The sequence below is a fragment of the Nicotiana tabacum genome, chromosome 7 (assembly GCF_000715075.1).
Source record: "Nicotiana tabacum cultivar K326 chromosome 7, ASM71507v2, whole genome shotgun sequence".
Classification (NCBI taxonomy): Eukaryota; Viridiplantae; Streptophyta; class Magnoliopsida; order Solanales; family Solanaceae; genus Nicotiana; species Nicotiana tabacum.
Genome location: NC_134086.1, coordinates 67,679,171 through 67,731,446, shown reverse-complemented (window position 1 = coordinate 67,731,446; position 52,276 = coordinate 67,679,171). Strand labels below are relative to the sequence as shown.

General features: G+C 39.4%; 2 protein-coding genes across 2 annotated transcripts; one reads left to right on the top strand and one right to left on the bottom strand.

Annotated features, from left to right (window-relative positions):
* Nucleotides 1–2,512: 2,512 nt before the first annotated feature.
* LOC142182704 (uncharacterized) lies at nt 2,513–7,178 on the bottom strand. Its single transcript, XM_075257264.1, has 2 exons — nt 6,730–7,178; nt 2,513–4,195 (listed from the first exon to the last, which is right to left on the bottom strand). The coding sequence occupies exons 1-2, from the start codon at nt 6,881–6,883 to the stop codon at nt 3,189–3,191; spliced, it is 1,161 nt and encodes a 386-aa protein (XP_075113365.1). The 5' UTR covers nt 6,884–7,178; the 3' UTR covers nt 2,513–3,188.
* A 14,218-nt stretch (nt 7,179–21,396) lies between these two features.
* LOC107820551 (uncharacterized) lies at nt 21,397–22,622 on the top strand. The gene is made up of 3 exons (XM_016646856.1): nt 21,397–21,696; nt 21,738–22,268; nt 22,359–22,622. Exons 1-3 carry the CDS (start codon nt 21,397–21,399, stop codon nt 22,620–22,622), a joined length of 1,095 nt encoding a protein of 364 aa, XP_016502342.1.
* The last annotated feature ends 29,654 nt before the right edge of the window (nt 22,623–52,276 follow it).

Here is a 52,276-nt window from a genome sequence, read left to right as displayed (position 1 = left end):
CCGGCCTTGCCCCGATATCTCTCGACAGCCCTTTCACGACCAACACTGGTGGTTTCGAGTTGAGTGAGCTCGGCTTTTCTGTCATCCCTTCAACTGTCAAGGGCGTTTCTTTGGTAGAGTCTGGAGATTTAACCAAATTGGTTTCACTGGCCCGAATCATCATGATGGACTTAGAAGACTTTTTGGGCTCCCGTCCTTGTGAACTATTTCAATCATGTGCGTCTCTGCATGGGCTAGCAAAGGGTTTTGGTTGATGTTTGGTGCATCTGGGCTTTGGACTACAATTTGGTTCATATCAATGAGCTCCTAGATTGCCCGTTTCAAATGCCAACACTTCTCTATATCATGCCCTGGAGCATCAGAACAATAGGCGCATCTTAGGGAATAATCGAGGTTCTTTGGAGGGGGATTTGGTATCTTTGACTCAATCGACCTCAAGACGTCCAACTTTCTTAACCTTTGAAACAGACTAGCATAGGACTCTCCAAGCGGGGTAAAAGTTTGTTTTCGCTGCTGCCTCTCTCTCTTATACTCTGGCCTTAATCGAAAATTTGAACCAGTGGGGTTTTGACAAGGTTGTGGGGGTGGATAGGTATTTTGTGGAACTGGGTAGATATTCTGCGGAGCCGGAGCACACCATTGCGGGTAAGGAGGGGTTGAGCATATGACTGTGCATGGTGAACAAGGTATTGGGATGGCGTGGCTGAGTATTGGGGGTCTTACGGGGAAAAGTAATGTTGAGGTGGATTATATGGAGCTTGGGCGTAGGTTTGGGGTCGGGGTCGAGGATGGATGTACTAATGAGGTGAACTCCTCTGGCCATGCCATGATCCGGAGACAAATATAGCAACATCTTCCTTCTTCTTCTTGCCTGGCAAACTTCCGGTGCCACTCTGGATTGCCTGGGTGGTTGCTTTTATAGCAGAATAGCTCACGATCTTACTCGATTTGAGCCCCTATGCACCATTGCTCCCATCTTCACCACATCATTGAAAGACTTACCAATGGCTGAGATCAAGTGGCCATAGTAAGTGGGCTCTAGGGCTTGAAGAAAGTATTTAACCATCTCATCTTCTTCCATCGGAGGATTGACTCGTGCAGTTTGCTCTCTCCATCGGAACCCATATTCTCTAAAGCTTTCATTGAGTTTCTTCTCCACCTTGGTCAGATATAGGCGGTCTGGAACAATGTCTATATTGTACTGAAAGTGCCGGGCAAAGGCCTGAGCTATATCGTACCAAGTGTACCACCTGCTAGCGTCCTGGCGGTGTACCATTCTAAAGCTGCCCCACTCAGACTTTGGCTGAAGTATGCCATTAGTAATTCATCTTTTCCCCCGGCGCCTCTCATTTTACTGCAATAACCTCTCAGATGAGCTACAGGATCCCCATGTCCGTCATACAAGTCAAACTTGGGCATCTTGAACCCGGCAGGCAATTGGACATCGGGGAACAGACACAAATCCTTATAGGCCACACTCACTTGGTTTCCCAACCCTTGCATATTTTTCAATGATTGATCCAGACTCTGTACCTTCCTAAACATCTCTTCTTGCTCTGCGTTCTTGGGTGGTTTGTCAGTTTCAACATGAGGCTCAAATTGGGGAGTGTAAGAGTAAGGATCTGGGACTTTGAAGGTGGGCTCCGGTGCATAGTAGTGGGCATCTGTAGTGGGGAATGCAGGCTCACTAGAGGATCGGTGGAGGGTAGCTTGTGGAGGGGGTACAAAAATAGGAGCAGATGTCGGAGCAGGGTATGAGGTTGTTTTGGCTGGCGGAGCATGAACGGTTTGGGCTGAAGTGCTGGGGTAGTTGTGGTAAGGGGTAAAGCCAGGTGCATGTTGTGGGGAAATATCAATGGTATTGGGCATCTGGGATTGAGACACTGGTGGAATAGAAGCAGGATTTTCTATGTAGTTGGTAGGGAACGAGGGTGGAGGGTGTCCCTTAATCCAGGCTTGATACATTTCTGCCATCTGATGCCTCAACCTCCGGACCTCCTTTTGCAGTTCTGATTCCGACTCAACAATCTCCCTTGGTGGGTCTACAACTCCAGTGTCTGTTTCCTTGCTAGCCATGACTGTTTGACACTTTGACTGGGTATTGTATGGATGACTTGCCAGGATGCCGACAAACTAACCACCTTCCTGAAACTTAATAGAGATAATAGAGGACAACAACACAAAACCACCATGTTAGCGTTAGAGCATTTATCAAATAATAATATCACATTACGTGCAATGCACCTTGCAACAATCAACGGTTCTAAAATGGCTTTGAGGATCGCAGGGTCATATGGCATCATCCCAATTTGCTCATTTCAATCCTTTCTTCTCTTTCTTTTCCAACACCTCTTATCACTATTTTCTTTTTCTTTCTCTTTTTATTTTGAACCAAAAATGATTTGATCGGACTCGATGTAGGTTGCCTACGTATCATGTCCCTTATGAATCAGACCAAGCGTAGTTATGGAGAAGTGGTGGAAAATAAATTAAAAACAAAATCTTTTTGGGATTTTTCATTTAAAACTTTTTGATATTAAAATATAGAGGGAAATACGATAATGAAAGACATGACAGACTCAACTACACTACGACAGAATTTGACATTACCTAAAGGACTCGGTACTTCTAGACAAGACACGAAAGTAAAAGACAACATAAGACAATCTCAAAACACCAAAATAGAATAACTCCTCAAGCTGCTCCTGAATGCGACTGTCCTGACTGGGATGGTCCTGGGCTGTCCGTCATGCTCAAACTCTGTAACATGCCTCGTAAAGAAACACCGATGCTGGGAATAAAGGCCCTAGCGTGTGCCCCCGCATCCTGAAGGCTGACCCTAAACAAATACTGGCTATGCTGCTCCACGTTTGCTGCTAATACCACTAACTAAGACTTTATCAACTCAAGCTTATCCAGGGATCTTGGTCCGATGCCTCCCCAAAATCATCTGTCTGAACTGCCCGACCCCTGAGTTGGGCTGGCAATGGGATGCTGACCCCTGGCGGGACAGACTGTAACCAAATCAAGTACTCCTGAGTACACTCGGGCCTGTCGACGTCCTCTACTAATGTATTTTTCTTCATCCTCTTTGCATTGTTCCAGTATTGCACATACTTGATTTCATCAACCGCCTTTTTGCTAAAATTTATGATGTGGCTCCGAAGATTCAAAGTTGGAGGCTCCTCTTATCTTCTGCCCAATTGCCGCATTACCCTATCGGGAGTGTACGGTCTGACACACTTGAGTCCTATCAGCATCAGGAAAGGCTGCATGAGGCACCCTACCAAGATATCATCCAAAGGTAGCCAAAGGTAAGCCCACAAAACATTCCCATTTGTCCTCAAACTGAGGAACTCAATCCAAGCCGTGACGCCTACTGGGTACGTAAACTTCGGAGATTTCATCCTGCGTTCGATGCATACCACCCGATCCCTCAAGGCACGGTCGATGGGACAAAGTAAGGAAGTGGTGTGCAAATGCTCCATCATCCACAGTTGTAGCAAAAGGTTACTTCCCTCAAAATATCTGACACCTCCCCTAACCTCACTCAGGGCTCGGTACAACTCTACTAAGATCATCGGCACAACGGTAACGGTTTTGCGTTGTTTCTCATGAAATAGTGCCATTACCACTGACTGTAGACGGGTACTAATGTGCCTCTCATCTAATGGAAAAACCAATAATCCCAACAAAGCAAGGCTGAAAGCTTCGAGGCGACGTCTTTTCCATTTTGCCTTGGTTGTGCAGAACTCATCCCAAAAGACATCAAAACTATCATGTGGTCCAAATCTAGCAAACAAATAATCCAAGGATATCCAGGACTGCTCGAGACATTTTAAATGCTTATTATCTTTCAGGCCCAGTTCGCTGAGGAATCTTGTCTTAGAGTGGTCTCGGGGAAGTATCATGTCCTTGCCTATATAGCTTAAACGAGTGAGACAAGACATTTCTGCCAAGGTAGGAGTCATCTCACACTCTCCAAATCTGAAAATCAAATTTTGCGGATCCCAATAAGTCAGCATCGCCTCCACTAAATCTGGGCAGGGTGTGATATCAAGAAGGGAAGTTAGGGTGCCCAATTTCTGCATTAACTCATGCTGCTCTAACGATGAAAACATTGTCCACCACTTGATCAACTTCCTAGGAATCTTTACTACCATCAGCACTTTAGATCGAATCAGCGGGTCCATACCTGAATGAAGCAAACATGGTTAGCGACTCAGGACACTACGTGACCCTACCACATTTCCTAGTGGACAAATGCAGGACACAACTTGGCTATATTTGCAAAATGGCCTAAGTGGCTGAAAGTGGCTATTTACGCAAACTTGAGAAAGTTGACCCCTAATGCATGAGAGATACTCCATTTAAAGCTTACATGACTCTAATATCCCGACAATCATGGTCTTAAAAATTACTTTGCGGAAATGGACCTTTTTTGCAAAAATGGCCGATGCGGCCAAATGTGGCTAGGGACGCAAACACGACATGGATGGACACCGAGTTATAAACTCAAGACCCTAAGACATGAGTAATTGAACCACTTTTGCGAAAATGACCCCATTTTGCAACAATGGCCGATATGGCCAAAAGTGGCTAGACATGCAAGATTTGGCTAAGACCCCGCAAAGCCAAGAACCTAAGACTAACTAGGAAGACCGGACCCTATATGGGCTGCCTACGTATCCCGCCCCGAGAGACGATAATCAGGTATGCGTAGTTCGGGAAGATTGAACATGGGAAGAAGCCCTTTTTTTTAAAAAAAAAATGTAACTAATTTGGAAAATCATACTTTTTTTTTGTCTTTTTGAGAAATGATGGAAAATGTAAATCTTTCTGGATCTTCTTTTTCATTTTTTTGAATTTTTGGAAAATTATGGAAAATGCAAAATCTTTTTGGATCTTCTTTTTCTCTTTTTTTGAATTTTTCTTTTTGAAAATAATGAAAAAGTGTAAATTTTTTTTGGATTTTCTTTTTCTTTATTTTTTTTTTGAATTTTTGAAAAATAATGGGAAAGTGTAAAATCTTTTTTTTTCATTTTCAATTTTTTTTTTGATTTTTGGAAAACTATGAAAGAAAAATGTGAGTGGGCCCTACTAGCTTCACTTTTCACCCTTCTTTCCAAGACATCGGTCCGCCAAATGACCCTTTTACCCTCACAGATGCAACATTTAGCACATAAGATGATTAACTGTCATTTTGGGCCACGAGCCCATTTTGACAAAATTTGAACAGGTTTCCTACAAAGGGACACGGTACCTGGGACCGAGCCCTGCTAGGTCTAAATGACATGATGCAAATAAAAATGACCTAAAGGCTGACCTAAGTTTGGGATTCACTAACAAGGCAATTCGGGGAAGGGTATGGTCGATGGTGGCTGCTTAAGCTTTCCACCCACTCCATACGTCCGACGGCCCCCCCTCCTAAATCAAGGGTGACTCAACAAAGAGTTCGTGCACGCGACGCGTGCTCCGAGACTTGTTGCAGAAAGAATTGACTGGGTAATGCATATGATGACAGTTTATAAAGTAGTAACACATAAAGGAAAAACTGTAAACAAATAAGCAACTAGCAAATAATAAAATGACATAAACAAAATAAAAATTAAAAAAACAAACAAAACACATAAAAACCTCAACCGAATATCCTAAAAAGCCAGCAAGATCAAGTACTAGCTCAAACCTGCAACTCCCCAGTGGAGTCGCCAGAGATGTCACACCCCTTTTTTAACCACACTTCACTAACCCTCTTAAATTAATAAAAAGATTTGTAAAGCTTGAAAAGGGCTTTCCAATTAGAACGTGACAAAAATTGTGTTCAAAAGGAAATAACTCAGAGTCGACACTGACATTTGATTTCGGTGTGTCAGGTCACCGTTTTTTTTTTAAAATAATTTTTTCCTCTTAAAACACTTTGGACTCCAAAACTAAGTCTGCACCAGAGATTCGGGTAAGGGGGTTCATTAGACTTGGGGAGAAGGTGTTAGGCACTCCCCAAGTCCCGTAACTAGTACGGTTGCATACTTGATATAGTCGGCTTTTAAAATATTTAAGTTGAGGTAAAATTACGAAAAAAGCAAAATAAACACACACGAGGCTCAAGGTCGTCCCCACCTAATAAAAAGAAAAATGAAAATAAAAATAAAAATAAAAGTATTACGAGTTCTACTATCGACCTCCAAGTACAAATACTTCGGGGCATACCCCGGAATAAAATATATACAATTCCTTCAGGGCATTCCCCGGATAAATTTAATTAAGGGAACGGCCTCTCGCCTCGAAACCAAAAAAAATTCTAAGTCTTGCCTACCCAAATGTGGTCGGCCTAAGCATACTCCTACCGATCAAAGTAACAAAGCAAAAGTAAAGAACAAAAATAATCCAAAGCTCAAATTACTACTAAAAAAATCAAATCGGCTATTTAGATCAAATTTTGAAGCCCAATATTATTTGTTCTATTAATCCAATCCCACGGCGTCTCGAACAATTTAGTTTTCTTTATTTATCAATAAAACAAATTCAGAACCTATCTAAGTACAATCTCAATCCAGCAACATCATCAAGAGAACAATTCAATGTCAAATCATGAAAATGCAAAGCAAACATGAGCAGTTAAACCCAAATAACTAAGAAAAAGTAACGCAAGCATGATATAGTCCATAAAAGTATAAAACAAATCTTCACAAGTAATTAAAACAATAACATTAGGGGAAAGAAGAGATGGACCTTCAACAGCCTTTAACGATTCTCTGTTCGGAAATACAAGCAAAAGCCAATGCGAGGACTCGAGCAAAATCGGAATAAGCCAACAGGAATCCGCAGACAAACTCGAACAAACTGGGAACCTTGACTCCTCGAACGCGCACCAGATCTCAAGCATAACCCATTTTCATTTCAATTGCTTATCCAAATTTAATTTTTGAAAGAAAAAAAAAAGAAACTAACGCAGTTTTTGTGTGATTTTTTTTATCTGAATGGCTAAAGATCTGTTGGATTTCAATGGAGAAAAATGAAGTTTAGCTATGATGGAAAGCTCATTTCTGAACTCAGGTGATGCGGCGCAAAGAATTTTCTCGCCTTTCCTCTGGCTCTCTCGTCCTCTCTGTCACTCTATGTGCGTTATCCTTCATATCTGTGTCCTCCACTCTCTTTTCTCTCACTGCTTTTTTTTCGTTGTTTCTGTTTTTTTTCCTCTTTTTAGAGGAAGGCCCCCCAATTGAATTAGTGGCTTGGGGAAGGAGCCAGACCCCCAAACGTGTGGGCCCCATTATTTTTGTGTATAAAAAATGTCCTTGAAATTAACGTGGGGTCTAATTGGCAAGGGTAGTGTGTTGTGCATTTATCTGATATGTGTGTATTTGTCGTGGAGTGCACATGAAAATTGTTGGATTTGTGAGATAGTTTCAAAGGACGGTGAGGTGTCAAGATTTTATTGGTTAAATGAGGACATGAAACATGTGAGAAATTTAAAAGAAATGGCAAGTGAGTATAGGAGTGAAAAGGGGTTACGGACAGTTTTAAATTTTCTCTTTTCCTTTTTGGCATGTGTATTTTCGTTCTTTTCCTTCTTTCTTCTTCTTTTTGATTTTTTGATTTTTTTTTTTTTTTGATTTTCCTTTAGCTAAATCAAAAGTAAGTACATAAAAACACTACTCCTAAATAAAAAAAGAAATATTAAGGAAAACAAAATAACTATATTCTTAAGGTAGTATAAAATCTTTCAATCTACTTTTAAAAATTTAATTTAAGACTTACACTACATCAAATAGACACAAATAAAAATACATATATTTTGAATTTTTCTTTTTATATTTTGCAAAACAAAAATATGATTCTTTTTTTTTTGTTTTATGAAAAGTAAGAAAAACTAAAAGTTACTTGCCAAAATAACAATTAGCTAGCGTAAAGGAAAATAATTTTGTAATTTTTATTTTAAAGATAAACTAAAGCAAAAAAGTAAAAAATAATAATCAAAATAGCAATACTAGACTTAAAATAAATATCTAAATACTAAAATCAGTAAAATTTTGGGGAGGGTCAAAAATTACATGTCTACAGATGTTATTACACTTGTGTGCATGTTTGGTTTGGAGTCCGAGGGGTTCGGGCGAGTTTCGGATGAGTTTGGATTCTTTGAGGATTGTTGGTATATCTCTTGTTACTTCTATTGAAGATCTCGCAATTTGCAAACATGTTGGTCGCATTTGCGACCATTGGTAGCAAAGGTCAACTTCGCATTTGCAAATCTTTTGGACGCAATTGCGAAGAGGGAACCTATGCTTTTGTGAACAAATGTCGCATTTGCGACTTCTGGGAATCTGATGCGATATGCGATCAGTGTTTCGCATTTGCGGTATTCGCAATTGCGAACTAGAGTTCCCAACTACGATACCTGCAGCTGGGTAAAGAGGGGGGGAAACAGGTCTTTTCTCATTTTACATCATTTCTCAAACCTAAACACTCTAGAGGCGATTTTCTTGAGAGATTTTCTTCTTAAAATCATTGGTAAGTAACTGTAATCCACTTTCTTTCAGTTTCTTGTTACTTTTGATGAGTTTTAACATCACATCTAAGATTTTTATGGTAAAAATTAGGATTTTGGGTATAATTTGGGGATTTTGTAAAATTAGATTTAGACATCAAATTGAGGTTGAATTCCGAAACAAATCACATAACTAGGCTCGGGGTAAACGGGTAATTGGATTTTGATCCGAATCTCGAATTTTGACCAAGCGGGCTCGGGTTGACTTTTATTGACTTTTTCAATTTCATTAAAGAGTGAACATTTTTCCTTCGTAGGTAGTTTCTAAAGTTTATTTTGAATTGTGCGATCGACAATTGGCTAGATTCGATTGGTTTAAAGGCTTGTTTGAAAGGTAAGGCCGTGGTTGGTTGATTCATTTAGTTGCGGAGTGAGGTAAGTGTTGTGGCTAACTTTGATTTTAGGAAACTAGGACTTGTTGGATTATTTGTTATGTAAAATTATGTGGGAAAATATGTATATATAACGTGATGAGTGTATATGTGCCATCATGGGTTAAAGTATGTGGGTTGAAGTATTTATTTATTACTTTCAGTCACTTCATGCCTTCATTTAATCCATGTTATTACATATTAAATGTCTTAATTATTACTTGCCTTTGCTTGTTAAATTTATGCATTTGTTTGTTACATGTCTTATTTGTTAATTATTTCTATGTATCCATGGCTCGACTGTCTTTACTTGCTTACTGAACTTGTGTGTTATTAGATAGTTACTTTTATCAGCTTTATGTCCTTAACTACATAATTCTTTTATTGTATTTTATTCAAATTACATCGTATTGTTGTGAACATTCATTATATTAATATTGATTGGGATGGGGTTACACGCCATAGTTGTTGTTGTTGTTATTATTATTATTATTATTATTATTATTATTATTATTATTATTATTATTATTATTATTATTATTATTATTATTATTAACTGGGATCGAGTTGCACGCCGCAGCGTTTATTGATATAATTGAGTGAATATCGGGTTGCAAGTCGCAACGGTTATTGGTATTATTATGTTGGATCGGATTACATGTTGCAACGGATATCGGGTTGCACGCCGCATTGGTATTTATAAATATATTTGTGGATGGGGTTGTGCACCGCAACGGAGGAGACTTGTTATTGATATATAAATGTGGATCGAGTTGTGCGCCGCAACATGGTATGATGTGTTTTAGCTGTCAGAGGTTGTAGAGTTAATTCTGATACTATGATATGAGATTTGAGAACATGTTATTCTAGGACCCTCTGGTAGTTGGCTTTCGGGTCAGTTTATATGAGTTTACTGCTTTATCCATATTTTTGTATTTTGTTGTTTTTATTAGTACATGTTTATTGTGAGTGTCTTGTCATAGTCTCGTCACTACTTCGTCGAGATTAGGCTCGACACTTACAGAGTACATGGGGTCAGTTGTACTCATGCTACACTTCTGCACTTCTTGTGCAAATCCTGATGTTGGTCCCAACAGCACGTAGAGGAGTTTTGCCCGGATCAACTTACTGAGGAGACTTGAGGTAGAGTTGTTGGCATTTGCAGTCCCAGAAGTCCCTCTCTATTCTCTCTTTAATGTTACTTATATTTCAAACAGTTGTATTTCGTTCAGACTTTGTTTGTAGAACTCTAGTATGCCCATGTATTCGTAACTCCGAATTTCTAGGATATGTTTAGATTGCACTACGTTTGTATTTATCACATCTAATTAAGTTTATTTCACTTTTGTATTATTAAGGTTCTGGTTTAAAATTGCTAAAAGTGATTAATTAATTTGCTAATTTTGGCTTGCCTAGCAAGTGGATGTTAGGCGCCATCACGACCGCACGGTTGGGATTTCGATGTGACATATAAATACACAAAAAATATGATTTTTAGAGGATTTTTAACCTAGGGAGCTTTGGAGAGCATTGGATACTTCAAGATACAAGATTTCATCATCTTTCCACCAATTCAATACCGGAGTTTGGATTGTAACGATGAATTGATGTTTTCTTATTCTTTAACTATATTTGTAATGACTTCCTTTATGATTATGGAGTAGTTTACCTTAGGATTTGACATCATTTGGTGAATTCGTTGTTATCTATGGATTTGATTATTGTTTGATTACTTCAATTTGTTGGAGGAGTTTTAACTCTAGTTATGATTTTATTCATTATCATGTTTAATCGGAAGAGGAGCATAATATTAAATATTATTGCAGCACATGCCGTCATTTATTTTTATACTTCTTTGAAGTAATTGAAAGAGCTTTGTGATCTACCGTTTGAATTGAGATTGAGAAATACTCGTGAGAAGTTTCTCTTAGATTATTCCTATCAATAGACTCGTACAAGTTTCACCACACTTCATATTAGTTTATTTGAATGGTTTAGGTTTAGTCGAGAGGGGAACTTGAATTAAAATAATAGGATAATAACCTGTTGAATTTGTGGGAATCAATAGAACATTAAGAGTGAAATTTAATAGTATCAATTTCAGGATAACAATCTTGCACCTATCATGTCATGTCCTTATTTCTCATACTGATAACAAACTAACGATGCTAATCTCTAGTTTCTCACGATCAATTGTCATTTGCTTTATTTTTGTAGTTAATTATGATTCATAATCATTCCCAATCAAAGTGTTAATCATCCTGGACAGCATTTAACTAGAAGTTACATGAACATTATTTAGTCCAATCCCTATGGAGACGCTACTTTCTATACTATCTTTGACGCAGTACGAGCTTATTTTTTATAGTGTGCTTTACGCACGTCATCCTATTACCTTATTCATGAATCATGCACCTTATTGTTGACATCCGATGTTATTTGATCATTCCTTTGATATTTTTCTATTATTATACATGTTATAGAGCTGCATGTTATATATAAAGTGAGTATTTGTTGACTTAAAATCATGTCACTAATTCACTGAGGTTAGTCAAGATACTTACTAAGTACATGGGGTCGGTTGTACTCATACTACACTTATGCATATTGCGGTGCAGATTTTGGAGCTGAGTTGTTGTGGACAATGAATGCTAGTATTGAAGATGTACCGGCGTTCCAGATAAAAGTTGTCACTTGTTCATGGTAGTTTAGGACTTGTAATTCTGTTACGTATATTCCAAACAAATGATGTAATCCTTCTTCATTTCTGTGTTGTATACCAATCTCAGACGTCCATGACTAAACGTACTATCTGTCTTTGGGATAGTTGTATTGATTCCTCATTCTTATCTTATTATTATTTGATGATTTCTGGTTTGGCTTGTGTTATATATTAGTTAATTTACCTAGCAAGTTGGGTTAGGTTGTCTCATGACTGACTTGGTGGGATTTTGGGTTGTGACATATAATGTGGTCGATACTTCAGCAAACAATTAAGACATGGACCAACAAGTTCTGCCTTAATAATTAAGGTAACTAACTAACCACACAACAGAAGACAACATTTATAGCTTCATATCTGGTTTCAGAACTGATCTATACAATACATTCTTACTCATTGATACACTCATTACCTGCCAACGTAAATAAGTTCTTGTACGATATAAGCTCTGCTTTCATTGCTGGCAAATGAAAAGAGAATTTCTCATTATGAACAATCAAAAACTTTAAGACAGAAGATGAAAACAAGTTGCATCTGATGCCTCCTCCTCAACACACCAAAAAAGTCATTTAATAGCATTGATAATTAGATTATTCGACTAAATTGCCTTATTTTGTGAAAGACTTTATACTATCATTTATTAGAACAAGAGTCCAATAATAATAACTATGCTTCAATTTCAAACAAGTTAGGGATTAATTATATGATTTTTCACTAACCATGTCGTACCATTAAAGTACTCAGACCAATATAAAGGTCTATGAGTGAAGGTGGATGTGAAAAATAGTAATTAATGCCTTCTTGGTTTCAAATACAACACTTACTTTGGATTAAATTGGTTTGACTAAATTAAGCAACGCTTATTTCTGCCCGGAGGAAGTACATATTATTCCACTTGTTACAAACTTCCCTTGTAAGTTTCCAGTGCACGCCAATAGAAACAAAGTTGATGCATGCATGATCTTAGATGTAATTCTTGCGCTCGGAGGTCTAAATTTTACCAACTAATTAATTATAAATCATGACACCTTATAATCCGATGTTAGATGAATTTTGAGCCAAACAAACTTTGAACGAGTTAATATCATCACTCGTTTATTGACTTACATTCAACGCAATTCGAACCGTACGTTCAAACTTGATATCAACTCACTCATTTAAACCGTTCAAACATGAGATGATTGGCAAAGGCAGGACTGACGAGATTTGGCATGGAAATGTTTAGGCATTTTTATTGAGAAAATGATCGTTCAACTAAATAGCGTTCTTTGTGGGTTGTGTGGCATGTGAGCTTTAAGTAGCTAAGGATGTGTGGGTCATTTCATGTGTGCCAGTTTCAATAACTACTGAAGTTGACATTATGGAGAAATAGTTTTAGGTAGCGTTTGTATATAGATTTGATTGAAACTTAAAAAAATAAGTTTTTGAAGTTGTATTGAAGAATAACTTTTGAAAGTTGAAATTGTGTTTGAACATGCATTTTATTCGAAGAAAAGTTTGAAGTTTTGTGAGTGGAAGAAAAATCATCACCCAAAAACTACCCTAAATCAGTTTTTGGGGATTTGAAAATTTTTGAAATTTTTATTTCCCAAAACATGATCATATTTTATAAAAAATAATATTTTCAAAAAAAAATTAATTGAAAAAATGAAGCCAAAAATCTAATGATATGAACTATAGACACCTAACTCCTTCAACAACTAGGAAGGAGGATAACAAAACTAAAACTTTGAAAAATTGTTTTTGTGGCTTTAATATGAGAAATAATGGATACTCCATGTTTCATTATGACATGAACTATAGACACCTAACTCCATCAACAACTTTCCTAATAGTTATTCTGCAAAGGAAAAGTGAATCAATGGAACACACATAAAATAAACTTGTAATTTCTCTGAATAACCATAAATTTAACTGGGTCATACTTTTCACTTTGGTACACAGCTTGGATTATAATTATCAATAGTGATAAATCGTACATTTATCACAAATTGGAATTCTATTGTTGCGCATCTGTTCCTTGTGGATTGAAAGTTTTATTTGCTGTAATATGACAATTGACAAGCAACTGGTAGTGGAGGAAAAAAGAACATAATGATAGAAATACACAGATATATTCTGTGATGCATATAGAAAAAGAAAAAAGAACTAGAGGCAAATTAAAGGGCAAAAAGGTTTATAAAGGTGGTTGCTTTAAATGCAAAACAGCTTTGATTTTGAACTTTTTCTGTTGGCAATAGCATATATATATACATACAATAAAAGATGGATAATGATGAGACTTTAAGAGTTGTTATAATAAGCCAAGGAAAATTCCATTCTTCTGGGCATGTTTTGTCTCATACACCGTCCTCCTTTTTGACCTTTGGATCGCAAGGGAAAAAAAAATGTGGTTGAATTTTGTAATATGTTATTTAGGCATCACCGAAAATATTGAGACGGACAATTCTTGAATTAAGAATCTCTTAAATATTTATATGGGAAGAGAAAATAGTTGTGAGGAAGATTAGTAACACATGCTTTGATACTATTTAATACTCTAAAAAATTCTGTTTAAAATTTTCAGAAAAAAAAAAAAAAACTCACGTCCTAAATAGTAATGATTATTTTGTGTATGATATATTTTTGACTTACTGCCCCAGGAACATTTTTACAGACGGCAGGAATGGGGACTCTTTTTCTAATACTTTCAGAATATTTTTCGTAGAATGTAAATTTGTCAGCCATGCTCATGCGTAGTGAAGTTGCTATGGTCAATTTTTCATTATGAAGTTTATGCATGCTGCAAAGTGCTCCATGACCACTGAATAAAGGGCAAATACATATATTCTTTTTTGTCTTATTGCCTTTTTCCTCCGAGTGAGCCTCGTATAGGGTAGCAGGTAAAATTTAGCTTACACCTAATAAATAAATAAATATATAATACACGTATGTTAGAGATTCAAAACCCCAGATTAATTTGGACATTAATGGAGGAATGAAGTCTGAACCAGGAAGAAGAGAAAAGGAGAAGACGACTGACAAACTAGTGTTGTTTTCGATATAACCTAGGATATATGTCGGGTTCTTCTATTTTGAATCACAGCCACACATCATACTTTGGAGTGGCTAATCATAGCCACATATCTTTTCTGATGGATTAGATCTGGACCCTTGATTTGATTAATTGATAGAAGGTTCTTCTTAGCTGAAGCTCACATGAGAGAATATTATTTGGTTAGGATAGAATTTTTCTCTTATGAATAGACAAATACAAATAGGACAAGTGTACATAGTAATTTTTTTTTCTCTTTATTTTATTCAATATTCAATTGTATATATATACATGTACAAACAAGTGAATGCATACACAGAAAATTTTTCTATCTCTTTACTCGTCCAAATCATAACTTCTGCGTAGCTTAGACTTCAATTTTCTTCATGGTATCAGAGCATTGAGCTCGATCCAATATCAATTATCAATCCCCAAGTCTATTCTTCAGCTCCTAGTGAAAGAAGATGAGTGTAACTGGAGAAACCACAGTTGTAGTTGCAGAAATTGCAAACACTCCTAAGGCAGGAGGATATGACATCAACCATCCATATCATCTTAATCATTTAGATTCACCTGGAATGACCTTGGTTAACACTGTGTTTGATGGAAGAGGTTACCCAATATGGAAGAGATCCATTCTTCTGTCCCTATCAGCCAAGAAGAAGCTTGGATTCATCAATGGGGCTTGCAAGGCTCTAGATCTGAACTCTACTGATTATGAGCAGTGGAGCTGTGTCAATGATATGGTCACATTTTGGATTCTAAATGCACTGTCAAAAGACATTGCTGACAGTGTGATTTATTCAAAAATAGCAAAGGAACTCTAGGACAGCTTGGAATAGAGATTTGGCAAGTCCAATGGTGCCAAACTCTTCCACCTGCAAAAAGAGCTGTCAAGTTAACACAAGGTAACAGTGATATTGCTGGATATTTCACCAAACTGAAGAGACTGTGGGATGAATTAGATACTCTAAATGTAATCATAACTTGTTTCATGTGAGGGAAAAGCCAAACTAAGTCTTTGGAGGATCAAAGGTTAATTCAATTTTTGATGGGATTGAATGATGTATATGCACAAGCTAGAGGAAACATTCTTATGATGAGTCATTTGCCTAGCATAGATATTGCATACTCACTACTTTTACAGGATGAGAATCAAAGAGAAATATATGCAAATGCACACTTCTCTTCAGATTCTGCATCTTTCATGGTGGCTGGACATGGAAAACAATCAAATGCACAAGTTTTTCCTCATTTTGCAGCATTCATGGCAGCAGGACAAGGAAGAAATAGTCAAAAGTTTAGAAATCAAGGCCCTAGAGGAATAGTGGATGGTCAGAAATTCAACAATGTAGCTCAAAAGGTTCCAAGACCACATCAGAAATTCAGAGGGAAGAAAAAATACAATCCTAATCTCTCTTGTACCTATTGTGGAAAAACAGGACATACTCAAGAAGATTGTTACAGACTGATTGGGTTCCCAGATGATTTTGAATTTACTAACCCAAAGACTTATCAAAATCATGTCAAGGCAAATGTGGCAGCAACTCATAAAGAAGATAATGGAACACGGCAGAGCAATGAGGCCAACAGCAGCAGTTTTGGACACCATTTCAGCAAGGAACAAATTGTAGAGATGATGGATATGTGCAAACAAGCAAAATCAACACAGAGTGGAGGATCAAGAATTAATACAAATGTTGTGGCTGGTACTATTCTCAAATACTCAGGATCAGTATTTACTAGTTTAAAAACAGATTCCTGGATAATTGATTCTAGAGCATCAGAACATATGTGTTTTGACCCCAATTCTTTTCTGTTTCTAATTCCACTCCCAATACCTTTGAACATTAATTTACCTAATTCTTTCAAGGTAGGTGTTACTCATATTGGGAGTATATCAATTCTGCCAGGTCATGTCTTAACTAATGTCCTTCATATGCCAAATTTTAAATATAATTTACTATCTGTTCATAAGTTCTGTGTGCAATTCAAGTATAATCTTCTACTTACATCTAGTGGGTGTCTGTTACAGGGCCTTTCAATGAGGAGTCCTCGAGTTTTTGGTGAAGTTAGAGAAGGTCTCTATTTACTAGATCCCAGTAATTTCAAATCTAGTAGTATGCTTAGTAGTAATGTAATTTCATTTTCAAAAGGAAGGAATTCCAGTTCTAAGTCTGTTTTAGGTTCAGAATTAGTTCATGTCAATGTGATACCTGATGTAAAGCTTTGGCATGAAAGATTGGGTCATGTTCCAATTTCAACAATGAAACATTTACATTTCTTTCATTGTGCTTCAAATTCTGGTTTCATTGATATCTTCCCTAAAGCTAAACAGACTAGAAATCCTTTTCCCATCAGTAACATAAAAACCAAACATGTTTTTGATCTTATACATATTGATACTTGGGGACCTTATAAATCTAGCACTTACAATGGTTTCAAATATTTCCTCACTATTGTTGATGACTACAATAGTACCTGTACATTTTTGTTGAGTGCTAAAAGCAATACTTTTCCCATGCTTAAAAGTTTCCTATCTATGGTAGAGAGACAATTCAATGTCAAAGTTAAGATGATAAGATCTGATAATGCTTTGGAACTGGGAAAGGGGACACTGGAAGCAGATTTTCTTGCATCAAAAGGCATACTGCATCAGTTAAGCTATGTTGGTACTCCTCAACAAAATAGAATTGTTGAGAGGAAGCACAGGCATCTCCTAGAAGTGGCAAGGGGTTTAATGTTCCAGTCTAGATTGCCCATATCATATTGGGGAGAGTCTATTCTGACTGCAACACACATTATAAATAGGTTGCCTTCTAGAATACTGAATGGTAAAACTCCTTTTGAAGTCATTTTCAAGGAAAAGCCTAAATATGATTATTTAAGAAACTTTGGATGTTTATGCTATGCTTCTACCTTAACACAAGGAAGAAGCAAATTTGATGAGAGAGCAACTGCTTGTGTGTTGATTGGATATCCTTTGAATTAGAAAGGATATAAGCTATTGGAACTGGAAACTAAGAAGATCTTTGTTTCTAGAGATGTTAAATTCTTTGAGTCACATTTTCCTTTTGCCAAGCTTAAACCTATCCACAGTCCCAATTTTTTAGATTCACCCCTTTCTTTGGATTTCAACTCCTCTCAATGTGTACAGGAAGAAATGTCCTATACAGAAGATATGGACCTTAACAATCCAATTTCTCCATCCTCACCTTATTTTCAACCCCAGTCTTCTGATTCATCCACCACACCCACTCCTCATCATCCTGATTAACATGTCCCTCACACCAGTCCTAGTATATACCCAACAAAATCTCCTATTCCTGCACCTAGATAGGAAGTTTCTTTGAGGAAGTCTAATAGAGTGACACAACAACCAGTGTATTTTAAGGACTATGTGTGTAATAACATCATGTTTGCTGATCTAGATAGGGCATATTTCTCTCAACCTAGTAGCCCTAGTGCCTATTCTTTTTCCTCCCTCACCATCAGTAATCAGCATCTGATCCAGTCCCTATCCAATTTAAATGAGCCTAATAGTTATGAACAGGCTTCTCAACATCCAGGTTGGAGACAAGCTATGGAATCAGAAATTCAAGTTTTACAAGATAATCAGAGAGATATGGCGACAACCAGTCCATGCACAAAATAACATCAAAATCAACCATGCTAAGTAATAAAAGATCAAGTCTCATTTCATATCCCCTAATAGTCACAGTCAAGACTTGTAGTAGGGGGGGGATATTCAAAGAGAGGAGATAGACTATAGTGAGACTTTCTCTCCGGTAGTCAAGATGACAACTATAAGATGTCTTCTTGCTGTTTCAGCAAAGAGGGGTTGGACTGTGTCCTAGTTAGATGTGAATAATACATTTTTACATGGAGATTTACAAGAAGAAGTGTACATAAAATTTCCAACAGGACTCATCCCTCCTAGTCCTTCTCATGTTTGTCTGCTAAAAAAGTCTTTATATGGTTTAAAGCAAGCTTCACGGCAGTGTGATAGTAGGCTATATAGTCGATATTTAAACCTTAATAGGACCATACTTTGTTGTTGTTTTATAGATAATTTGCCAACAAAATGCTCTAAATAGTGTTCTTTTGTTTAGCAGGGAATATTATATGAGAGGAAGCAACATGGAGTATTTTAGAGGCGATAATGTGAAGAAAAACACCCACTCGAGAAGTTCCCGAACACAAAGAAGCATAAATGGCCTGGGCAAGAAGGCCACCGCGGTGGCACCGCGGTGAATCGCGGCATATTAATGAAGTGAGGCAGAAAGGTTGGCGTTCACCGCGGTCGACCGCGGTGCACTGTTCACGCAGCTGGAAGCTTGAGCACCAAAGTGTAATTTGGGGAAACTTTTGTAAAACCCTTATAAGCTTTAGAAACTCGCCCAACTAGAAAAAAAAGAAGAAGCTAATTTTAGACTACTTTTAGAGGAAGAACGAGTGTGAGAAGATCAACCAAACATTAGAGTTTTTCTATCTCCTTTTAATTCTTGCAATTTTACATTATGAACAATTTAGTAGTTATTTCTTATTTTGTTATGAGTAGCTAAACACTTATCTAGGGTTGATGGAACCAACTGTTGATTGAAGTTTTGACTCAAGTTGTTATAATCGAGCCGGATTTATGATATGATTGTTCAACTACGCTTTGTATGGTGATTAATTGAATGGGCCCTTGATTAATCGTGTCTAATTACCTTATATTGCTTGAAAAAGAATATTAGGTTAGATAGATGTTGAACAACACCACTTTTGGGTAATTGAAGAGATTCATTACTTGAACTTAAAAGTGGGTTTAGAGATAACAAAACTTTGGTGGGATAATTTAGAGTTGCATACCCATTGTCAGCTAGAGTAGTTCGAGAGAATGCTCTAGTAAATTATTGTAGTTGATTGAGAGATAATTATGATAGCCCATAACTCTTAATCCTCATAGAGTATTACGGCGAGATTATAGCGGAAGAGTCAAGACCTAAACTAACAATTGGGGAAATCACTGCCCTAGACCACTTTACCATTGAATTCTCTTTGTTTTAACTTACTGTTGTTTTTAATAGTAGTTGAAGTAGTTAAACAAAAAAAACCAATCTTTATTGATCAAAAATCTTGCATCTAGAGATTGATTGAGTTAATAATAATATTACCGAAGAGTGTAATACATAGGTTAGTTCTCTGAGGATTCGATTCCGGACTTAAAACCGGATTATATTTGCAGCGATCGCTTTGTCCTTTGAAAGGCATAGTTGGGCGTTATCAAATTTTGGAGTCGTTGTCGGGGAGCTAACGGTGTTATTTATTACAACTTAGAAGTAGTGTTAAAATTATTAGTTCAAATCAATTTTCAAAGGTGTTAAACAATTTTCATTGAAATTCTAACGTTTGAACTCTTGTGGAATTCAGGTGTATGCCTAGAAATTCTTCGAGGACTGGAGAACTGCTTGAAGGACTTTCAGACCCGGAGAAAACATTTAGGGCATTGAACTGTGCCAACAAGAGGATCCAACAATCACAATAACCACACCAGCTTGAATTTGACAAGGGTGACGTAGAGAACGTCAATGGAAACATCAGGGATGAGCCAGCTGACCCAAACGTTAGAGTGGTGGCACCTCTTATGCCAGAAGCTGCACTTTATGATTGGGCTCAACCCACAGCTGACAACCTGGCAACTGCCATATCTGAGCCCGCAATTCAAGCGGAGACATTCTAGATCACCAACAACATGCTACATCTGCTACAGAATAAATGATTGTTTTCCGGGTCACACATTGAAGACCCTCAGCAACATTTGAAATATTTTCTGTCAATTTGTGTGACTCAAAGGCAGCCAAATGTGACCCCAGAAGCTATCAAGCTATTACTAATCCCGTTCTCTGTGACTGGGGAAGCTCAGACTTGGCTGAATTAGCTCCAAATCACTTCCATTGTCACCTGGGAGGAATTAGTAAAGCAGTTTTTGAATAAGTTCTACCCACCCAACAAGACTGCAAGGCAGATTGATGAAATATTGCAGTATAAGCAGCAACCGACTGAGATCTTGCAAGAAACTTTGAAAAGATTTAAAGGGATACTGGTTAAGTGTCCTCACCATATCATTCCAGACCAGATGCTGGACCAGAGATTCTACATGGGATTGGCGGACAATCTAAAAGCCAATGTGGATACTTCAGCTGGAGGTACATTTTTGAGTAAGACATTCACCGAGTGCAAAGTCCTTCTGGACAAGATGTCCCAGAACTCGGGGTGGATGACTAGAGGTACAACATTGGCACCCATAGTGCATTCGGTGCCTCTTGACCCAAATAATTCGCAGACAGAGAACATGGCCACACTCCTAACTCAGATGAGTATTTTGACAAAGAAGATAGATGAGATGGGTACCAAACAGGTGCATATTGTTGACACGACAAATGGAGGACTGTGTACACCCTATGTTAATCAGTTTTATGTGTGTTCATGGAGCGGAGAAGGTGAAAATCAAGGAGCAAGGGAAGATATGAATTATGTTAACAACTTTGGGGGTTAGAGACAAGGAGGACAACAGTGGAGACCGGCACCAAATTAGCAATACAGACCCAACATACCTCAGCCTGGGGGCATGCAAGCTCAAGGCCAAATGGTGCCATACCACCAGAGACAACAGGGCTACCCACAGCAGAACCAGTAACAGTTGACATATCAGCCACCTCCTCAGTAGCAAGATAACAACATGGTAGAGATCAGAGGGATGCTCCAGCAACTCATTGGGACAAATGGTAAGATGCAAGAAAAGTTGGCAATACATGAGTCAGTTATAAAGAACATTGAAACTCAGTTGGGGCAGTTGTCTATGGCTTTAAACAATCGCCCCCAGGGAACATTGCCAGCGGATACAAATATTAACCCCAAGGAGCAAAACCCGAATCAGCTGATGGCAGTAAGTCTTCGAAATGGGAGAGATTTAGACAAAGAGCAGGAGGTTGCACAAGCCAGCAAAGAGACTACCCCAGCCACTCCAATTCCACTAGAGGTGATGAACCAACAAATCTGACCGAAGTGGTAGTTTAACAGGGTCAAGATGAAAAGGGTAAGGCTAAGGTAAATGAACAAGCTGCAGAACAGGTGGTGCCACTTGTGCCACAGAACCCCAACAGAGAGAAGCCAGCAAGCAGTGAACAAAGGGTGATACCTGTACCATTCCCTCATAGACTGGTAAAACAAAAGAAGGAAGATCAATACAAGAAATTTATGGAGATGCTGCGTCAAATTCAGCTGAATATTCCTTTGATGGATGCCTTGAGGGAGATGCCAGGTTATGCGAAGATGATGAAAGACCTAATGTCACAGAAGTTTGATTTTCAGGACCTATCCACAGTGACTCTGACGCAGACCTGTAGCGCAATAGTGACCAGACCGATGGCTCAAAAGATGTCCGACCCAGGTAGCTTCACTATTCCATGCACGATTGGGAGTTACGCCTTTGCAAAGGCATTATGTGATTTGGGAGCCAGCATAAATTTGATGCCTCTGGTTGTATACACCAAACTGGGCATTGGCAGAGCTAGAACAACTTCGATGTTGCTGCAACTGGCTAACCGCACGGTAAAAAGGCCTACTGGGATTTTTGATGATGTGTTGGTGCAAGTGGGGAAGTTCGTGTTCCCTGCGGACTTTGTTATTATGGATTGTTAGGTAGATAAGGAGATACCTATCATTTTAGGTAGGCCATTTTTAGCCACTGGGAGAGCCCTGATCGATTGTGAGACTGGGGAATTAAAAATGAGACTGAACGATGAAGAAGTCATATTCAATGTTCAGCAATCTATGAGGAGACCCAGTGAATATACTAATTGCTCTCTAGTGGAGGCAGTGGATGTGATCCTGCAAGAAGATGATGTGACCCTGACTGTTAAAGATCCATTGGAGGCATGTCTGACAAATTTAGAAGGATGGTGAAGGGTTAGCTGAGTGGGTCATGTCACTTGAAGGCCAAGGATTCTGGAAAAGGGAACCTCAGTTTGAGTCCCTTAAGTTAGAAAAAAGGGTTGCACCTCCAGCAAAGCCATCGGTAGAGGAACCACCTAAGTTGGAGCTGAAGCCGCTTCCAGCTCACCTCAGGTACGTTTTCTTAGGCCCTGATTCTACTTTGCATGTTATTATATCATCCGGTTTGTTAGATGTGCATGTAGAACAGTTCTTACAGGTACTGCAGGAAAGCAAAACTGCCATTGGCTAGACCATGGCAGACATAAAGGGTATCATCCCAGCGTTCTGTATGCATAAGATTCTCTTGGAAGAAGGGCACAAACCTTCCAGAGAACATCAACGAAGGATGAACCCAAACATGAAAGAGGTAATAAAGAAGGAAGTGATCAAATGGTTAGATGTGGGAATCATCTTCCCCATCTCTGATAGCAATTGGGTTAGCCCTGTCCAATGTATGCCGAAAAAGGGGGGAATGACTATTGTGCAAAATGAGAACAATGAGTTGATCTTAACTCGTACAGTTATGGGATGCAGATTTGCATGGATTACCGAAAATTGAACACAACCACCCGGAAGGATCACTTCCCCTTATCTTTCATTGACCAAATGTTGGACAGGCTGGCCAGGCGCTCACACTTCTGTTTCTTGGATGGATATTCGGGGTACAATCAGATATCAATAGCCCCCGAAGATAGAGAGAAAACATCCTTCACTTGTCCATATGGCATCTTCGCCTTTCGGAGAATGCCTTTTGGGCTTTGCAATGCACCGGCGACATTTTAACGGTGCATGTTAGCCATTTTCACAGACATGGTGGAGGATATTATGGAGGTCTTTATGGATGATTTCTCCGTGGTGGGAGATTCATTCGAGGATTGTCTTCACAACTTAAGAAGAGTGCTCAAAGATGTGTGGAGACAAATTTAGTGTTGAACTGGGAGAAGTGCCATTTTATGGTACAGGAAGGGATAGTCCTGGGACATCGAGTGTCCAGTAAAGGAATGAGGTCGACCATGCTAAGGTTGACGTGATTGAAAAACTACCATCGCCCACTTCAGTCAAGGCGGTGAGAAGTTTCCTTGGGCACGCCGGGTTCTACAGGCGATTCATAAAAGATTTCTCAAAAATTGCTAACCCATTATGCAAACTCCTTGAAAAGGATCACCCCTTTGTGTTTTCTAATAATTGCAGGTTGGCATTTGAGGAGCTGAAGAAGAGATTGGTGACTGCACCCATCATTGCTGCACCCAACTGGGAGCAACCATTTGAGCTCATGTGCGACGCAAGTGACTACGCCATAGGAGCAGTCTTGGGGCAGCGACAGGGTAAACTGATGCACCCGATTTATTATGCAAGTAGAATGTTGAGCGGTGCACAACTCAATTACACTGTGATGGAAAAGGAGATGTTGGCTATTGTTTTTGCATTCGAAAAATTCAAGCCATACTTGATTGGCTCGAAAGTTATTGTTTACACTGACCATGCAGCAATTAGGTACCTGATAGAAAAGAAGGAGTCAAAGCCACGCTTGATTCACTGGGTTCTTCTGTTACAAGAATTCGATCTAGAAATACGTGACCAAAAAGGGACAAAGAACCAAGTAGCTGACCACTTTTCAAGGTTGGAAGGAGCTGAAAAGAAGGTAGAGGTTGAGGATATAACAGAGACATTCCTGGATGAACAGTTACTGGCAATGACAATGGAGGAGACACCTTGGTATGCTGATATTGCTAATTATTTAGCAAGTGGTATTGTACCTTATGAACTCTCCTCAATTCAAAAGAAAAAGTTCTTTCGTGATTGTCGATATTATTATTGGGATGAACCTCTATTGTTTAAAATATGTGTAGATAACATGATCCGACGGTGTATCCCCGAGAAAGATCAACATTCTGTTTTGCAGGCTTGCCATGCTTCACCATATGGTGGACACTTTGGAGGAATTCGGACAGCAGCTAAGGTATTAGAGTCAGTCTTGTACTGGCCTACTCTGTTCAAGGATGCCCATGCTTGGGTTAGAAGCTGCGATGAATGCCAAAGAACTAGCAACATATCTCGTAGACACGAGATGCCAATGACCACAATTCAAGAGGTGGAGATTTTTGACATGTGGGGGATTGACTTCATGGGGCCATTCATCAACTCGTATGGTAACAAGTACATATTGGTAGCAGTTGACTATGTCTCCAAGTGGGTCGAAGCAGTGGCTCTCCCGACCAATGATGCTAAGAGGGTACTAGGCTTTCTAAAGAAGAACATTTTCACGTGTTTTGGTACCCCAAGAGCTATACTCAGTGATGGCGGAACCCATTTCTGCAATAGAGCATTCGCACGGCTGTTGGAAAAATATGGAGTTCGTCATAAAGTGACCACCCTGTACCACCCACAATCGAGCGGGCAAGTTGAAGTGTCCAACAGGGAGATTAAAAATGTCCTCACAAAAACAGTGAATGCAACAAGGACTGACTGGGCAAAGAAATTGGATGATGCATTGTGGGCATACCGCACAGCCTTCAAAACCCCAATTGGGATGTCACCGTACAAGTTGGTATTTGGTAAGGCATGCCACCTCCTAGTTGAGTTAGAGTATAAAGAACTTTGGGCATTGCGGCAGTTGAACTTAGACATGGAGACATCAGACGCTAACAGAGTCACGGGATTACATGAGCTCAAGGAATTCAGATTCCAGGCCTTTGAAAGTGCTAGATTATACAAAGAAAGGATGAAATTAATGCATGTTAAGCACATCTTGGATCGAAACTTCAAACCCGGAGATCTAGTGTTGTTATACAACTCGAGATTGAGATTGTTCCCAGGTAAGTTAAAGTCCCGATGGTCAGGACCCTTCAGAGTAGTGCAATTGTTCTTGAGTGGAGCTGTAGAGATTGAATCAGAAGTTGGGACAAACAAGTTCACAGTAAATGGGCAAAGGTTGAAACATTACCTTGGCATGTTTGATGAAAAAGGGGATAGAGTGGTAATCACTTTGGAAGAGCCCCAGTACGCGGATAAGGAGTGATGATCAAATGCTTGCGTCGTGCCATGACGATAAATCAGGCGCTGCGTGGGAGGCAACCCACGAGTGTGTTGATTATATGTTCATGTAACTTAAAAAAAAACTTAGCACCGCGATCGCGGTGAGCCGCGCAAACCGCGGTGGAAGGCAAACATTCTACCTCAAATTTTCCATCCCACCGTGACCGCGGTGAGGCGTAAACTTTCTGCCTCAGATTTTGAAATCCACCGTGACAGCGGTCGGGCCCAGGTAAATTTTTTTCCATTTTTCCTAATTCTTTTCCTCCTCTTTTAATTTTACAACCCAAACCTCCCCTCTTAAACCCAAAACACGACCCTCTCCCCCATATTCCTAATTTCTCTCTCTCTCTAAACCCTAACCTCCCCAATTCCCCTCCTCCTCTTCTTCTTCTCCTTCAATCACACCACCCCCATCTCCAATTCTTTTCTTCCTTCCCCCCTTAAGGTAAGATTCTAACTCTTTTCTCTCTTTTCTTTGACATTGTGTTGTATTGTGTTGTAATTGTAATAATTGACTGTTTGATTTTGCTTGTTTTGTCTTGCTTTGATTGTTTTTGATGTAGAGTAATAGTCATTAGGAAAGCTAAAATAGTAAGTGACTTGTCCCGACGACGGATCTCTCTCGACGGGGTTCTTGAGGGACTAAGTCGAAAAAAAAATGTGGAATATGGAGACTCTTCCTAATGACGGATCTGTTAGATAATTTTCTTGAGGGAAGTAGTCTAGAGAAAAGACCAAAAAAAATTTATTTTATTTTTAAGTAGTGTAGTAACTCCCCCTTGGTTTTTCTTTGGGCCACAGTTCTTTTCCAAGAGTTTAGCTTGAATCGGGTATAGGTAGTTTTTGTTTTTGATCTTTTTAGTTTTACGTTAGGATTAATGGGCCACGAGCAAAAATTGATTTTTTACACCTGAACACGATAGACACTAGAGTTCAACACCTAGTTTCATTGGTTAAATCCAGTTAGAGTGCCTTAAAATTGTATGTTTGTATCTAACTTGAACACTCAAAAGAGAATGTCTTGATAACCCAATCCGGAGTGGGTCACGTGCCATGTGTGTGTGAGTTTTACTGTGTTCCATGTTTCATATTTGATGCCTAGAACTTGCCTTGCGTGTTTGCAAAGCGAAATAGTAGTTTCTTTCAGTTTTAGAAGTGATATAGGCATTCTTTGTTGAGCCAGATATATAAAGTAACCCACCTGGATGCAATACATCGTAGTTAACCTCGTTGAGCCTATAAGCCTATTTCTTTGGCAACCACATTACGAACCTTACCCAATTGTTTGAATAGCTGGCCGTTTGAACCCTTTTACCTCCCAATAAGCACTTAAACGGTAATGGAAATATGCATAAGTAAAAGTGTGAGGTGGTGGTTTGGTTTTTGAGTGGAACCATTGAGATAGAGAAAAGATGTGGAATTTGAAGCATAAAAGAAAAAGCACCATGAAAAAAAAAGGAAAATATGGGTTATAAACATTCATAATGGTTGAGAAGTGGTGGCTTGTACAAATTGTACCTAATGGAAGTGGATACTTTAAACAAATGAGGTGGAGTGTTGGTTGGCACAACTATGATCTTTAAGTTAATGTAATTGTATTAAAAAAATGCTTAGGGAGGTTAGTCACTATATCTAAATATATCCTACCTTTTCCTTAGCCTACATTACAACCAAGTAAAGTCCTATTGATCTTAGACTGAATGAGCTCAATTAGTAAAGTATTACACTACGGGCAAGCCTATGGTGCATCTTTGTGGCATGTGAACGTTCTTTCTGAGAGTGAGCGAATTCTGTCTATCTCAGTTCCTACTTATTTTAATTATCGTTATATGTAGAACTACTCTCTTGTGTGATGTGAGGGCATATGATTCACAAAGGAACGGTAAGTCTTGACTCTTGTATAAAGTAGTTTGAGTAAGTGCGGATGTGCATGGTACAAAAGGTTTGACTCTTGAGGTAATGGTTGTTCACTACTAGGTGCAAATTTTTGAAAATGTTCATGGTGTTAGTTGTTAAAGGAAAAGCTTAGGGAAGAAATTTTGATGGAGTGGTGGATTGCTAGAGGACTAGTAATGATTTAAGTATGGGGTGTTGATAGTAGGCTATATAGTCGATATTTACACCTTAATAGGACCATACTTTGTTGTTGTTTTATAGATAATTTGCCAACAAAATGCTCTAAATAGTGTTCTTTTATTTAGCAGGGAATATTATATAAGAGGAAGCAATATGGAGTATTTTGGAGGCGATAATGTGAAGAAATACACCCACTCGAGAAGTACCCGAACACAAAGAAGCATAAATGACCTGGGCAAGAAGGCCACCGCGGTGAACCGCGTCATATTAATGAAGTGAGGCAGAAAGGTTGGCGTTCACCGCGGTGCACTGTTCACGTAGCTGGAAGTTTGAGGACCAAAGTGTAATTTCGGGAAAACTTTTGCAAAACCCTTATAAGCTTTAGAAACTCGCCCAACTGGAAAAAAAAAAAGAAGCTAATTTTAGACTACTTTTGGAGGAAGAACAAGTGTGAGAAGATCAACCAAACATTAGAATTTTTCTATCTCCTTTTAATTCTTGCAATTTTACATTATGAACAATTTAGTAGTTATTTCTTATTTTGTTATGAGTAGCTAAACACTTATCTAGGGTTGATGGAACCAATTGTTGGTTGAAGTTTTGATTCAAGTTGTTATAATCGAGTCGGATTTATGATATGATTGTTCAACTACGCTTTGTATGGTGATTAATTGAATGGGCCCTTGATTAATCGTGTCTAATTACCTTATATTGCTTGAAAAAGAATATTAGGTTAGATAGTTGTTGAACAACACCACTTTTGGGTGATTGAAGAGATTCATTACTTGAACTTAAAAGTGGGTTTAGAGATAACAAAACTTTGGTAGGATAATTTAGAGTTGCATACCCATTGTCAGCTAGAGTAGTTCGAGAGAATACTCTAGTAAATTATTGTAGTTGATTGAGAGATAATTACGATAGCCCATAACTCTTAATCCTCATAGAGTATTACAGCGAGATTATAGCGGAAGAGTCAAGACCTAAACTAACAATTGAGGAAATCACTGCCCTAGACCTCTTTACCATTGAATTCTCTTTGTTTTAGCTTATTGTTGTTTTTAATAGTAGTTGAAGTAGTTAAACAAAAAAGAACCCAATCTTTATTGATCAAAAATCTTGAATCTAGAGATTGATTGAGTTGATAATAACATTACCGAAGAGTGTAATAGATAGGTTAGTTCCCTGAGGATTCGATTCCAGACTTAAAACCGAATTATATTTGCAGCGACCGCTTTGTCCTTTGAAAGGCATAGTTGGGCATTATCACAGTGGTATGCTCGGCTTGCAGGGGCACTGAGTTTCAAAGGATACTCATCATCATTGAATGATTATTCTTTGTTTTTTAAAAAAAAGAGATGATCTCATATCCATTTTAGCAGTTTATGTTGATGACATATTATTGATAGGGGACGACACACAAGAGATTCAAAACATCAAAGAATTCCTCAATTCTCAGTTCAAGGTAAAGGATTTAGGAGACATACACTATTTTCTTGGACTAGAAGTTTTACGAGAAAGTAATGGTTTTATCATCGGTCACCGAAAATTTACCTTGGATATGCTCAAGGAGTTTGATGTCTCTCATTTGCCTCGTGCAACTTCTCCTCTGGATCCCTGCTCCAAGCTTCAAGCAGACGCTGGTCCTCTCATGGACAATCTTACTCTATTCTGGTACTTGGTTGGCAAACTGAATTATCTTACCAACACACGCCCAGATATCTCCTTTGTTGTTCTCACTTTGAGTCAATACATGCAACGTCCTTGCCAGTCACACTTCTTTGCCGCTTTAAGGGTCCTTAAATATCTGAGTACTGATCCTGGCCAAGGAATCCTGTTATCCTCTACACCAGATTTTTCTCTTCTTTCCTTTTGTGATGCGGACTGGGCCTCTTGAAAAGACACTCGAAGATCGGTGAGTGGTTTCTTCATTACTTTGGGGAGATCTCTTATTTCATGGAAATCGAAGAAACAAGTATCCATTTCTCTTTCTTCTGCGGAAGCAGAATACCGATCCATACGAAGAGTCACCACTGAATTAACTTGGCTTGTATGCCTTTTTGCTGACCTCTCCGCCCCTATTACCCTTCCAATTCCCCTTCACTCAGACAACAAAGCAGCTATCCATATTGCCAGGAACCCTGTTTTCCATGAATGCACAAAGCATGTTGAACTTGACTGCCACTTTGTGCGTCAGCAATTTCTTTCTGGTCTAATTACTCTCTTGTTCGTTCCATCTAAAGATCAGTTGGCCGATCTATTTACTAAGCCTCTTTCTGGGGTTTCTCATCAAGGAATTCTGAGCAAGTTGGGGGTCACTACACTCCCCTCCAACTTGAGGAGGGATGTTAGAGATTCAAAACCCCAGATTAATTTGGACATTGATGGAGGAATGAAGTCTGAACCAGGAAGAAGAGGAAAGGAGAAGACGACCGACCAAACTACTGTTGCTTTCGATATAACCTAAGATATATGTTGGGTTCTTCTATTTTGAATCACAGCCACACATCATACTTTGGAGTGGCTAATCATAGCCACATATCTTTTCTGATGGATTAGATCTGGACCCTTGATTTGATTAATTGATAGAAGGTTCTTTTCAGTTGAAGCTCACGTAAGAGAATATTATTTGGTTAGGATAGAATTTTTCTGTTATGAATAGACAAATACAAATAGGACAAGTGTACATAGTAATTTTCTTTTCTTTTTATTTTATTCAATATTCAATTGTATATATATACATGTACAAACAAGTGAATGCATACACAGAAAATTTCTCTATCTCTTTACTCGTCCAAATCATAACTTCTGCGTAGCTTAGCCTTCAATTTCCTTCACTTCACATATATAATTATTATTAAATGATAATTAATTAATTAATATATATTTTTCTCTCAATTCGTCACTAAACCATGATATATATATAATGGTAAGGTGGGAGGAGGAGTTGAATGGCTAAAATATAAAAATACCTTTTCTTTTCCTCTTTTTTTTTCTAATTTACTTATTGGCTTATCTACTGTATTGGGATTAAGTCGTGAATAACGAGAGAAAGACAAGTAAAAAAAAAAAAGAGAAATTTTTTGTGAGACTAGAAATTTGTAGATGTATGATAAAGTCATAATTATCACGACTGCAACTCTAATATTGAGTCTTGATGAATACAAATGAAACAAATTAAAGAATGAAGAGCAAGTGCAGAAACACCTTGGCTTCTTCTTGCTTTCTTTTGATAAATCTTTCTTGTGTTTCTGCTCGTTAAATAACCCTAATCTCTGTCGGAATACATTTTCAATAAGTTAAATAATCCTAAAAAAAGCAGCCTGGTGCACTAAGCTCTCGCTACGCGCGGGATCCAGGGAAGGGCCGGACCACAAGGGTCTATAGTACGCAGTCTTACCCTGCATTTCTGCAAGAGACTATTTCCAGAGCTCGAACCCGTGATCTCCTAATCACATGGTAGAAACTTTACCAATTACGCCAAGGCTCCCCTTCGGAATTCATTTTCAATAATTTTAGTCTTTTTTCCTCCAATAGATTGATGAAGCACAACAAGCTGTTTCTGCTTTTCATTATTTTGTGTATGGGAAAGCCAAACAAACTTCTTTCTTAATCTTTTGTCTCTTGAAGTCTCTTTGAATAATGTTTGACAACTAATTATGGGCATTACTTGAGAAATAAGCTACCTCAATAGATAAGTTGTCTCCAATGATTAGGTTTCCATCTTTTCTTAGGTCTTTTTTCATCAACCTGATATACAACTATATATCCAGTTACCTAAGTGCAGATATGGTTTTTTAAGCAATTTAAGGCCAGCAATATATAGAGCATTAACGACCTCAGCTATTAGAAATTTCATTATTTTGTCATTCTTAATATTTACCATCAATGTGTTTGATAGATCAGAATAGACTTGAACTCAGTATCTCTATACGTTTTTGTATCATGTTGAATAGTGTGAATATCTCATTTAAAACTTTTAAGTTTATAGTGAATAGTGACAAGTTATATTTATTTATTTATTTATTTTGGATCTCCACAATGCAAACATACATTCTCCTTTGTAGTAGAGGTAAATCCAAAATTTTAAGGAACATCAAATGCACCTCTTGATATCTTTACTGTCTATATGCATATAAATAGTTTCACTCCGGAAATAGTGGGTACACATACAAAACTCACCGTTTATATGCTTGATCCATCTTTTATAATTGAACAACTATATATAGCAAAATGATATTCAAAAGTCAACTATGAGGTGAAGTGGCAAGTGTTCCCCTATTGTTAATCAAAGATGTCAGACTCAAGCCATGAGTTTAGAATTGTCTTTGGTCGAAAGTGTTTTATCTCAAAGTGGAACTTTTCGACGTACGTAAATCGTGGTTAGTCCGACCTAAAGCAGATACTGGACATTGAGTAGAAAATCAAATAAAAAAAATATTCAAAATTCTACTACATTATTAGCTAAGGAAATGAGACATTTCTTTTGTTTAATTTCATAAGAATAGAAAACAAGAATGTAAAGAGCATAGCTGTTAAGTAGTGCTATATTGATTTTGATTACTTTTAAGCCATGAACTAATTACTCCATCCTGTCCAAAATAAGTGATTTTTTGATTGTTTTCACACATATTAAGGAATTCACCTTTTAACATTAATTAGCAATGAAATTGATCATAATAACATTTACTATCTCTTCACATAAACACTTCTAACACATACTCCTACATTAATTACTCTAAGGGCAATGTAGGAAAAAAATAATTAATTCATTCTTGAAATCTGAAAAAATTACTTATTTTGGACCACAAGAAAAAGCCAAAAAATCACTTATTTTGGATCGGATTGAGTAATAAAAACATAAAACAAGAAAAAGCGGTACGATTGACATTATTTGAGTGGAAATATGGAAAAGAGGGTTTGATGATGTACTAGACTTTTAGTAAAAATCAATCTTCTAGGGATTCTATTCTTTTAATGTTATTTTTTTTTTCTTTCTTTTTTTTAAAATAAAGAAAAAGATAGTACGAATATGGAATGAGCAAATATTGCACATAATTTTGTTGCGGGCACGCATTGCCTTCTTCATCCTTGCCATGCTTGTGTTACCCATACGCTTCTCTGTTTATCAAGAATTCTCTTTCTTGAATTAATTTCTTTGTTCTCTCATTTATCAATTTGGTAATTATTCATCATGAGTTAAAGGTTTTATACGTTGACAATATTAATAAATTTGCAATATCATGTTACTTAAGGCTAATTGCAAATAATTATTCCCTTAGTTGAATTAGAAACAAGATTAAATGTGTGTTAGCTTTGTAATTGCGAGGACATGAATCATGATTGATCTCAACTTTTAATGGAAGGCAAAAATAAACTATTTCACAAACTGTAAAAGCAATTTTGGATTTTTTTTCCGTTTATTTATTTATCTTGTCCCATTTAAATAATTCTTTATTGGGGTCCTTTGCTTACCCCATGATTTCATGAAGTTCATGTGAATGAATAGCACAGGCTTTAACTTGTCAACCGAATGTTTCCTTTTCATTTTCAAGCAAAACATCATCCTCGAAAGATTTTTTGTTTCTTTCCTGCGTTTGTTTGTGTCTGTCTAACACAGAACTAGAGAAAGCAAAACAGCGAAAAAGAAAAAATAAAGGATTTCGAGTGTTTCTTAATATATCTCTTAATATGTACTGATTATTAGCAAACTCTAAAAGCAACTCACTTTTCCTTTTTTCTTTCTTTTTGTTGGTCGTGAGCGATTCCTAGAACAGAATACAGGTAGAACTGAAGAGGAAACAATGAGAGCCGCAGCAACTCTATATTAGCATGACGTGGAAATGATACCAGCTAGCCATTTTTAAATATATTGTTTAAAATATATATCATAAGTTTATAATGTATTTAAAGATTAGTCAATTCGTTTTCAGGATACAGAGTCCTAGAATTTAAACCTCAAAGTTCAAACTTTAGAACATCGTGTACTAAAATTCGAAAATTGTATTCAGAAATTCGAATCTTATATCCTGAATTTTAAAGTAGTAATTTAGAAATTCCTTAGTCCTGAATTTCAAATTAGTAGCTCAAAAATTTAAGACACTAAATCCTGAATAACAAATTAGCAGTTCAAAAACTCAGAATACAAAAATTCAAAATATTTAGTTCTAAAATGTGAATGAATTAGCTAATCTTTAAATACATTATAAGTTATGGATATATTTCAAATAACATAATTAAAAGTGGCAACTGGTACACTTCGTCCTAGCAGGACTTCTTGAGATATATCGGTTGAAAATCATCGGAAAATTTATGCCCATAGATAACTTATACACTATATTTATTATATATAAATACTCTTTTAAAAAATTACTTTCACTATCTTGTCGTGATATATAAAAGAAACAGAATGCAATATCTCCATTGCAAGATTTATTTCATTTTATTCATATTTATCAGGTGTTTGTCCTGATTTTCTTATATGTGACGATCCGATAGGTCATTTTGAGTTCTAGCCCCATAGTTTCGTTTTATGTTTCTTGGTTTGTGTGTGTGGCCCGTATCAATTTTCAAAAAGCTTTTATGTGAAGTTATGAAGAAAATAAAAAATTTAACTAAAAATGAGGCTAGAATTGATCACGGTCAATATTTGGGTATATGCCCCCGATCGTTTGTGATTTTGGACTTGGACATATGCCCGAAATTGAATTCAAAGGTCCCTAGGTTGATTTGAGTTGTTTTGCCGAAGGCTAGCAATTTGAAAGTTTGGAAATTTTTTATGTTTGACCGTAGGTTGACTTTATGGTTATCGGGTTCGGATTTTAATTTTGGAACTTGGAATAGGTCTGTTTTGCTATTTGAAACTTGTTTGCAAAATTTGGTGCAATTCGGAGTTGGTTTGATAGGATTAGGACGTGTAGTTGTGATTCTAGAAGTTCTTGAGTTTTCTTTTGAATTTCATGCATTTTGATGTTCGATCCGTAGTTCTAAATATTTTTTTGGTGTTTTTATAGCGCGAGCGAGTTTATATGATGTTATTATACTTGTGTGCATGTTTGGTTTGGAGCCCGAGTGGCTTGGGTGTGTTTCTGACGTGTTTTAGATGAGTTTGGGTTGGTAGAAGACTGCTGGTGTGCTTCAATTCTGGTGCTGACTAGAGGTCTCGCATTTGCGATGACCTGTTCGTAATTGCGAACTCTGCTTTTGTGAAGTTGAGATCGCAGTTGCAATGGGGGGACTAGGAAGGGTAGTCTTCGCATTTGCAAAGAAATGTTCGCAATTGCGGACATCCTAGACTTCGCTTTTGCAATGGGTTGGTCGCATTTGCGGTTGGATGGGACATCCAAATGTGATGGTTTTGTTACAATTACGACTTATGCAAGCCGGGAACACAGTTCGCATTTGCGGCCTATGTTTCGCAACTATATTGCAACATTCGCAGCTGGGTAAAAGAGGAAAAAATCGGGACTATCTCATTTTATACCATTTTGCAACCCTAAACACTCTAAAGACGATTTTCCAAGAGTTTCTTCTTCCCAAAATTATTGGTAAGTAACTTTAATTCATTTCCTTTCAATTACCCAATACTTTTCTTGTGTTTTCAACATCAAATCTAGGATTTTCATAGTAGAAGTTAGGAATTTGGGTAAAATTTGAGAATATTGTAAAATTGAGATTTAGACCTTAAATTGAGGTCAAATTTCAAAACAAATCACATAACTGGGTTCGGGAGTAAATGGGTAATTAGATTTTAGTCTGAATCTTGTGTTTTGACCAAGCAAACCCGAGGTTGACTTTTTCAAATTCATCAAAGATTGAACCTTTTTCCTCTGTGAGTAGTTCTTAAAGCTTATTTTTTTAAATTGTTTGATCGGTAATTGGTTAGATTTGGTTGGTTTGGATGCTTGTTCAAAGGGCAAGGACGTGGCTAGTTGATTGACTTGGTTGCGGAGTGATGTAAGTGTCGTGGTTAACTTTGACTTGAAGGAATTAGCACTTGTTATCCTATTTGCTATGTAATTTATGTGTGGGGACGACGTATATGTAAAATGACGAGTATATATGCGTTATCATTGGGGTTAAAGCATTATGGTGGACATTAATTAGTTGAACTATGTTGTATCATTGTCTATGCTTTCCATGCTTTAATTTGAATATTATCTCACTAATTGTACGCTTTCGTGATCATTGTTTATTTTTAAGTTATTGGGATATTGAAGGATGAATTACTTATCATAACACTATGATTGAAGTGAAGTTTACTCCCTACCTTGTATTAATACCTTGGTTTATTATTATTGCTTGGTGAGGAAGAGTGAAAAGTACAAAGGGTGTTAGCGTGCCTTATTTGCATATGCTATCATTTATTTGAGAGATTATGAGGATTAAAGCACGATGGGGGATGTCGTGCACTTGATTTCTCATTGTCATTTATCATACCATGTGATCACACCCAAATCTAGTCCTAAAAAGGATAAGCGATCGCTGCAAATATAATCCGGTCTAAAAGTCCGAAGTCGAATCCCACAGAGAATTAAGGCTTAGCTATATCTATTTAATATCACTAAAAAGACAAGTTTGAACAATTTTTTAAATTATAAATATTGAGATTTATATTTCTAACTAATTAACTAGCAAATACTAGAAAGCGGTAAAATTATCAACTAACGAGACAAAGGGTTGGAGACTAAATTAAGGAGGTCTAGAGTTATGATTTCCCCAATTGTCGGAATCCTTCTAGCTATATTCCTTACAAATTTTTGCCAATGTATTCTCTACTGATCGTGAGCACTTTAGTTACCGTAATTCTCTCTCGAGCAGCTACAACAATTTACTAGACATATTCTCTCGAACTACGCTAGTTGGCTTTATCTAACCGCTCATTATGACCACGTCAAAGCTTTGTTATTTCTAAACCTACCTTTAAACCTGCTGTATTGATTTCTCACATACGTTAGGAGTGATGTTGTTCAACAACCACATAAATATGTATTATTTCTAAAGAAACACATAATAAATAGGCACAGTCAATCGATTGCCATTCAATCAACAACAATAAACGTGTAGTTGAACAAGTAGAGAAATCCAACGGCTCAATTATATAAAAACATAATAAGAATTTATCCTACAAAAGGTTCCATCAAAACCCTAGATAACAAATTAGCTATCCATAATAGTATGTAAAACTACAATATTAAAAGCCATAACTAACAATGAAAAAATAAGAGGAGGAAGGAAAAACTCGTAGAAGAATTTCCCGCCTTGCTCCTATTGTGTCTCTGCCTCCTTAGGTCGAATCTGTGTCAAAAATCTATCCAACCTCCTCAAAATACAGTTTTTCCATGTACATATACCAAGTAGGGTCGGGCCCAAACAATTGTACCTTATCCTACGCAAAAAAGGACAATTTTTCAGGTCTGGACGCTTGCGGTCGCGGTTCGGGCACGGTATTTTCCCAGTGCACTGCCTCAGTCCGCGTCCAGGTACGCGATCGCGGTTTTGACCACATTTTTCACTCTGTTCCATTTGGAATTTGGAAAAATGTAAAATATGAAAGTTGTATCCTTTTGAATTAGCTTTCCAACCATATATTGTGGAGCCAAAATGGACTTTTGAGCAAATATAGGCGGCTTTCCAGCCATGCCCCATGACCCCTTGGGCGCGCCCCGTGGCGTCCTAGCAAGCCTCCCAATGCCTAGCGCCACGGATGGCCCCGTTGTCTTGGTCGCGCCAAGTGACAAGCGCACATGTGCCTCTGTCGGCCTACCGATATCCCTCGCCAGCGACCAGCCGCAGGCAGATGCCAACAGTGTCGCGCCCGCAGACAATGCCGTGTGCACCGACCATGATGCCAAAGATGCTGCTACTGACAATGGACCTATTTCTGCCTTGTAGAAAACTAAGTCCTTTTCATTGTAAATATAGATTATTTTTATTTCATGTACTTCCATTATGTTTCTCTAGCTTAGTTAAGTCTAGTCTGGTGGCTTTGGATTATTTTTTTTAAGCATTATTAGGGGGGATCAAGCAATCAAACTTTCTAACAACCAAACAATTCTCTGTACTGGTGTCTCTCCCCCTCGACACCGCGTTGCATTTTGTAATAGCTTTCATTAATGCAATCAAACTTTCTTTCATTCTCAATTCTCATTTTTGTTCTCTCAATTGCTCTTGACATTGGTTTTCCCATACGGCTCTGACAATCTAGTCTAGCCGTACGGAGGGGACTTCAGTTGGCGAACAGTAACTGCACTGACATTAGTTGCTTAGCCTTATGTCGCCCTTCCAAGGAATCTCAGGAAGGCACCACGTAACAGTTGGTATCAGAGCCTTGGCTCAACATCAGACGAGGGAACGCATTGCCATTACCACCATATCTGACCATGGTGAATCATGGGGACCGCATTGCGGCCCTTGAACAGACGGTTGATGGATTATGGCCCATCGTGGATACGGTGCCGAAACTAAGAACCAACCTAGGGCAAAGGTTGAACGACCTAGACTGCAGGGTGCTCCAGGCTGAAGTTGACATAGAAAACATCAGTCACGACTCCGAGGGAGATCTACAAACGGCAGCCACAGAGGCAGCCGAAATTTTTGGAAAATTGGAGGGACTCCAACAGGAGCGTACCGAGGATTTAGCTTACAGGGCACAAGAGGCAGACAGGGTGACTGCCATGCAACAAACTATAGATGACTTGACAGACAAACTCAATATTGTCAATGCTGCTTTACAGTGCCTGCTTTGAGGCGGTGCAAACCAAATCTGGGGCTCTACAAACCCCGCTTCCGCGAGATAAAAACTTAAAATTCCTAAGCCAAAGTCATACAGTGGAGCTAGGAATGCCAAGGAACTGGAGAACTTCATCTTTGACGTCGAACAGTATTTTGATGCTGTTGGGGGCCTAGAAGAAGCTAAGAAGGTAGAAACTGCTGCCATATATCTTCAGGGTGATGCTAAACTCTGGTGGCGGGTGAAGTATGAAGCCATCAGGGCCGGTAAAGATGCTCTCAAGACATGGGCAGAACTGAAGGCAGCCATACTCCTACAGTTCTTCCCCGAAAATGTTGAATACAATGTAAGGAGAAAGCTATGAGAGCTCTGCCAGACCAAATCAGTGTGGGACTACGTGTGGGAATTCTCCGTTCTCATGCTAAATATACGCGACATGGGGGACAAATACAAGCTATTCGCCTTCTTGGAAGGGTTGAAACCTTATGCCCGTATGGAGCTACAAAGACAAAGGGTAGATACCCTGCCCAAGGCGATCCAAGCAGCTGAATGCCTCGGGGACTATCAAATGGAAGCTCAAAAGGATAGGCCTCAGCGGCCTACCCGAGCGGGATTCAAAGGGGGCTAACCTAGCAATGGTGGCCCTAGCAGAAGTGGGGGAGATCGGAGCTCAAACAAATCTAAGGCTCCCTCATTAGGTAGCAACAGTGTTGCGTCAAACAACAATGACCGGGGGAGAAAGCCCCCTTCATGATGCCGTCATTGCGGCTGACCACATTGGAATAATGAGTGCCCACATACACAGATGAACGCCCAGCAGGCTTTTGATGATGGGACTGATGACGACTCAGATGATGCAGACCAGACTGAACTAGTAGGTGCATTTAATACAATTGTCGGCTCTATTTCTGAGGCATTAGCAAAGACCAGTGCTGGTATCCGTAAGAAGAAGGACCCATGTCCCGTCACCAAGAAAGGGAAAAAGAAGGCAGATGAGGAGACTCCTCTTAAACAAGAGAGAACCTTAATGTTCGTTGTGATGAAGGTGAATGGCAAGCCCATTCGAGCTATGATAGACACGGGTGCTACCCACAAATACTTAGCCTCGACTCAGGTAGAGCACCTTGGTCTAGTTGTATGAAAGGGTAGAGGTTGTGTCAAGGCTATCAACTCACCTCCCCAGCCAGTGGGTGGAATAGCCAAAGAGGTACCGGTGAAGCTTGGCTCTTACGAAGGAAAATTCAACCTGCGAGTGGTGATCATAGATGACTTCGAGTTGATAGTTGAGTTGGAATTCCTAAGGCAAACCAACAACATGCCTGTACCATTTGCAGACATGCTATTGATGATGGGAACCAATAGGGCCAAGCCCTGCACTATCCTGTGCATGCCTATAAAGATGGCCGTTGAGAACATCTCGGCCTTGCAGTTGAAGAAGGGGGTCAAAAGGAATGAACCTACGTTCCTGGCAACCCTCTGCATTGAAGATATAGAATGCTCCTCGGGTCCCATTCCTACACTCGTGAAGGAGCTACTACTGGAGTTTGAAGATGTCATGCCAAAGCGGCTCCCGCTTAGGCGCACTGTGGACCATGAAATTGAGTTGGTGCCGGGCGCAAAGCCACCTGTCCAGGCGCCTTACAGAATGTTACAACCCGAACTCACCGAGCTTCAAAGACAATTGACAAAAATGCTAGATACAGGGATCATTGTACCCTCCAAGTCCCCATACGGGTCCCCTATTCTATTCCAAAAGAAACATGATGGCATCCTGCAACTCTGCATGGATTATCGAGCTCTAAACAAAATTACCATAAAGAACAAGTACCCTATTCCTCTAATGGCATACTTGTTCGACAGACTGGGTGGTGCGACAGTTTTCACCAAGATAGACCTCAAGACAGCTTACTAGAAAGTTCGGATCGCAGAGGGTGATGAACACAAGACGACCTGTGTGACAAGATATGGGTCGTAGGACTTCCTGGTCATGCCGTTCGGCTTGACTAACTCCCCAGCTACATTTTGCACTCTGATGAACCAAGTCTTCTGAGAGTACATTGACAAATTCGTGATGGTCTACTTGGATGACATTGTGGTATATAGCCAAACATTGGAAGAACACCTAGTGCACTTGCGGAAGGTCCTAGCTCGATTGCGGGAGCATGAATTATATGTGAAGCTATCCAAGTGCTCATTTGCTCAGAAGCAAATTGACTTCCTCGGACATGTCATCGAGGAAGGACGGATCAAGATGGACCAACAAAAGATTTAGGCAATCACAGATTGTCCGCCGCCTAAGGATGTCCACGCCTTGAGGGTGTTCCTTGGCCTATGGAACTTCAACCGACGATTTGTGAAAAACAACTCCCTCATTGTTGTGCCCTTGACAGAACTCCTCAAGAAGGTCACACCCTGGGATTGGGGACCGAGGCGAGCGGAGGCCTTCAACGCATTAAAAGTGGCTATGTCTAGTAGCCCTGTCTTGGCCCTCGATGATTTTTCCAGGCCATTCGAGATACAAACGGATACATCCGACTATGCCCTCGGTGGTGTCTTGCTACAAGAAGGGCATCTTATAGCGAACGAGAGTCGGAAGCTGAAGGATGCAGAGCGGTGCTATGCCGCCCATGAGAAAGAATTATTAGCTGTCATCCATTGCTTGTGCCTTTGGAGGCACTATCTTTTGGGGACCCCGTTTGTGGTCAAGACAGACAACATAGTTGTTATCCATTTCATGACTCAACCGAAGTTTAATGGTCGACAAGCCAGGTGGCAGGAACTTCTAGCTGGATTCCACTTCAACCTGGAAAACCGAAGTAGGAAGACCAATCATGTTGCTGATGCGCTCAGTCGGAGAGCTGACCTAGCATCGGTGTGCTTACTTGCCACCCTAAGGGGGAGCGAAGTAGCCACCTCTATTAAGGACAAGATACAGAATCTACTCATCAATGATCCTGCTGCATAATATTTGGTTGATTTGGTAGGACAAGGCAAGACTCGCCAGTTCTACATGGAAGATGGTTTCCTGAAAGTGAAAGGGAACCGACTTTATGTTCCTAAAGGAGGAGATCTGCGAAGGACTCTTCTGGCGGAATGTCATGATACTTTGTGGGTCGGCCATCCCGGTGAAGAACGTACCATGGCATTACTTTGCCGTGCATATTATTGGCCTCAAATATCCGATGACGTCGCTCAGTATGTGAAGACTTGTCTAGTATGCCATAAGGACAAGTCGAACCGCTTGACACAAGCGGGATTCTTGGAACGGCTAGCGGTCCCAAAAAGACCTTGGGAAAGCGTTTCAATCGATTTCATCACCGGATTACCCAAGGTCGGAGATCTCACAACTATCTTAGTTGTGGTGGATCGGTTTTCCAAGTATGCTACCTTTATTGCAGCCCCACAATATATATCAGCAGAAGATACAACTCGACTCTTTTTCTCTCATGTCGTCAAATATTGGGGCCTGCCCAAAGACATTGTTAGTGATCGCGACTCACGCTTCACTAGCAACTTTGGACCCAGCTCTTTAAGTGCCTTGGGTCAAAATTGAGTCACAACTCAAGTTTTCATCCGCAATCGGAAGGCCAGACGGAGCGTTTCAATGGTATGTTGGAGGAATATCTCCGCCACTTTGTAACTGGAACGCAAAAGAATTGGGTAAAACTTCTGGATGTTGCTCAACTGTGTTTCAATTCATAAAAGAGCTCTAGTACAAACAAAAATGCTTTTGAAATTGTTACCGGACAGCAACAGCTACTCCCACACACTGTGAATGCACCAAATATGTCTAAATCTCCTCGAGTTGCTAGCTTCTCAAAAGAGTGGAAGCGAAATTTGGAGATAGTGCAGAGCTATCTTGTCAAAGCTCAAAAGCGGATGAAGAGGCATGCTGATCAGAATCGTCGCTTTGTTGAATACCAAGTAGGAGACAAAGTGATGGTCAAAATTCCAAAGCGGTACTTATTTGCGAGGGTCCATGACCCTCGCCTATTGCAAAAATACATTGGACCCTTATCCATTGAAAGGCGCATTGGGAAAGTTGCATACCGGTGGATACCCCAGCTTGGTGGAAAATTCATCCTGTCTTCCATACTAACCTCCTAAAACCTTTTTGGGAAGACACAGAAGATCCTTCACAGAGCCAACTCACAATACCCAGTATTCGAGGTCCTAATTCAACCGGAAAAAGGCGTGTTTAAGCTATCCTTGATAATAGAGTGATTCATGCCTCAAGGAAAGATCACCAAGAGTTTTTGGTGAAATGGCAGGGCTGTGATGCAGAGGAGAATACTTGGGAGAGGGGAACAAACCTCAAAGCCTACAAGAGCCTAACTGAAGATTATATTGCAAGTAAGGCGCCGAGGACGTCGCTAACTCGGGTGGGGGAGAATGTCATGGACGGCTTTCCAGCCATGCCCCATGACCCTTTAGGCGCGCCCCGTGGCGTCCTAGTAAGCCTCTCAATGCCTAGCGCCATGGACGACCCCGTGGTCTTGGCCGCGCCAAGTGACAAGCACGCATGTGCCTCTGTCGCCCCACCGATATCCCTCGCCAGTGCCCAGTCGTAGGCAGATGCCAATAGCGCCGCGCGCGCAGACAACGCCGTGCTCACCGACTATGATGCCAAAGATACTGCTTCTGACAACGGACCTGTTTCTGCCTTGTAGAAAACTAAGTCCTTTTCATTGTAAATATAGAGTAGTTTTATTTCATGTACTTCCATTATGTTTCTCTAGCTTAGTCAAGTCTAGTCTTGTAGCTTTGGATTATTTTTTTTAAGCATTATTAGGGGGGATCAAGCAATCAAACTTTCTAGCAAGCAAACTCTCCCCTCGACACCGCGTTGCTTTTTGTAATAGCTTTCATTAATGCAATCAATCTTTCTTTCATTCTCAATTCTCATTTCTGTTCTCTCAATTGCTCTTGACATTGGTTTTCCCGTACTTCACTGACAATCTAGTCTAGCATATGGAGGGGACTTCAGTTGGCGGATAGTAACTGCACTGACATCAGTTGTTTAGCCTTACGTCGCCCTTCCAAGGAATCTCAGGAAGGCACCACGTAACAGGTTATGTACATTTTACTAGATAGTGCACAATATGCCTACTCGATTCTTCGTTTCATTACTCTATCATCCGTTGATCCCCGAATACGATCCCGACTTAATTTCTTGGGCTTTTACTCAGACTTCAAATCTCCAAATCACTTGAATTCATTCCATAATATCTATATAGCTCGGAATCACTCCTACAAGGCATAAAACACACAATTAGTGCAAAACACTAGAGATTAAAGCGTAAACTCAACTAAAGTGCAGTAAATTAGAGTGTAATAATCAACTAAAATATGTAATTATAGCCTATCATCACCATGTGAGGAAGAAAGTAAAAGCACGACGGGTGATGTCATGCCTCTTCATTTATAATTTCATTATTATATAGTGAGGTTGAGAGTAATAGAACGAAGGGTACTGTCGTGCCATTGTTGATTCTATTGCTTTGTATTATTTTCTAGAGTTTGGGATTTATTGCTTGCATTGTCATTTATCCTGAAAGAAGTTAACTTAGTGACTTTGTACTTGTCATTGTTATCGTATTTTTCCTTTTCTACATATTCCTTCCATGTTATTATGCTAAATTCCCTATTTGTTACTTCTGTTGCTTTATGTATATATCTGCTCATGTCTTAGTAGGTATCTTGTCATAGTCTCACCACTACCTCATCGAGGTTAAGCTCAACACATACGGAGGGTCGGTTGTACTCATAATACATTTCTGTACTTCTTGTGCAATTACTAGTGTTGGTCTCAGCGGTGTCTAATGGTGCTTCTACTCGGATCATTTCTACAGTGGAAACTTGAGGTTGAGCTGCTAGCATTCACAGTTCCTAAAGTCTTCTTCCATTCCTGTCATTACTGTTTATTTCATTTCAAACAGTTGTGTTTTGTTCAAACCATACTTGTAGTATTCTAGTTGCTCATGAAATGATGACTCCAGATAGAACATTCTATATTATGGGTTTATTTTATGTATTATAGCTTTATTAGTCGTTAATAACTGTTATCACTTTGTTTGAAATTGTTAAAATGGTTATCTAATGTTAGCTTTCCTAGCAAGTAGATGTTAGGCGCCATCATGGCCCCGAGGTTAGGCATCCGGGTCGTGATAAATTGCTATCAGAGCCCTAAGTTGCTTAGGTCTCACGAGTCATGAGCAAGCTTAGTAGTGTGTGTAGGATCGGTACGAAGACGTCTGTACTTATCTTCTATAGACTATAGGGCTTTAGGAAATTTTTACTTCTTTCTTTCTCTATCGGGCGATTTTATTCTATTCATTGAGTTTGAATCTATCTATTCTTGTTCTCTCATAGATGGTGAGGATACGCACAACATCTATGGAGAGTCAGGAGCCGGAGACCCAGGTTGCTGCCACTACCAGAGGTAGAGGCCGGGCCGAGGTCAAGCCAGAGAAAGAGACAGAGGCAGAGCTCAACCTAGAGCACGTGCAACAACACCTATTGTAGAGCCTTAGATCGAGCAGGAGGAGGAGGTTCCTGTTCAAACCGTACCAGTTGGCCCAGCTCAGGTCCTGAGGGGTTATTGCTACCCTGGTACTTCAGAATATTCTAGTCCGTTTAGTGGGCCTTACGGAGAGCATGGCCTAGACCGGTGCATTTCCACTAGCACCGGTCGTCTCTCAGCCTGGGGGAGGAGCCCAGACTCCCGCTACTCACACACTAGAGCATGCGGCTCACGGATATCAGACTCCAGCAGTTCTGCCAGTTAGTAGATGTCTTGTTATAGCCTTGTCACTAACTCGTCGAGGTTAGACTCGACACTTACGGAGTACATGGTCGGTTATACTTGTCACACCTCCTTTTTCCGCGCCCGAGGGGCGCAAGGGAGTTTTTCCCAATTAAAGGACAATCGAAAGGGGATTTATTTGTTTATTTCAGAGTCGCCACTTGGGAGGTTTAGGGTGTCCCAAGTCACCAATTTTAATCCCGAATCGAGGAAAATAATGACTCTATATTACAGTCTGCGTACCAGAAATCTAGATAAGGAATTCTGTTAACCCGGGAGAAGGTGTTAGGCATTCCCGAGTTCCGTGGTTTTAGCACGGTCGCTCAACTGTTATATTTGGCTTATTTATCTGATTTTTAATACAATATGAACTTATGTGCAAATTTATCTTTTAACCGCTTTATTATTATTGTTTTTACAAGAATGTGAACATCGCTTCAAATATATCTTTGGACTGTGTCACATGAAATGCACCCACAATCCGAAACATATTTTTATTTGATGTTTTAGGATTTGGATTTGGGTCGCATGAAATGCACACCCGAGTTTAAGAAAAATTAAATTATTGAAGACGCGCCTAAGCAACTAGCGCATTATTATTTTTGCGGAGGCCGTGGAATTCGCTAAACAACCCTCATGAATTCTAAGTAATTTTAAACAGGTATTTACTGAGGACCCCGCAATTTGTATTTTTATTCGGCGAGGCTCATCTCATTCTTTTTTTTTTTTTTAAAAGAATTTGCAACGTCATGGCAATGCATCTCAGGCCACGCCACAATCAATGCGCCCGTGACTAGAGACATATTTCGACTCTGTTGAGATTTGGATTTGGGTCACATAAATGTGCACCTGAGTTTAAGAAGGTAAGGTTTATTAAAGCGTGTCCTAAAGAGACTAACGTGTTGTTATTTTAGGAGGGTTGTGAGATTTGCTGAACAACCCGTCCTGGAAACTAAATGCTTCAATAATATACATTTAACAAGGGCCCCGCATATGCGCGTTTTGTTTATTTTCATCGAGGCTCATTTCGTTCTTATTTTAAAAGGATATCCTATAGCAACTACGTTTCTTGTCGTGTTTGTCTCTATCAATTGAAAACAGTAGATAATCCTAATTAATTACATGCTTGCAAGTCGTTTGTAATGGAATTCGGAAATGCTTAAAAAAAATCGGGACCGAAGCTGTATGCACAGTCGGCCAAACAAATAATCATGGGCCCAAATCCAGCCCACGCGTGGTTGGCCAGACCTGGGCCACTGCACATTCGACGCGGGCCTGCCTGGTCTGTCTTCGACCTGGGCTCGACCTTCATGAGGTTGAGGCCCTGAATTTGTGTTCTTTATCTTGAAACATGATTTTAAGAGTCATATATGGCAATTTATTGGAAAGGCAAGAACTTAATTTACAGTGTACAAGTTTCATGCTTGGACTACATTACATCATATATGGCACAGTAAACTAAATCTGAGATGCAACCTAATTCATTGAGACCACCTTTATCTAACAGCATACATATATAATTATCATTTGATACCCTATGTTGACCTCAACTAGGCTTGTTAGCTAACTTCAGTATCCCAAAATATGAGCTATTAGACATTACATGACGTTCAACACAACAGTACATGTATATAAACAACATCTGCAGATCTTCTCTTTTATACTCATTGCTCAAACTTTCGAGTTACATTGGTAGTGTAATTGTGTACCTGGTATGGAGAACAAAGAAGGAAGGAATGATCAGCTAGGCAGTATGCAGTAAACACAGCAACAACAGATACTCAGCAACAACACAGCAACAACCAAATAACCACGAAGATGAAGCTCACACGTTGGTCGAAACAGCAGACAAATATTCCCAGGAAACAAAATAGGAAACAAGACCAATCGAGAAAAGGACCAGAATATTTTTTGCTATAGCCGACAGAAATTCAATAACCACCAAAGCTCAGTGCACAACCACCACAGTTTCAAACAATCAGGAAGACTTCAAACTCAATGTTCAGCACACAAAACTCAATGTAGTAGCAATCACAGCTGAAGATACACAGGCTTCTCTTAATGGAACAGTAATCAACCTAGTTAGGATGACCAGCTTGATTTCTTACGCAGTTTTGGACAATGTTCAGTTACAGTATTTTCTGGAAATTTCTTTCTGTTTTTCTTCACTTTTCTTTAACTCACAAAATCCCTCTCAAGAGTAAAAATTTTTTCCCCCTTTTCTCCTTTTTTCTGAAGACTAAAAAATCCAGCCTAAGACTCCAAACTCTCCCCCTCTTTAAGTTCTCAAATGGCTTCTTTATAAGCCAAATGAACCAGTGCAGTTAAGCTGCCTTTTTGCTGCCACTTGCAGCCTGCCCATACTCTGTCAAACCCATGCTTGAGCATCTCTTGATGCCAGCCATTGGTTCCTCACGCCTGGCTTTGTTTAATCAAGAGTTATGGGCATTATTTTAGTATTCATTTTAAATTCCCATGCTCTTATGTCTTGTTCCCCATTGGCATTAGTTTAATCCCAAATTAGTACCCTACTTGTCAGCTCATTTAAACTAATTATTTCTGTTCTTTTTAACACCCCAGAACCCTTGTTAACCCTGGATTATTACCGCCCTGCCTATTGCAGCATCAGGGCATTTTTGAACTGATGAGAGTTCAAATTCAGGACTGCCTAGACTGAACCCTTTTAGTCATTTTTATAATGCCAACAAACCATTTCAAACATTACTGGGACATTCAGTCAGTGTCCGAGTTCAATTAGTTACGTGAAAATACTAGCTCATTCGATTCATTAGTTATAGCAAACTAATCGACGACATTTATCGAATCGACTATACTAATTATAACAGGTAATAATCAGTCGCTCACATAAACAATACATTTAGGGACCTAAAGGGCATCAGACAATTTTTGTTCAATTACTGGGGCCTATATGGGTTAACTCATCTGACGATTAAACTAATCGACGATCATGTTTATCACAGAGTACATTCAGAATCATACACAGAACACAATCGACCAAATAAAAAGGTCTTTACAGAGAAGAAAGAAATCCGGATGAAAAATAACAAAAATAACAAACAAACACAACGAAACATGCTGACCACTTAATCAAAACTAACACAAAAGAAAGGAAAACTTACCGAAAATGTTTAAATCAAAACAGACCCAAATCTTATTCATCTTCGAACTTTTGAGGCCGAACAAACTTTAATCAGGGTGTTCTCACATGAGAACACCTTGATTAAGGTCTATTAGACCTCAAACCCATGTCCAAACCGGCCGGATTCCCCAGGTGCATGTGTTCTAAAGTCTGGATTTCCAGATCTGATTTTTAGGGAGTTGTGGGTAGATTCGGACCAAACCAAGCTTGATTTGGTCACGAGGAAAGTCAGGGGAGTGTCTGGTATGAAGATGGGATGGTTTGGCATAGATCCGGGTTCGACTCAAATCTTCAAATGAAGATTCGAGACGAACGGAAGTGATTCGAGGCTCGTGGTTAGTGGATTTGTGTTCAGGACAGTGAGGTGGTCCTAGGGTGTTCAGGAGGTGGCCACCGGCGTTCGTGCCGCCGGCTTTAATGGCGAGGGAGATGAGGGCGGCTAGGGTTTCTAATGGGAGGTCCGGCTTTGAGCTTGGGGACGAAGGGGTGGGGTGTTGGTATAGGGGGCGTGGGTGTAAGAGAAGGTTTATATATGGTCTATGGGATTGGATCTGAGCCGTTAGATCAGATGATCTCAACGGCTTGGATCTGATGCTGAGAAATGAGACGGGGTCGTTTGGTAGTTAAACGGGGTCGTTTGGTTTAAGTGAGGGGTTGGGTCAGGCTGGTTATTTGGGTCGGGTTTTGAAGCGGGTTACTTGATAGAGGTCCTGAGCCGTTGGATCGAGAGTTTGAACGGCCCAGATTGATTTGCCTGAAACGGCGTCGTTTCAGAAGAGGCCTGGGCAGCCGGACTTGGACTGGGTCAGATCGTTGGTTTGGGCTTGTTTTTGTCTTATTTTTTGGCCCGAATTGATTTCAACTTTCTTTTGTTTTCCAATTTAAAGAAAAATAAAAATAAAAATAACTAATAAAACAAAATGAAATTAAAACAAATAACAATATGGCATTTCAACATAATTATCATACCAAGTAAGTTAAATCACAACCTAAAACGGACGATGCACATATATTTATATTTTTGCATTTTCTTTTAACGCCACATATATTTTGTACTTTTGTTTGATAATGTCTAGATGCAAAATGGACAGACTCACAAACGACTAACAAAACATGTCACGGAAAGACCAAAAAATTGTACAGCGAAGCCATTTGCCACTATTTTTATTTTCTTTTGGAGCGATTGTCCGTGAAGCAAAAATCACGTGCTTACAGCTGCCCCTCTTTGCACAAAGACACGAAGGGTTTTCGCGCAAAGATAAAGCGAGCGATTTTTGCCCGTCCGAATACTCCGTGTGAAGCATTTTTTTTTGAAAAAGATTTGACCGAACCTTTGCTTCAGAGGTTTCCTACATATCCTGGGCTGAACAGGAATCAGGTCAATGTAGTTCGGGAAATTTGGTAGCTGGGACTACCGTGTGACTGTAGTGCTTGTTGTTGTTGTTGTGCGCTGTTGTATGCTGATGTAGGATGCTACTGCTCAACCGATCTCCCTATTACATTGCTCAAAGGAAAACAAGAAGCTAAGCTAAACTGAGGATCCTGAAATCTCATCCATCTTCAACTTGTTCTTGTTGCCTTGCTTTCTTGTCGGCTACCACTTTCCTCCGATGCCTTTATCTTGTGACTTTGGGAGATGATGCTGGTCCTTTGCTGATGTTTGAATGCCAGTTTCATCACTTTGTTTGATCCGCTGGGGACACAACTTTCTTCTTTAAATTTTCCAATGGTTTCTTCAGTGGTATGTTTCTTCATCAGCATCGTCATGCTGGGCATGCTACAACGTTCCCAAACTGCTTCTTTTGAGATGCGTTCCTTTTTCCTTTTGAATTGCACACTTGCCTCTGCAGTTGTCTGCTTCTTGGTGCTGGGGATTTTATTGTTTCCTGTTTGGGGATCTCTGTTGTACCCTTCCGTCTTCAGGTGGGGTGACTGATTCCAAAATCTAGAGCTGAATGTATTCCCGCATTATACTGGTGGGCGACCTAGAACTTAAAAGTATTCCCGCATTATACTGGTGGGCGACCTAGAACTTAATGTATTCCCGCATTATACTGGTGGGCGACCTAGAACTTAAAAGTATTCCCGCATTATACTGGTGGGCGACCTAGAACTTAAAAGTATTCCCGCATTATACTGGTGGGCGACCTAGAACTTAAAAGTATTCCCGCATTATACTGGTGGGCGACCTAGAACTTAAATGTATTCCCGCATTATACTGGTGGGCGACCTAGAACTTAAATGTATTCCCGCATTATACTGGTGGGCGACCTAGAACTTAAATGTATTCCCGCATTATACTGGTGGGCGACCTAGAACTTAAACGTATTCCCGCATTATACTGGTGGGCGACCTAGAACTTAAATGTATTCCCGCATTATACTGGTGGGCGACCTAGAACTTAAATGTATTCCCGCATTATACTGGTGGGCGACCTAGAACTTAAATGTATTCCCGCATTATACTGGTGGGCGACCTAGAACTTAAATGTATTCCCGCATTATACTGGTGGGCGACCTAGAACTTAAATGTATTCCCGCATTATACTGGTGGGCGACCTAGAACTTAAATGTATTCCCGCATTATACTGGTGGGCGACCTAGAACTTAAATGTATTCCCGCATTATACTGGTGGGCGACCTAGAACTTAAATGTATTCCCGCATTATACTGGTGGGCGACCTAGAACTTAAATGTATTCCCGCATTATACTGGTGGGCGACCTAGAACTTAAATGTATTCCCGCATTATACTGGTGGGCGACCTAGAACTTAAATGTATTCCCGCATTATACTGGTGGGCGACCTAGAACTTAAATGTATTCCCGCATTATACTGGTGGGCGACCTAGAACTTAAATGTATTCCCGCATTATACTGGTGGGCGACCTAGAACTTAAATGTATTCCCGTATTATACTGGTGGGCGACCTAGAACTTAAATGTATTCCCGCATTATACTGGTGGGCGACCTAGAACTTAAATGTATTCCCGCATTATACTGGTGGGCGACCTAGAACTTAAATGTATTCCCGCATTATACTGGTGGGCGACCTAGAACTTAAATGTATTCCCGCATTATACTGGTGGGCGACCTAGAACTTAAATGTATTCTCGCATTATACTGGTGGGCGACCTAGAACTTAAATGTATTCCCGCATTATACTGGTGGGCGACCTAGAACTTAAATGTATTCCCGCATTATACTGGTGGGCGACCTAGAACTTAAATGTATTCCCGCATTATACTGGTGGGCGACCTAGAACTTAAATGTATTCCCGTATTATACTGGTGGGCGACCTAGAACTTAAATGTATTCCCGCATTATACTGGTGGGCGACCTAGAACTTAAATGTATTCCCGCATTATACTGGTGGGCGACCTAGAACTTAAATGTATTCCCGCATTATACTGGTGGGCGACCTAGAACTTAAATGTATTGAAATTGCTTTCCCGTTCTTCCAGAAAATTTTCGACAATCGGTAGAAAATTTTCTGCCCCGGTTTTTGGTGACTTCCATGGCGTTGCATCTTGCTGCCATCATCAATTCTTTGATCTCCTGCAACAGACAAAAGGATTTAGTCAGTTTTAATCGTGGTGGTGCCTTTCTGGCAAGCCATTTTTCTCTCTTCCCTTTCTCTTGCTCTTTGTCCCCATAATTGGTTGGCGGGCAAAGTTGCCTGTTGGGGGTCTCTAGCCGGCTGGGGATTGGTTTTCAATTTATCCCCTTTTCTTCTTTCTCTTTAAACACATGATGTGGGAGTCTGCTTCTAACTCCTGAAACCACTCCCTTTTGGAGCTCACTTCTTCCAAAATTTCCGG

Coding starts and splice junctions, on each gene's coding strand:
- LOC142182704 (XM_075257264.1), bottom strand. CDS start 6,883: ATGCTTGAGATCTGGTGCGCGTTCGAGGAGTCAAGGTTCCCAGTTTGT. Junction 4,196..6,729: donor ATCGTTAAAGGCTGTTGAAG/GTCCATCTCTTC, acceptor TGCTTCATTCAG/GTATGGACCCGCTGATTCGA.
- LOC107820551 (XM_016646856.1), top strand. CDS start 21,397: ATGGTAGAGATCAGAGGGATGCTCCAGCAACTCATTGGGACAAATGGT. Junction 21,697..21,737: donor CCACTCCAATTCCACTAGAG/GTGATGAACCAA, acceptor GTAGTTTAACAG/GGTCAAGATGAAAAGGGTAA. Junction 22,269..22,358: donor TGCAACTGGCTAACCGCACG/GTAAAAAGGCCT, acceptor ATGGATTGTTAG/GTAGATAAGGAGATACCTAT.